Below are 70,829 nucleotides of genomic sequence, written 5' to 3'. Positions count from 1 at the left end.
GAAGGGAACCTGGTGACTCTGTGTGTGTGTGTGTGTGTGTGTGTGTGTGTGTGTGTGTGAGTGTGTGTGTGAGTGTGTGTGTGTGTGTGTGTGTGTGTGTGTGTGTAAGAGAGAGAAAGAGACAGAGAGACAAAGACAGAGAGAGACAGATTGAGAGAGTCAGAGAGAGAGAGAAAGCTTGTGTGTGTGTGTAAGAGAGAGAGAGAGAGAGAGAGAGAGAGAGAGAGAGAGACCAACCAACCGAAAGACGGACAGGCAGGCAGGCAGGCAGACAGTAAAAAAGCCCCTCTAGGGACTTGGGGACCTGTATGTAGGCCGGAAGGAACTTATGCCATTGGCCAGAGCTCCAGGCCCCAAGCCCCTTCTTACAGAGAACCTGACTTGGAGAACCAAGACTCCAGGCTGCTGAGGGCAGCTCCTCACAACCCTCTGTCCCCACGAGGCCAGCCCCCAGCTCCTCACGTCTGCCCTTTGCCTTTTCACTCTGTTGAAAGTCTACTATTTAAATTTGATATACAAGATAAAATAAGGAGACGAGGTAGAAGGCTCAGCGGCTAGACGCACTTGCTGCTATCCTAGTAGCCTGAGTCCCATCGCAGGACCAGGACCTACAGGATAGGGGAGAAGAAGCTGTCCTTTGATCTCCACATGTGTGAGCAAACACCACACACACACACACACACACACACACACACACACACTCTAAATTAACTAATTAAATGTAATAAAGGTTTTTTTTTTAAGTTAGAAATTAGAAATTAGGGGGGGGAAAGTAGAAAATAATTCTAAAAAGAGATAATTTGAATTACCCAACACTTGGAAGCCTCAGCAGGTGTTGGGGTGGTCAGGACCTGCGTGGAATCTGGGTGGTTAGCAAACCCGGGCATCTCCTGAACCTCAGCCTTTAAAGGCTCAAATAGCTGCAATCAAGCAAGCTGCCCACGCTTCCTTCCACCTCCCCAGGGCAACGGGTGTCTCCTAGCTCAGGGTTGCTTTTAACTTTGTTTATTCGAGGCTAAGTGCATAAGAGGGAACTGGGAGTTCAAGGTGTTGTTTAGTGGATCTACTTCATGCTCCAGGCTTCAAGGAAGTGGGAGGGTGGGTAGAGGAGGCAGAGAAAGACTGACAGTCTCAGAGGTCAGGCAAGCCCAGCCCCCTCCCCAGCTTTCCCTCCCTTGGGAGGAAGGGCTGCAGACCCCCTTAGGAGGAAATTAGCTCCGGCTTCCTCAGGCCCAGCCAGAGCAAATCGGCCTTCAAAAGCTCCGAGTCTGCAGGCCACACAGCGAGCCCCTTTGTGGCTCGTCAGCACATCCCTCTCCCCTGCCAGAACACGTCTGTCCAAAGAAGACTCTTGCAGGACACGGGGCTGAGACAGAAGGCTTGGGTGAGGGAGGGTGGCTGGCTGTCAGGATTTTTAACTGTTGGGCCAGTGCCCTCTCCAAATCAGCACATTGTATCTTCATCTACTATGTAGAGGGTTTTGGGGGGCACTGTGGTCCACAAAGTGCTTAGTCCCCAAGGATGGAACAACTCTGACCCCCACCACCTGGGGCATTCAGGCAAAGAGTGGAATGGGCGGGACTTGTGGGAGCCAAGCTCAGATCAAGCCACACCCACCAGAACAAGGACAGTTTAGGGACCTCTCTGGGCTTTGGTCTCTCTCTGTCTCTCTCTCTCTGTCTCTGTCTCTCTGTCTCTGTCTCTGTCTCTCTCTCTCTCTCTCACACACACACACACACACACGTTACCCTTGCTCTCATAATGGTCAAGGAGGGAAGTCTGGTCCCTAGTAATTCTCAGAGGGTCTCCAGTTAGCTTCTTAGGGAGGAGAAAGAGTTGGAAGACTAAGAGAATGGTGTGGGGCTGAAGCAGTCAGGAAACATGGAGTTTTCACACACACACACACACACACACACACACACACACACACAAAATCGGCAAATAATGACAGCAGCAGCCACCGCTCCCTAGACACCCTCTTGCCACCTTTCCTGGTGCTCCACTGCAGTGGGCCAAAGGGTTCTAACTTGGCTCAGAACCCTGATCCACTGTGGCTGGCTGCGCCCAGCATTTTCTGACTCCCTGCCCACAGCTAGTCCTTTGACTCTGAGGAAGCCTCTCCCTTGGTTAGTCGTTAGACTTAGACTTAGTTCTCTCCCTCCCCGTCTCCCTCTCTTTCTCCCTCCCCCTTCCCTTGTCCCCCTTCCCCTCCCCTTTCCCCTCCCCCACTCTCTTGTTCTCTCCTTTCTTCTTTTGCTTTTCCTTGTGTGTGTTTTGATGGCACATCATGAGGGTGACTCTAACTAGCAGATCTCCCGGCCCTCTTCCCCAGTGCTGAGATTCAATGCATGCGCCAAGGCCAGCTAACTCAGCTTTCTTGACTTCCAGGGACCCGGTGGTTGCCTCTTCCTTGTTCTACTGTTTGGTGTTCTCTTCACTGTGGGACGCAGGTTCCTGACAGGGAATCTGCTCAGGATTTCTACAGTTAAAGGGACCTCTCCAAACCTAAGTCTTTTGTTGGCAACGGTGATGCTGAAAATCAGAGCCAGAGTCTTGGATAAGGAGAATAAGTGCCCCTACCATGATCCACATCCCTAGTCCAGCCCTGAATCTTAGTGCAGAAATCTCCTGCTTATCATTCATTCCTTTTAGAAGAATTGCTGTTGTTGTTATTGATGATAATGATGATGATGACGACGACCACCACCACCACGATGACGACGACGACGATGATGATGATGACGACGACCACTACCACCACGATGATGATGATGATGATGATGATGATGATGATGTGTGTGCTCGAGTGCATGCCATAGACAATTTTGTGCAGTCAGGTCTTTCCTTCTATCTTTATGTTGGTTTCAGGGATCAAACTCAAGTTGTCAGTCTCACTTCACGAACATCTTTACCTGCCATTTTGTCTACCCTACTAGAAGCTAGAGTCATTGGACAAGAGGGAACCACAACGAGGAAATGTCCCCACCAGATTGGCTTGTGGACAAGCCAGTGGAGTATCTTCTTGATTAATGATGGAAGTGGGATGGTAGCTGTGTTAATGGGACTTTGTGGGTGTAGCTTTTGACATTTCTAAGTGATACAACCTCACAGTAAACTCCCTGCTCCTCTGGCTCTTACAATCTTTCCATCTCCTCTTCCATATTGGTCCCTGAGCCTTGGGTACAGGAGTTGTACTATAGATGTAGCCATTGGGACTGAGTTCCACATCTCTGCATTTTGATTGGTTATAGTCTTCTGTAGTGGTCTCCATCTGTTGCAAAGAGAGATTTCCTTGACAAGGGGTGAGAACTACAGGTATCTGCAGGCATAGGAACACATATTTAATATGTAGTTAGGGATCACATTGGCTTAGTAAAGTCGCTGTTGTAGCTTCTCCTTCCAGATCCTTCCTTCATTAGCCCTTCCAGTAAAAGACATGATTTCCCTCTTGCTAAAGGGGCTTACATCCAGTTAGAGAGCTGCTGGGTACCAGCAAGGTGTGTGTCACTACTGCACCCTTGGGGTTACAGTGCCATACTGGTTATTGTAGTTTATAGGTGCCAGAGCTGGGTAGGACTTTCTTTGGGAGTCTTCATGGTTTTCTAGCAATTTGAAAGTTAGCCTTCAGGGAGACTTTCAGGGCAGTTCCAGTTCAGAGGTCTCAGCTCCATTCAGAAGTACAAGGTGTTCTCAGCAATAAGGACTTTACATTCTACCTCCAAGGGAAGGAGACAACCAAGGGCAACTGTGGTAGCTAGAATGCTTTGGGAGTCTCTTTGACAACTCTGACAGACAACTCAAAGAAGGTCTTCTTGGGCTGGAGAGATGGCTCAATAGTTAATAGCATCGACTGCTCTGCCAGAGGTCCTGAGTTCAATTCCCAGCAACCACATGGTGGCTCACAACCAACGGTAATGGGATCCGATACCCTCTTCTGTTGTGTCTGAAGACAGTGATTGCATACTCATACAAATAAAATAAATCTTAAAAAAAAAAGAGGTCTTCTTATGTCTGGTGTTGGGGGGTTTGTATTTAATGGTCTATGTGACTCTTGGAGGAAGCATTATCAGCCTAGAAGAAAATTTCATTTAAATTATATGTGTTTCTACACTGACTTAAGGTTATTATAGGTATTTTTAGGTAGATAGTTAACAGGTTGGTTCCATATGAATGTTTCAGAAGCCCTTACTGGAATGTCCCCCTCCCCCCTCCTTTACTCATCTCTCTCTCTCCCCTCCCTCATTAGAGTCCCCAGGCTTCTCAGTTCCCCTTCAGATCGCTAGTACCCTGCCATTCCTCTCTCTGCCCCCATCCCTGCCCCCATGGTGGTTCATTTTACTGTGCGCATTTCTGCAGTTATCCCAGGATATGCACTCGCATCTGAAGATTTCGAGCTAGGAACCTCAGGCGAGAAAACGTGTGACGTTGTCTTTCTGAGTCGGGGTTATCTAGCCCAAAATGAATTTTTCTAGTTCCATCCATTTACCTGCAAATTTTCTTGACACCGTTGTAGTGTTCCATTGTGTTGAGATTTGCTTTGATGCTGCGTATTATAATACTGAATACTGGGCTGGTTGTGGTTGCCTCCAGGACAAGAAGATTCTCAGGCATACCACATAATACTGTGTCACCCGGTCCCCCAAGTAAGTTATCCCTGATTGGTCAGTAGAGATGCCTATAGCCTATAGCTGTGCAGAAGAGAGGTAGGTGGTGTTTCAGTTCTGGGCCTGGGGTCTGAGGCAGGACCACAATGGGAAAGAGAAGAAGGTAGAGAGAGGAGAAGATACCATGGGGTAGGTGGATCTCGAGAACTCAGCCATGAGGGTTGGCCAATTGGAATTAAGAGCATCCCAGATGGAACATGGCAAGTTATAATTTTGGGTTACTCATAGTGAAGTAGACATAAAAGCATAGAGGGGATATCTGCCCAAGTCTATCTAGTGCTTTAAGGCTTATTATAAATATAAAATTGTTTTGTTTTGGGGTTGGTTTTTTTTTTTTTTTTTTGGTCTTTTATTTGGGCACTAAGGTGGGGGTAGAAACCCCACTTGATATTAAATATTTACCAATACCACAGTGTAAATGAAGCACATTTTCATTATCTGTTCTTCAGTCTTAGGACATTTCATTATTTTTCTATCCCTAGCTGTTGTGAATAGAGCATCACTGACCATGTCTCTTTTCACAGCCATAAGGGATGTTGAGTCCTTTGGGCATATGCTGGGGAGCAGTATAGCTGGGTCACATAATGAAGCTACTTTTAGCTGTTGGAGGATTCTCTACATTAATGTACATAGAGGCTGCACCAGTTTGCAATCTCAGCAGCAAAATGCAGGTTTCCTTTGCCCCACGCCCCTTCCCACATTTGTTGTAAGTTGTTCTGTTGTTCCTTGCCTTTCTGACTCAGGTAAGATGACACCTCAAAGTTCTTTGGATTCGCATTTCCTTAATTGCTAGAGACAATGTGCACTTTAGAGATATCTCTTATTCATTTGTTTTTCTTCTTTTGAGACTCTGTTCAGATCTCACCTTTTGAAGGTGCCATGTTTGTTTGTTTGTTTGTTTTGATTTTGAGTGATTTTGCTCTGGCTATTAATGTTCCATCAGATGTATAGTTTGCAGAGACTCTCTCCCATTCTGTGAGCTTCCTCTTAACTCGATTGATTGTTTCTTGAGCTTTTTGATGAAGCCCTACTTGTCAGTTGTTAGCCTCAGTTCTCGGGCAGATGGATCCTACGCAGGAAGTCCTTTCCTATGTCCTCACCATGGAGGCACCGCCTATGTGATTTTCTAGATGTTTTGGTGTCTCAGGTTTAGGTTTTTGATCTGGTTGGAGTTAGCTTTTGTACAAGGTCATAGAGATATTCTTCTTCATGTGGACATACAGTTTCCCCAGTATCACTTGATGAAGAATGAAGATGCTTTCTTTTCCCCCTATGGTGTATGCTTTTGGCATCTTTGTCAAATAGTAAATGGCTGATGTTGCATGCACTCATGTTTAGGTCTTCAATTTTGTTGCGTTGGTATACATGTCTGGTCTTGGGCCAGCTGGTGACATAGTTCTTTTATTGTAACAGCTGTGTGATATTTCTTGTGATTCCTCCAGTGTTGCTCCTTCCTGCTCAGGATTTTTTTTTTTTCGTTCTCCAGGATCTTTTGTGGGTCTATATGAGTTTTAGGACAGCTTTTTTCTACTTTGGTGAAGGATGAGATGGAGATTTTGACGGAGATTACACTGAATCTGTAAATAACTTTTGACATAATGGCCATTTTTACAGTGTTAACTGCACCAGTCCCTATGGACGGCTCTCCAGTCTCTACTGCCTTTCTCTATCTTTCTTCAGAGTTGGAAGTTTGGGTTGTTGATGCCCTGCACTTCTTGGGCTGTGCTTAGGTATTTTGTTCTCTTTGAGGTTATCGTGAATGGGAATGTGGCCATGATCTCCTTCTCTGTGGGTTTATTGTTGGTGTCTAGAAAACCTATTTATTTGTGCAAGTTGTCTCTCTGTCCTGCCTCATGGCTGAATTTGCTTCTACGTTCTAGAAGTTTTGTGATAAATCTTTTGGGATCTCTAATCCCATCATGTGCAAGTTGGGATCATTTGACTTCTTTCTCTGTTTGCATAGTTTGATTTCCTTTTCTTGCCTTATTGTTCCAGAGAATGCAATGTTGTTAAGGAGTGGGGGTGATGGGCATCTCTGTCTCATTCCTGACCATGGTGAGATTGCTATAAGTCTTTCTCTGTTTATGATGATGCTGGTCCTGGTTTCCCATGTATAGTTTTTTTTTATTATTATTATGTTAAGGTGTCTTAGAGTTTCCATTGCTGTGAAGAGACATTATGATCAAAGCAACTCTTATAAAGGACAACATTTAATTGAGGCTGGCTTACAGGTTCAGAGGTCCAGTCTGTTATCATCATCGTGGGAAGCATGGAAACATCCAGGCAGGCAGACATGGTGCTGGAAGAGCAGAGAATCCTGCATCTTCTCCCAAAGGCAACCAGAAGAATGTCTCCAGCTAGGAGGAGGGTCTCAAAGCCTGCCCCCACAGTGACACACTTCCTCCAACAAGGCTCCTCTCTGGGCCAAGCGTATTCAAACCACCACATAAGGCACGGTTCCTGTAGTCTTATGTTCTCTAGGACTTTTATCTTGAAGGCATGTTGGAGTTTTATCAAAAGTTGTTTTTCTGCATCTATTGGCATGATCATGTGATTTTTGTCTTTAAGTCCTGGTTTATTATCTTTCTTGACTCTTGTGTTGAACCATCCCTGCATTTCAAGGATAAAGCCAACTTGGTCATGGCTAATCTTTTGATGTGTCTATATTCTGTTTGCAAGTATTTTTTCAACTTTTTTAATTGATTCTTTGGGAAATTCACATCATGTACCCTGATGACACTTATTTCCTAGTCCTTCCATGTCCACCCCCACCCTTGTGACCTCCCCCATCCCCAAAATTAAAATTAAAGATTCAATCTGTGTTGTCTGTATACTCAGTAGAGCATGGTCAAACTCCCAGTGGCCTGCCCCTTAAGTAGAACTGGCAGGAGCCATCAATGGCAGCCTCAGCATCTTATGGCACTTTTTAAGAGTTCTCTCCGATGGCTTCCTGTTTAGGCTGTTACTTTTCTTTTTTTCTGGGGTGGGGTGGGGGTAGGGGTTGTCACAGAAGCTGTCCATGTCCCTCTTCCTCAACTATGCATCTACAGTCATTGGTAACAATGCTAAGTTGCTTTTTACCGTCAGTTGGAGCATAGATCATGGGCTTCCATGTGGTTTCAGGGGACAGCACAGACCACTAACATAGCCAACTGCTGTAGTAGGCTCAGAGTCCCAGATGAGACCCTCTGAAGCAGCATGGAGCACAAATGTCACCAGGGCCTCGGGTGGCAGGACAGGCTACTCACTGATAAGGCCCCCTAGAGGCATCATGGCTCAGGAACATCAACATGGCTTCAGGCTGCTGCGCAGACCATGACATCTGAGTGGTCTTCAGTGATAGTGTGGGCCATGGGCATCAACATAGACTACAGCTGCGATAGGGCCTTAGACCCAGTCTTGACCCTCAAGTGGCCGCACAAATCTGGACATTACTATGGCCTTAGGGGGCAGTGTGAGCCACTCACATCTGCCTGGTCCTCACCGTGGACACAGTCCGACTCATTTCCAGCCCCACCCTCTCTCTGCCGCACATGTGCAGCGCAGTTTTTTCTATTCTGTCTCTCCTTTGCGGATTTGCTCATCGTACTGGTACCTGTTGCCCGCGCCTCGAAGCAGTCTGTTTATTCGTTATGGGTTTGTTTAGGAAACTGATTTCTAATTTTGACTCCACCTTATTTTTTAAGGTCGGGTCTGGTCTCTCAACAATGAGGGTAGGCCAGCTGGCCAATGAGTCCCAGGGGTCCGCCTGTCTCCACCTCCTTAGCTGTACCTGACTTTTATGTAACTGCTGAGATAGAACACAGGTCCTTGCACGTGTGTAATATTTTGCTGATGCAGTCAGTGTCCCAATCCCCATATCTGTCTTTTCAAGGGTTAAAGCAATAGTTCTCAACCTGTGGGTCGCGAACAAATGACTCTTTCATAGGGTTCACCTAAGACCATCAGCAAACCACAAATATTTGCATTACAATTCATACCAGTAGCAAAATTACAGTTGTGAAGTAGCAGTGAGAAAATTTTACGGTTGGGGGTCACCACACCATGAGGAGCTGGCTTAAAGGGTCACAGCATTAGGAGGTTGAGAACCACTGGACTAGAGGGGACATTAGAGTATCAATGGAAAACAACAAAATACAGCACTTTATGGCTAATTAAAATTACCCAGTTGTTTGTTTTGGTTTTTGGGTTTTTTTAAGTATCATGGGTCACAGACAGCTCACCAGATAAAGGGCCTGCAGACAAACCTGTTGACCTGAGTTCGTTCCGAACACACATGCTCAAAGGAGAACACCAGCTCCTGAAAGCTGTCCTCTGATTTCCACAAGTGTGCTATGGAACACCCTTCGTGCACATGTATGGGTGCACACACACACATACACATGCTCTCACTCTCTCTCTCTCTCAGTGTAATAAAGTATTTACATTAGTATTTATGAAGATGGCGGTCTTCCTTAGTGGCATGTTCTTATCTGGCATGAATGGGGCTTGGGGTTTAATTTTCATTATGGAACAAAATGGAAAGAATAAGATGAAAGTCAGTGTTTAGTAACACATCCTCTCTCCTTCTTCCCACACCCCCATCTTGGTGTCATATGCCATGGTGGGGACTCACCTGTTGGTTTTTAGGGGGAAGCAGGTTACTAGAGTCCCTCCTGTCCCTCCTGCCTTGTAGCCTTGTGACTACAGAAGCTTGGTCTGGGGTTGCTGCAAGAGGGGACATTGCTGGTCAAGAGAGGAATTCTCAGTGCTCTGTATACAGGTACGAGGGCCTCTTTGTGCCCAGAGGATCTAAGATGCCTCGGGTGAGCCCAGATTCAGGTTCCTTCCTCAGGATTTTCAGTGTCTGCCCACTGACCCCTCATCCTGAAAGTTGGGGTGAGGACACACTAGGTGCAGGAGAGGCAGATTCTGTGCCCATGTGGGCCGCTATCCAGAATATGTGCCTCCCCGATCCTACATTTCAACTTTAGCTTCCACAACCAAGCCAAAGGGATTTTGTTAAGTAATCTTCATACTTGTTCCATGGAGCCTAAGTGGCTTGTGGTTCTAGACTGCAAAGCTACATACAGACTTCTTTTGTTTGGCCTAGGTCATATTTTAGTTCTTTAGATCCACCTGCCTCTGCTCTCGAGTGCTGAGATTCAAGGTGTGCATCACAGCAACTTTTAAAACATTTTAATTTATGAGTTTCTTTTTCATTTGAATTCTGTATGTGTGTCTGTATGTATGCATGCATTTGTATGTATGCAATTGTTCTTGTATGTGCACACATGTGTGCAGGTAGGTACTCATACATGTATATACATGTGTCTGTATGCACCTGTTCATATGAATTCATGTATGTGTGTAGGTTGGTACTCAAATGTGTGTGTGTGTGTGTGTGTGTGTGTGTGTGTGCGTGAGCGCGCCAGAGGATTGGCTTCTCCAGTCTTTCTTGATCACTTCTCTGCCTTATTTTTTTTTTGAGACAGTGTCTCTCATTGAACCTGGAATACTCTGATTGGATGAGGCTGCCAGCCAATGAGCTTTTAGGGATCCGTCACTGCCACCCCTGTGCTGGGGTCATAGGCATTTGAGCTGTACCTGGCTTTTTAATTTTTTCAATGGGTGCTAACAACCCAAACTCAGGCCCTCAGACCTGCATGTGCTTGACTTTACCAGCTAAGCCATCTCACCAGCTATGCATCTCCGTTTTAGACAAAGGCTCACATAGCCTGGGTTGGCTTCAAACTTCCTGTGTGAGCAGGGTTGAGTTTACACTCCTGACTCTCCCACCTCCACTCCGAGTGTGGCAGAACTACAGGTATATGCCGCTACGCCCAGTTTGGTTTGTTGCTGTTGTTCCAATTAGTTGCTGACACAGAGAAGTTATCGCCTACAAATCTGAATTTCCAACTTCCTTTGGGAAGTTCTGTCTCCCCTGGCTTGTGACACACACTGTTCATTCCAGCAATGGGAAGGCAGAAGTAGAGGATCAGGAGACCAAGGTCATCCTTGGCTGTGCAGTGCATCTAGGCTACATCAGACGGTGTCTCAAAATGCCAAAACTAAAAAGACAGGGGTTGGGGAGAGAGAGATTTTATCTCTGTGGCTGCATTAAAATAGTAATTGTGATTACTATCACATGTCAGATGGCCACCATCACTAACATGGCTCTTCTCTTCACATATGTTCACTTTCCCATGGTCCTTGCACTGGGGTCTCTGAGTGGACACAGGGCAGCTTCAATATGAACCAGGGTTCCTGGATTCCCAGGCAGTACCATGTTCACTATGTGCTGTGACCAACACGTCATCATCATGGAACAAGCGAAAGATGACAATATTTCAGTTGCCTGGGTTTACACCGAGGGACGCTGATGCAGGCAGAGAAGGGGAATCAGCAGAGGACTCTAGATTTCCTCTTCCTATTGCTCCAGGGAATGACAGGGAGAGGCAGCAACAGGACTCACTCAGAAGGTCCCCTGGCCACCTCCTGAGTCCCAATTCACCTCAGCAGCAGCTGAGCAAGAGGATCCAGGCTGAACCCCCAACCCCTACTGATGGCTCTACAGATCCTCCCCACCCCTGCCTTGCAGTTAAATCATTGTCAGAGACACAAGGTCAGGGACCAGCTGGCTGCCCCATGCAGAGGAGGCCAGAGGAGGGGGCAGAAGCAGGGGGGCCCTGGGAGTCCTTGCCTTCCACTCCACAGCCTCAGACCCGACTCTCCCAAGCCTGCAGAACCCCCTAGTTGTACCCCATGGGGCTCCCTGTCTGGATGCTGTGGAGTAATCTCAGACCTGTTCCTCATTGTCCGATAGGTAGGGAAGAAAGGTGGGTAGCGTGAGAACTCGGAGATCTGCGATGTTTCAGCTTCGGGACAGGAGCTAGAGAGATGCTTTCATTTGCTTATTTACTTCTTATGGCTCACCTCTTGGACGGTTCATCGCTTCCAAAAGTTGACCCTGTGTCGCTCCTTCAGTCCCCACGGTCACAAGTGACTGTGCAAATGGGTAAGCCAAGGAGCAAAGCGAGACAAGGACCCCACTCAGGGTCACAAAGCTAGCAATTGTTCTTAGTTCCGGTCTGGCCATGGGGGAGGCCTTCATCTGTGGAGAACTCAGTAACATGAGTGTGGGGGGCTGGGGGGGGCGCGGTCAAGGGCAGACTCCGTGGGCCTCCATTTCCCCTTCTCCTTCCTGCTCATGCTGTCACCTCCTCCTTCACTGGTGAGGCTCCAGAAGCGTCACCATCTCCAGAAGTCTGCTAGGACTTCCTCTCCCCTGGGGGACTTTGACCTCTCTGCTCTGACTTAGAGACTCTTGTACTGCCTCGGGGACTCACTTTCCAAACGCTCGCCTGCTCATCATTTGTACTAGGGTGGAAGCTGGGTGACATGCCAGGAGGCTGGAACTCCCTTTCCATTGGCCTGAACTCCAACCTCTGAGCATGCACGGCCCCCTCGCACCAGCCCCCACTCCCTCACCCCGGTCTCTAGTACAGCGAGGACAGCTGGCTTACTGGCCCCAGGAAACACGGGCCCAGCCTGCAGCCAAGCGTTCAGGAGCCATTCAGAACACACAATCCGACCCAGCAGTTTCACACTGAGGCATTTGCATAAAGAAACAATAAAACGGTGCATGGTCACCTCTCTATATCTTAAAGGTCCCCACTTGAAAATTGAGGGTATTCAAAAATGACATTGCAAGCTAGGAGTGGCGCATGCCTTTAGTCCCAGCGCTTGGGAGGCAGAGGCAGGTCGAGCTCTGTGAGTTCCAGGCTAGCCTGGTGTACGTAGTAAGTACATAGTAAATTCCAGGATAGCCAGGACATGTTGGAAAAAAAAGAAGGAAAAAGAAAGAAAGAGAGAGAGAGAGAGAATGATATTATATTTGTGCAGAGTGTGTACATGTTTTTTTTCTTGTGATTATTCATTTTTTTCTTTTTTTAAAAAAGATTTATTTATTTCATGTATACAAGTACACTGTAGCTGTACAGATGGTTGTGAGCCTTCATGTTGTTGTTGGGAATTGCTCAGTCCCTCCTCACTCCAGCTCAAAGATTTATTTATTATTATAGATAAGTACACTGTAGCTGTCTTTAGACACACCAGAAAAGGGTGTCAGACCTCATATATGGGTGGTTGTGAGCCACCATGTGGTTGCTTGGAATTGAACTCAGGACCTCTGGAAGAGCAGTCAGTGCTCTTAACCGCTGAGCCATCCCTCCAGCCCTCTTGTGATTATTCTTAAACCATATACCATATTAGCAACTATTTATCTAGCTCTAATGTTGCATTAGGTCTTACATGCAGCCGACACATGGTTCCCAGCACGCCGAAGGATGAGCACCAGCTGTATGCGTTTTACCCAAAGGACTTGAGCATCCGTATTCTTTGGGGGTCCTGAATAAACCTGTCCCACCTCGAGTTCTGAGGGATGATTGTGTGTGCGAGCTTGGTCATCAGGAACAGCATATGACACCTGTAATTCCAGCACTAAGAGGCACAGGTAGGGGGATCAGACGTTCACCATCATCTTGGGCTACACAGAGTTTGAGTTTGAGGGCAGTCTGTGCCGTATAAGACCCTGTTTGAAAGCCAAAATCTGAACCAAAATCCAAAGCTCAAAAAGCTAATTTTTGCATATACAGTATTTATGGGGCTGGATTCAGTGGCTAAGAGCACTGACTGTTCTTATAGAGGACATGGGCTTGATTTCCAGCACCCACTCAGGCCGTGCACCACTGTCTGCAACGTCAGTTCCAGGGGAGCCGAATCTCTTGTCTGATCTCTCCGGACACTGCCCATCTGCAGGGAACACAGGTACCCGGACATACACACAAAAGAAAAATAAGTCAACAACAAACCCAGAAAGCAATACCTTTGCCAAACTGAGCATGGCATATACATGCATGATCCTAGTATTCAGAAAGCTGAGGCAGGGGATGAAGAGTTCCAGGCCATTGAGGCAGGATAGAAAGAAAAATTAAAGGGAGGAAACAGAGCCATATACTCTAGAGTCTGGTCAAACTCTCTTGCCATCAGCAAATCAAGAATTTTTGCACAGCCTGGGGGTTTGTGGGGAGGTATGCCTTTAATCCTTGCTCTTAGGAAGTAGAAACTGATGGATCTCTGTGAGTTTAAAGCCAGCCTGGTCTCTAGGGTAAGTTCCAAGCTGGTTCAAAGATACCCTGTTTCAAAAGCAAACACACACACAAACCAAAAACTATCAGTCTATTAACAGCATTTGCTGTGAAGATTGCAACCGTAAAGACATTTATTTTTCGTGCAGATGTAGGTATGTTTCCATGAGTGTGGGATGCACACACGTGTTTTCACGTGGAGGATAGAGGCAGACGATGGCCAGCTGTCTCCTTCAATCTCTCTCTATATTAGATCCCAAGGCAGGGCCTCTTGCTGAGCTTAGAGCTCGCCATTTCGGCTGGTCTGGCTAGCTGCCTCGTGCCAGGGATTTCCCATCTTGGCCTCCATGTGCTGGGGTTCCAGGTGGGCTGCCACACAGCTGGCTTTGGTATGGATCTGAACAGACTCCTCAGGCCTGTAAAATGAGCACCTGACCTGCTTGGGGGGGAGGGGGCATGCCTTTTGTACATAGATGGTTTCAGATGCTGCTGCTGAAGAGCAGTAAACTGTGTCTGAGCCCGAGTGATCGAGGGTCTGGAGGGTGGCTTCATGCCTCTTACAGGTATGTGTTGAGTACCTCACAGACAAGGCTGCTAGCTTTTGCTTACAACACAAAGATGATCCCCTGCTCTGGATGTTACTTTACCTTGTAGTCCTGCCCACTGCACCCCAGAAAACACCAGTGACAGTATTTCAATTCCTTACCAACCCTTTGAAGGTAACTTCTGAACCTATAAAATCATATACACATATATACAAACATACACATATATCCATATATCCACACACACATATATATATGCACACATATCCACACACACACATACATATACACACAAATACACACACATATCCACACAACAAACATACATATACACACATATATATGTATATACACATATACATACACAGCTATTGTGAAGGCAAAAGAGACTGCTGGGAAGCCCACCCACACCTACACTCTCGGATGTGTCCTTCCTTGAGCACCTGTCTGTCTTTCTATTAGCCTCTGTGCATAAATCTATTTTTTTTAAAAGTCTCTTTTAAGGGGCTGAAGAGATTTCTCCATGAACAGAGCATCCACTTCCAGAGGACCTGGGTTTGATACCAAGCATCCACAGGGCAGCTTGCAACCATCTATAACTTCAGTTCCAGAGGACCTGATGCCCTCTTCTGGCCTCTGAGGGCACCAGGCATGTACATGGTACACAGATAGACATGTAAGCAAAACACCCATACATATGAAAAAAATCTGGTTTTAATAAACTCCAACTTTGCTTCATAGTATCTTTTTCTGGAATTCCTTAAGATTCTATCTATCTATCTATCTATCTATCTATCTATCTATCTATCTAGACAGGGTCTTACTATGTATCTCTGTCTGGCCTGGAATTCTCTATGTAGACCAGGATAGCCCAGACTCATAAAGATCTGCCTGCCTCTGCCAGCTAAGTGCCCGGGTTAAAGACATGACCCACTACACCCAGTAGCTTTGTTATTTTTGATTAGGTACATGTTTGTGTGTGGGTATGTGTCTTTGTGTGCGGGTGTCCGAGGGGGGCCAGAGGCACCATGTTCTCCCTGGAGTTACAGGTAGTTAAGATCTGCTTGACATGGGGTACTGGGAACTGCCCTTGGGTCCCCTATAAAATCAGTCTGAGCTCTTAGCCACTGAGCTATCCCTCTAATCCCATGAAATCCTTCTCTGCAGCAGAGTCAAGCTTTACTTGCATGGAGGACCTAAAGGAGAAGGCTAGCAGCGGTGGTGGTCTGGGCCTTTTACCACACTGCTGCTGACAGTTAAAAATCCCTACATAGAATGGTGACTTCACTGGGGGATTGAAACCATTTTTTTTTCTTCTCAAAGCCGATTATCCCAACACTTAGGAGGCTGAGACAGGAGGATGGCAGCTTCCAGGCCAGCTTGAGCTATATAGATCCTGTCTCAAACAAAACCAAAAATCTTACTTGTTAGTAGTGTGTTACTTGGGACATTGAAGAAACAAAGCAAAACAAAACCAAAACAAGAAAGGTGTTTGTTTTAAAGCTGGGTGTTGCAGAGACTTCTCTGAGCCCTACCTACAGGAGGCCAGGTGCAGTCAGACTTCACTGGGTGTGGCCAGGTGAGGGCAGGAAAAAAATGAACAGGGGAGACCATCTCCGCCAAGACCAAGACCAGCTGGATGCTATCCGGTCTGGTTCTTGGCTTGGGTCAGGCACTCAATCTCTAGGAGGGACCTTGTCAGGCCAGGTGGTTGTCCTACCCTGACCTGCACCTGCCCCATTAATCTTTTCTGTCCTAACCTGGCTGACAGAGCCCCTTCTGTCTGTTGACCTAGGAGGGAAGTGTGAGGCCCCGGGAGGAGCTCCTGTTCAGTGCCTGCTGTTGCCCAGCAGCTGGGGCTGGAGCCCTCGTGGGAGGCCTGGGATTGTCAACGCTGATGGATTGGGAGATACTGCAGGCAGCTCTCTTCCTGCTACCGGCTCCAGCATCTGATCCCAGAAAGGAGAGTTGACAAAAGAAGCCTACCTTCCTTGTTGCTGTTTTGTTTTGTTTTTAAAGACAGACTCTCACCACATAGCCCTTGCTGGACTGAACTGATCACATAGACCAGGTCGGCCTCAAACTCACAGAGACCCTCCTGCCTCTGCCTCTCAAGCTCTGAGACTACAGATGTGCACCACCATGCCCAGCAAAGCCATGTCCATCTTGCAGTCATCAACGAACTGCACACAAACCTGGTACCCAACATAATCTGCAGTACCATGACCTCCTTCCCTCCTCCCCTCATCCCAGGGGAAACCAGACATGACCATCTCTTGGTGTCCACCTAGGATGGATGCTAGGACTCCTCTGAGGGACCAGTCTGAGTTCCTAATACACAGTGGAGTGATGTGTCCACGTATCTTCCTCCCATGCAGTCTAAACCATCTCTAGATGACATGATATACTTCACACTGTGTAGACGCTATGTGAATAGCTTTAACACAAAGTGAGCATAGATTTATAAAAGAAATTTATTAAGAGAAAGAGCTCTGGAGAGTGGGAAGGAATACCAGTGCTACCTACATTTCAATAATAGTTCTCATCTTGTATTGTTTAGAGAGCAATGATCCCCTCTCCCCACCCCCAAAATCCCTCCAGGATCTGCAAAGAGGCAATTTACTTTTTTGAATGTTTTCGGTCTGTGGTTGGTGGCATCTGTACATGGAAATCGGGACTTGGAAAGCTTCTCACACTTTTTTATTAATGGGAAAGTGAAAGGAATGACTTTTGCAATTAAAATGAAAAGCTAAAGGCTGGAGAGGTGGTTCAGCGGTTATAAGAGCATTGGCTGCTCTTACAGAAGACCTGGGTTCAGTTCCCAGCACCCACAAGGCAGCTAGCTCACAACTGTCTGTAACCCCAGGCCCAGAGGATCTGACACTTTCTTCTGGCCTCCATGGGCACCAGATATGCATGCAGTGCACAGATGTATTCTTAGGCAGAACACCCTTACATATAAGATGAAACTAAAGAAACTTTTTCTTTTTAAATGACAAATTAAAAGGCAGCTGTGGTGACGCAGGCAAGTAACTGCAGCACTTGGAAAATGGAGGCAGAAAGATCAGGAGTTCAAGGCCAGTCTGGGTTTCACGAGACACTGTCTCCACAACAACAAAAGACAAGGCAGGTCAATGATCTGTGTCTCACTGAGGTTGAAGGATGTTTGTATGTATGTAGAAGGTAAAATAGACTAAGCATAGTGTTTTAGTCAGGGTGTCTGTCTATTCCTGCACAAACATCATGACCAAGAAGCAAGTTGGGGAGGAAAGGGTTTATTCAGCTTACACTCCCACATTGCTGTTCATCACCAAAGGAAGTCAGGATTGGAACTCAAGCAGGTCAGGAAGTAGGAGCTGATGCAGAGGCCATGGAGGGATGTTCTTTACTGGCTTGCTTCCCCTGGCTTGCTCAGCTTGCTTTCTTATAGAACCAAGACTACCAGTCCAGGGATGGCACCACCCACAAGGAGCCCTCCCCCCTTGATCACTAATTGAGAAAATGCCCCACAGCTGGATCTCATGGAGGCATTTCCCCAACTGAAGCTCCTTTCTCTGTGATAACTCCAGCCTGTGTCAAGTTGACACAAAACCAGCCAGTCACATAGTGAGATCAAAGTACATTAGGGTTTGGTTTTTCCCTCCTATGCACAACTGTATAACAACTTGGGAGCTGAGCTACCCGCTGTGTTCAGTGATGACCAGCTGACCAGTCTTTGGGCTCTAAGTACCTGTCCATGTTGCCATGTGGCCCTGCCTCTTCTCATCTTCAAAGTGTCACCTCTTTAAAAAGAGCCTTCTTGGACCTGCCCGCTAACCTGGATTGGGTCACTTTAGTCATTCTAAAAACTGACTCTTCTCCCAAGCCAGGAGGCAGGGCCCCATGCGACATACATCAAACTTGGGTCTCTGCTCTCTTCCAACAGTCCAGGGACCATTTATAGACTCTTGTGGCTCTGCAGCCTGTGCTGAGTTCACCCTTCTGTCCGTGTTCCAGGGTCTGTGCCCCTTCCCCACTAGACGAAGCCTCTTTCCATCCCATCCCTTGACAGCATCCCGATGACTCAAGCTCACACCTCATCACCAGGAAAAGCCCTTTGGCTCCCATCGCAGTTCCACACCTCCATCCACACCAATCCCATTAAGCATGGGTTAGCATTCCCAGGCCACATAGCAACAACGAGGTGGGAAAGAGTGGCTAACTCCTATCCAGGACAACAGAGAATGCAGTCCCTGTCGCAGTCTGGGCCACGTGGCAAATGGATCAGTGCATCACCAGAGGACCAAAAGTGTAGAGAATGGGACCAGAGTGACTTGTTCAGTGGCTTCCTAATCTTTAAGGCACATGGGCACGGAGACCCAATATCTGCTGAGCTGTGCTACTTGCTAATATTGTATTGCTAAGCTGGTATTTCTGTGTTCCTTGCTGCACACCAGACAGGCTCACACAGGATGGGCCTGAGGGGTTCAGAGTGACTTCTGAAAACACCTAGTAGCTTCCTAGAGCTGCTGTTACAACTTAACCTACTGCATACCCAGTGCCTAAGGTAATAGAGATCAGTTCCCTCACAATCCAGAGGCAAGAGCTCGACACCAAGGGTGCAGCAGATAGGTCTCTCTCCAAACGCTGTAGGGAGAATCCTGTCTGCATCTTCTCCGGCACAGTAGAGTGTTTTATATACTATCTTTCTAGCTGCAGAAGGACTCTTAATTAGAATAGTTACAAGTTTTTTGTTGATTTGTTTGTTTTTTTAAAGTAGCGCCTTAATGTTGTGACAATGAAACTATAGTTCCGGGCTAGAGAGATGACTCAGCAGGTAAGAACACTGACTGCTTGTCTGAAGGTCCTGAGTTCTAATCCCAGCCACCACATTGTGGCTTACAACCATCCATAATGAGATCTGACACCCTCTTCTGGTGTGTCTAAAGACAGCTACAGTGTACTTAGATATAATAACAAATAAATCTTTAGGCTGGAGCAAGCAATCTTCATTCCTAGCAACCATATGATGGCTCACAACCATCAGTATAGCTACAGTGTACCCATATACATAAAATAAATAAACAAATCTTTAAAAAAACTATAGTTCCCAGGTTTTTTAATATATGAAGGAACTTCTTCCTTCCTCTCTTTCTTTTCTTCTTTCTATTTTTCATTCTTTCCTTCTTTCTTTCTTTCTTTCTTTCTTTCTCATATATATATATATATATATATATATATATATATATATATATATATTGCTTTTTTTGTCTGAATGTCTGTGTGAAAGAATTGGATCTGCCATAACTCGAGTTACACACAGGTGTGAACTGCCATGTGGGTGCTGGGAATTGAACGTGGGTTCTCTGGAAGACCAGCCAGTGCTCTTCACCACTGAGCCATCTCCTCAGCCTCAAAATTAGTTTCTTAAGCTGTCCAGGTGTTTAAGGCTGGATCTACCTCAATTCCCAGCTTATTCATGAGGTTTGGGGCACAGATGGATGCCCCCAACATACACACACATGCAAGCATGAGGCTTTGGTGTGTACTGTCTCCACAGGCTTTCATATTGAATACTTGGTTATCAGCCGGACATGATGGCACACGCCTTTAATCCCAGCACTCGGGAGGCAGAGGCAGGCGGATTTCTGAGTTCAAGGCCGGCCTGGTCTACAAAGTACGTTCCAGGACAGCCAGGGATATATAGAGAAACCCTGTCTCGAAAAACCAAACAAAAACAAAAACAAGAATACTTGGTTATCACTAGTGGCAGTCTTCTGGGAAGCCGTGGAGAATTTAGAAGGCAGGAATTAATTGTAGAAAGTAGGATACAGAAGGAGGGCCTGTGAAAGTTATAACTGATCCCTGAGACCTTTCTCTCTGCTTCCCACCACCATAAAATGAAGAACTTCCACTCCATGAGCCCAGCCATGATGTTTTGCTCTCGTGCATGGGGCTAAGTAACACAGACTGGACCTTTGCAAACTGTGAGCCAAGATATACCTTTCATCCTTCTAGCTGATCATGTCAGAGTGATGGAACATACAATTGGGCTTTTTAAAATTGGTTTCAGAGAAGGTCGAGCTGTTGCTGTGACCAAGTACATGTATCTTAGAATTTAGAAACTGGCTCCCAGAAGGATTTTGGAGGACTGGGAAGGACTGTGGCGAAGCAGGCTGGAGAAAGCTAAGACTTTTACAAGCACAGCTCAGTGGGTAGTTCTGGTGGGAGTCATAAGACATCCTGATAATGACAGGAGAGTAAAGACTGTACTCGTGGGGTTTCAGGTTGAAATGAGAACTCCACTTGGAGTTCAGGAGGCCAGAGGCTATTCCTGTTATATCTGGGCAAAGAATTTGTCTGTGTCTTACAAATTGGAATGAAGCCAAAATTAAAAGAAACAAACTAATCAATTTGAGAAAATACTGTAACAGTGTACGGTTACATGGCATGGTTAGTGCTGTCTGCTTTTTGCCAAGTTTACAGTGAGACTCAGGATGGAAAAGTAGAGGAGAGGGCTGGAGAGATGGCTCAATGGTTAAGAGCACTGACTGTTCTTCCAGAGGTCCTGAGTTCAATTCTCAGCAACCACATGGTGGCTCACAACGATCTATAAAGGGATCTGATGCCCTCTCTGGTGTGTCTGAAGACAGGTACAATGTACTCATATACCTAAAATAAATAAATAATTCTTAAAATAAAAAAAAAAAAGTAGAAGAGAGAGATTAGAAAATCATACAACTTGGCCAGAAAAAGAGCATGTTTAAAGTCATGGACAGGAAGGAAGGGCGTGATTACTAAAGAGATCAAGTGCCTTGCACCAGGACAGCAGAGGAGGTACCTTGGGCTTTGACCTATCACAGGATTAAGGGTGTAAAGTTTTAACTCACTTGAGAGTCTTGGATTAAGAGGAGAGCTCCAGGTTCCTTGCTTGCACAGAGCTGTCGAGGAAATGCCTTGCCTGTTTCAGCTGCCCAGACACTCAGAGGTCACCACAGTCTAAGAAGGCCTAGCTACCCCTCAAGCTGGAAGCAGGTTTGCCACCGTGTCGGGGAGGTTTTTCAGGCATGCAGAATACAAGAGCTATTGTGGGGTCATGGAGGCTTCCACCTAGATGCCAAAGAAAGTCAGGAGGCCACTAGATGTGTAGCAGTGCCAGGCTCCCTCTGAAACTGTAAGGGAAGACCTAAACTGCAATGGAGAACCCAGGATAGTGGAGATGCTAGCAAAGTAAAATGTCTTCCCTTTTGGAATGGAAATGCTTACTGTGTGGTATTGTATTTTAAAAATATGTCAGTTTCTTTTTTATTGACAGGGACTCCCTTTGAATTCCAAGGAAGACTTTTAACATAAACTTTTTTTTTTTTTTTTTTTTTTTTTTTTTGTATTGGGGATTGAAGCCAGGATTTCACAAGTCAAGCAAATGTCCTACCACTTCTCCAGTGAGCACGGGTTTTTTTTTGTTTTTCCTTGAAGATGTATGTATTTTTATTCCATGAGTGTGGGTGTTTTGCCTGCACGAATGCCCATGTATCACATGCGTTCAGTGCTTGCTTGCAGAGGTCAGAAGATATTAGAATCTCCAGAACTGGGGTTAAAGACAGTTGTGAGCCACCATGTGGATGGAGGGACTAGAACTCCAGTCCTGGAAAAGCAGACAGTGTTCTTTTCTGCTGAGCCATCTCTCCTGCCCCAGCATGGACGCCTAAACAATAATGCAAATGTTAAGGCTTTGGAGACACATGGAGATGTGAATAAATGCACATTGCATGGACATATAGCTGTGGTTGGTTTTAATGTCATCTTGCCACAAGTTAGAGTCCCCTGAGCAAGGAGCTTCGCCTGAAGAACTGTGCTGGCTGCCTTGGTTGATTCAGGAAGATACACCCTGACTGTTGGGGAACAAGAGGATACTTCAGGAGGAATATTGTGTTGCTGCTATTTAATGTAAACAGATAATACACTTATGGAGCCGTTTGGTTTCTCGGCTTCCCTCTTTCCTCTGTGTTAGTTTGCTCCATGTTGTTGTTGTTGCTGCTGCTGCTGCTGCTGTTGCTGTTGCTGTTGCTGCTGCTGCTGCTGTTGCTGCTGCTGTTGCTGTTGCTGTTGCTGCTGCTGCTGAGGATGTGATGAAGATGATGATGACAATACCTTTGCTGGTGTCAAAACCAGAATTTCAGGCTTCTATCATGAACTAGGGACCAGCAGCTGGCCAGGAATCTTCTGGGTTTTCAGTGCCAAATTAGGACTGCTGTAGACTAAATACCAGGCTGCAGGCCTCTGCAGTGAGAGACAGCTACTGTGGATGACTGATCGCTGAGGCTCCCAGAGACCTCTGGGTGCTCAGCCTCTCAGGTGGGATTCAGCTGCTGCTGTTATTTAATGTAAATGGACAGTAGAGGTGTGTGTGTGTGTGTGTGTGTGTAAGTCAGAGGCCAACTTTGGATACCCTTCTCTGTTGTATTCCAATTTAATTTTTACTGACAGCCTCATCATTTGGCTAGACTGGCTGGTTAGTGAACCCCAGGATCTGCCTGTCTCTGGTCCCCAGGTACTGAGTTTACAAGTACACACCCCCTTGTCCTGATGTTTTTATGGTTATTGGGAATTTAAACTCATGCTTGTGAGGCAAGCTTCTTACACATTGAGACAGATCCCCAGTCCCTCAAGGGAATGAGAGAGAGAGAGAGAGAGAGAGAGAGAGAGAGAGAGAGAGAGAGGAACTGAATTATAAATATATAATCTGTCTGTGTTTCTGTCTGTGTGTTTGTGTTTCTGTGTGTGTACATTTATGTTCACATGTGTGTCAAGGCTAGAGGTTGATATTGTATGTCTTCCTATCCCTTGTTTGTGGTTTGGTTTGGTTTGGTTTGGACTTTGAGTTAGCACTTCTTATCTACCTTGAGCTCTCTGATTAGCTAGACTGAGTACTCTCAAGCTGATCCTCCTGTCTCTACCCACCCCACATTTCTCGAACTAACGTTATAGGTGCATGCATTCACACTGGTGCTGGGGATTCAAACTATGGTCCACAAGGTTGCCCTAAAAGTACTTTAATGACCAAGCCATCTCCCTAATGCATTTTGTTTTCAAGATCATTACCATATACTTTATACAAGGGACTTGCGTGCTTTTGGATTTTGGAATCCAGGGGGTCTGGAGTCAGTCCCCTGGGCTTCTGTCTGAAGGGTGACTGTATTGTGTACACTCCACATTCAGTCTTCATTTTGTGAGAGCTGTCCTAATGTCCCACAATAGCATTGTGCCAATAGATTGCCTGGGGCCACCAAGCAGGTAGAGGCAGACCTGTCCCTTGGTCCCACTACCCTAGACCACTACAGTCTACTAAAGAAAGGAAACAGCTTTGGAACCCTCTGTACTGGGGAAGACACGTACTTCCGGTTAGGTTCTGTTGTGTGAACTATCCTGGAGGAAGAGTTGGCAAGGGGCTCCATGCACAGGTTTCTAGGGCTGGGATCTTTTGACTTCTCCATAGTCAGTGGAGAAGACCGTGTGAGAGAGCTAGAGCGATACTCCACAGGAACTTCAAGGCCAAGTCCATGGGGCCAAGTGCGGAGAAAGCCAGACTGGCTCAGGCTTGTGACTGACTAGCTCATGCTCCTATCCCACAGGACACCGAGGACAGACTCAAGAGGTTGAGGCTGAGCGACCGCCCTCTTAGCTCTGTACCCTGCTATGCCACTAACTCTGTGGTTACCTTGGACCAGTCCCTTCCCGCTTCCCGACCTTCGCTTTGCACATCCCTGAAGTCCGCGGTAGGGACTCTTAAGATCCCCAGGCCATGAAGCTGTTTGGAGACACGGTCCTGAGTCCTTTTTAGCCACTGCCGACTTTCCACTATGAATTAATGTTCTAAAAGGCAAGGGGTGAAAAGGGGTGGGGTGAGGTGGAGTGAGGTGGGGTGGGGTGGGAGCCCTGGGTCTGTATAGAAATTCCCAGACTGGCCTAACTGCTTTGTATGTGCAAAGAGGGACCGGAGACGTCCTGGGGGGGTGGGGACAGAGGAGGACAGGGACGGAGCAAGGAGAGGGGAGAGGAGGGTGTGTTGAGGAGACAGAAGAATGAAATAAAGGCGAAGCCAACAAAAGCAAGTGAAAAGCTGACTGACAAGATCGGGGCTGCAGGCCCTGGGCTGGCTAGGCCCTTAGGGATGAAGAATGGACACAAACGAGCTGCATTTTCATGCTTGGTGGACAGTGAATGGGGAGCATCTTTTAAAACCCTATCAGGAACTCTTTGGATTGTCATTAGATCTGGAGAGGGCCAAAGCCAGAGGGAGGAGTCCAGTGAATCCGGCCTCCTGAGTGTGAAAAAGACCCCTGATACACCAGCGGTGTTGGCGGCTGGCGGCGGGGGTGGGAGGGGGGATGCTCGGGGCTCTCCTTGCTGAGCTGGGCACGCCAGGGCCCCTCAAAGGTTTCGGTAAATTATTTGGCATTTCAAGGGTCCTTGAAATTCAATGCTAGGCTCCCTCTTCTCTCAGTGGACCCCACAGTGGAGCTAGGAGGGGCAGAGAGGGCTGGGGTGGGCTCCAGGTTTCTGGCTCCTTGTGGGGTGACCAACCATCCATGTTTGCCTGGTACAGGGGACTTACAGTACCAATATCAGAAGTCTCAGAAAATGAGGATGATCAGTCAGCCTAAGGTAGGGATATGAAGGGATATGAAGCCTATGGTAGGGATAAGAAGGGAGTAACTGCCCAATTGTTTGTTAGATGGTGTTTGTGGTTACATTTTTATGGCCTTACGGAGCTAGGAATTGTAGCTCAGGCGACAGATTACCTAGCAAGTGTAAGGCCCTAGGTTCTATCCGCAGCAGCACATAAAACCAAGTGTGGTGGTGTGCCCCTGTAATCCCAGCATCAGGAGGTAGGGGTGGAGAATCACAAGTTCAGGGTCATTCTCAGCTACAGAATGAGTTAGGAGGCTAGCCTGGGCTACATGAGATAGTATCTCTCCAAAGAGTTTTTATCTGAAAATAGATACTAATGTGGGGTGACAGATGTCTGGGCTGTTTCTTCAGGTTGAGGGATGGGCTGCAAAGAGGTGAATCAAAGAGGTTGGCTTTGAGTTAGTTAGTGACCACGGGGCAAACTTCTTTACACTCCTATGCCCTCCAGCCTCTCCCTGCCTCTCCTCACTCACTGATTTTAGCAAGTAGAGTCTCAGCGATATACATGAACACACAGTGTCTCTTCTCTGTATACTCTGTCCAAGGCCATCTCTCCCTGGGCAGTCAGGAGCATGCTACTTAACTGCTCCCTGTCTCTGCTTCATTTGCAGGATAGAAAAGATAATTCTTTTTCATAGACTAATATGCAGAAAGCACTAGGACTGCCTCAAATACAGTATACACCAGTAACAGTAAATCAGATACAGTATACACCAATAATAATGAGTTAGATACAGTATAGTTCAGTAACAGTGACTGATACAGATACAGTATAGTTCAGTAACAGTGACTGATACAGATACAGTATAGTTCAGTAACAGTGACTGATACAGATACAGATATAGTTCAGTAACAGTGACTGATACAGATACAGTATAGTTCAGTAACAGTGACTGATACAGATACAGTATAGTTCAGTAACAGTGAGTCAGAAACAGTATGCCCCACTAACAGTGACTCAGATACAGTATACACCAGTAACGAGTCAGATATTGTTATACCCCAGTAACAGTGAGTCAGATACAGTATACACCAGTAACTAACAGTGAAATAAACCCCAGTAACAGTGAGTCATATATAGCATGCCCCTGCAACAATGAATAAGACATAGTCTATCCCAATAACAATGAGTTGTCATTAAAAAATATTTTTTTAAAAAATGTGCATTTTGGAGGGAGACCATGTCCTTCAGCCAGAACCACTTGAACTATGCCCTTCAACCAGAACCCTTCCTAACTCTGCCTCCAGGATCCTGGGACAAACAAAAGCCCCGTGGAACAGGCCAGCTACTGAGATCAGGCCTCACGTGTACGAGGGACCTAGACAGGCCACCCACCTTCCCTGAGCTGCAACCTGCACAGAGCTTCTGCCAGCACATCCTCACGTTGTAGAATGTTTGCCTGCCTCTGCTAGGAAAACTCAGCACCTCAATATTCTACCGGGGGAGCAGTCTTCTTCCTGATCTGTCAGTCAATCAGGAGCCACAGGGGTGGGGGCAGGTCTCGGTGGGTGTCCTGGCGTCTCTCTGAATAGCTGAGCCCAAACTCAAGGATGGGGTGGAGCTCACCCAGGGAATGGAGTGCAAGCCCGTGCTCATGCGCACACACACATGTGTGCACACACACGTGAGAACACACATAAAAGGTGCTCACAAGTGGGATTGAGTGAAGAGGCTGCAAAACCCAAGATGCAAAAGGAGGAGAAAGCAGACCCGATTAAGGCCATTGGGAGATTTGCGAGGCATAGCTAAGATGGTTGTGGGAATTGAGGCTGGGGCATGTCAGCACTTGGGGCCAAGCTCGATGCTGAGGACATAGTGTAGCAGATGGTGTAGCAAGAGGACATTTGCTTCCATTCCAGGGACCTACACCAGGTCACCTGGACATAAAGCCAAGAGCTGACCTTCCAAGGCTGGACAAATAGCTCTGCCATTAAAGCCTTTTCCTGCCTTCCAGAGGATCTGAGTTTAGGTGCCAGCATCCACACTGGACAGCTCACAGTTGCCTGTAATTCCAGCACTAGGGGATCCAGGACCTTATTCTGGTTGCTGTAGGCACCTGCACTCATATGACACACTCAGACACACACACACAGATACATACATGAACACACATGCACACATACATAAACACATGCACACATACACATACATACACACTATTTTTTAAAATAGGGGAATAGCTATAAGGCTGACCTCTTGCTAGGACAACAGCATCCAATGTTGGCAGAGTGGTCCCCAGAATGGAAGTCACAGAAGCCTCGTGTGTCCGCACAGGTGCTGGCTCGTGTTGGATGCTGTCTGTGTGCCATTTAATTCGACAATGAGGCTGCAAGAGGCCAACACTGTTCCCTTTCATCCCTGATTGACCTGCTCAGACCTTTGGGTGGGTCCAACACCACACTGGGGAGAGGAGGAACTTAAATTAGAAACCTAGGCCTTTGTCTTCACAGCCAGGACAATCAACTACTATACTGTATTATACAATTCACACTAAGTCAAAAAAAAAAAAAAAAAAAAGGCGGGGGGACAGCAATGAAGGATACACTGTCGGAAGTGTATGGTTCCTGGGTTGCTTCAGTAGAATCCACGGAGGAGTGTTGAGGGGAGTGGACAGGGACCTGTGTCTGCTGTGATGGACTCTGAAATGATAATTCCTGAATCTGAGCAATGGGTATGAGAGAATTCACAAAGCTCTTCTCTCTAGACAGTTTCCAGCATAAATTTGATGGGCTCCAGCCCGTATCCTAGCTGCCCAGCCCTGAGTGATTGCGGATGTGTTACCGAACTTCTCTGTGTCTCCGTTTCCACACTGGTCCATGTCCCATCTGCCCTGACTTATTGTGGTACTGCCATGCTGCTCAGACTGTTCCTGGAGTAGACAGGGATCTATGGCAACACCTTGATCTTGCAGGACACAGGTCCCCATATTTCTAAGAGAGGTTGCAAACTCCTTGTATGCTCTTGTCTTCTACTCCCTAGAAAGAAAACATCTGGCAGAGATGCCTATGTGTTTGGTCTGTGTTCAGACTCCTGCAGTGTGTGTGTGTGTGTGTGTGTGTGTGTGTGTGTGTGTGTGTGCATGCGTGTGGCATATGCATGTCTAAGTGTGTGACTTCACTGTGTGCTTCTTATTCCACCTGTGTGGGTCTCCTTCTCTCTTCTTCCAAGTCGCCACCTGTTCATTCCTCATTCAAAAGGGGCCCAGGAGTTGGGGAAGCAGGCAGAAGAGTGGTGTCCAGGCCCTGGGGGAGGCAAATGAGGCTCTGGGCCTCCCAAACACTGAGGATGATAAATGGGGTCCAAGTCTTTCAGGCTTCATTATAGAGTCGCCATGGGTTTGCCCAAACCATGGCAACCAATTCAAGCAATGACTAACCTAATAAAGCAAAGGCAAAGGGGAAAAAGATGCATTCAAGACCCCAAGTCAGGCCCTGGTTCTCCAGAGGCAGTAAATTTTCTTCAGTGGGTGTTGTGTCCCGGCCCCAGACGTCCTAAATCTCTGCCTCAGGAGTGGGGGCAGGGAGGCCTGTGAAAGCGGTGAATGGATGGATGTCCATTCGCAGGGGTGTGTGTGTGTGTGTGTGTGTGTGTGTGTGTGTGTGTAGGGGTGGTTCGGCGAGAGCATTCAGTGAGGGAGGAAGGGTGTTCTGGGCCTTCTCTAGATGTTAGCCTAATGCACTGGAGACAAGGAGACACCTGCTCTAGCTTCAGGAGTCAAAGAAAATACCTGGGCTTCCTTTGTGAAATCTCTAGTATGCTTGCCCCAGAGAGGCTGTGTGTGTGTGTGTGTGTGTGTGTGTGTGTGTGTGTGTGTGTGTGTGTGTACAGGTGTGTGTGGGCAATGGTACACATGGGAAGGTTAGAGGATTCTGTGTGAAAGCCAATACTACTCTTTGATCTCTATGTGATACCCTGGTTGGTTTCCACTAACTTGACACAAAGCTAGACACATCTGGGAAGAGGGGATCTTAATTGAGAAATCCCTCCTCTGTAAAACTGGGCTGTAGGCAAGTCTATGCCGACATTTTCTTGGTTAACGATTGATGTAGGATGTGGAGCCATTCCTGGGCAGGTGGTCCTGGGCTATATAAGAAAGCAGGCTGGGCTAGCAACAGAGATCAAGGTAGTCAGCGGGGTTCTTCTATGGCTCTTGCTTCTCTTCCTGCCTTGAGTTCCCCGCCCTGGCTCCCTTCAGCGATGGCTTGTCACGGGAAGTGTAAAACCAAGTAAACTGTTTCCGGTTGCTTCTGGTCATGGTCTTTATCACAGCCACAGAGAATTAAGTGACATGTGAGGGTGTCGGGGGAAGTCAGGTTTTGAAACCTACACAGCAGTTCTCTTGCCTGCTGAGTCATCTTTCGGGTCTCCAGGTACCCAAGATTTCAGGTACCCCGAAAATACTGTACACCTCTACGATTGCCCCGGGGACCTCTGCCTCTGTCTAATCCTTACCCCTGGGCTGTGGACATGAATTTCTTCCTGGTGAACTGAATGTTGCAAAGGTGATGGATTGTTACGTGTGGATTGTCACTCGTGTGTGTGTGTGTGTGTGTGTGTGTGTGTGTGTATGTGTGTGTGTGTGTGTGTGTGTGTGTGAGTGTGTGAAAGAGAGAGAGACAGAGAGACAGAGACAGAGAGAGACTGGCCTGGAACTTTCACCCTTCCTGCCTCTGCCTCCTGAGTACCAGGATCACCTGCCTGGGTTTTTCACCTTTAACCGTGGCTGCAAAAAGCCTATAACCTCCGTCTTGGGTGCCCCACATCCTTTCAATATTTTCATTAAGTAAAGCTATTTGCAGGACAAGGTAAGATGGCTCACACCTTTGATACCAGCACTGGAGAGTTAGAGGCAGGTGGATCTCTGTGAGTTTGAGATCAGCCTGGTCTACACAGTGAGTTCCAGGCCACTGAGGGCTACATCAAAAGACCCTAGATCAAAACTGCATGCACGCATACATACATACATACATACATACATACATACTTACAAGAAAGCCAGTTGCCATGTTTTGTGCTGCCCTATGTGACCAGAGCTACATGACACGAGCCAGAGGAAGGCCTCCATCCCAAGAGTCTGTGAGGAACTGAAGCATTCCTCTCAATGGCCTGAGAGGAGCTGAATGTTGGCCACAGCCACATGGGTCCAAGTAAACATGGCTTCCCCTCCTGTCAGGTTATCAGGTCAGAGCAAGCTGACCTTAACTACAGCCTTGTGAGACGCCTTGAGGCACCGGGCTAAGCCGCACAAAGATTCCTGACCCACAGAGGACCCACATGCGTCCTGTCGCTTGCTTTCAGAAGTTATGTTGTGTGATCTGTTATGCCATAATACATAGGCGGCTTTGCTGGTAATAGTATTAGGACGGCAACCTGTCCATGTGCCTTCAGGATGCCTGGTCTGAGTGCTTGACGAGCCATGCCACTGTCTCCTCAGTCAAGCTTTCTCTGCTAGTCTATAGGAATAAGATGAGGCAAGGGAGGTACCCCAACTGACTCTCACGTCGAGGGCGTGGTCAGAAGTGTGTGAACACAGCTGCCCCTCATCAGCATCATCCTCCAAATCCAGGAGCAGCTGTGGTTTTTCTCCATCTTTGTTGCTATAAATCAGGTGAGCTCCGTCAGCAGAGCTCTGTCAGCCTGCCTTTCACCCACTTGGCTTACATCATCTCCTTCCTTCATCAGGTGGGGAGCAATTCCAAAAAGTGTTGCAGAGCTATATGCGCCCCCTTTAAAAGGGCCCCATCACTCCAGATTGCTCTCTGGGTCTTATTCATTTTCTCTGTCTCCCTGTCTCCCTGTCTTCCCCTCTCTCCCCTCTCCTCCCTGTCCACTCTCCCTTCTCCCCTCTCCTCTCTCCACCCTGTCCACTCTCCCCTCTCCCTTCTCCCCTCTCCCCTCTCCCCCCTCTCTCTACTCTTCTCCCCTCTCTCCCGTCTACCTCCTCCCCCCTCTCCTCTCCCCCATCTCTTCTCCCCTCTCTCCCGTCAACCCCCTTCCCCTCTCACCCATCTACCCCCTCCCCCCTCTCCTCTCCCCCATCTCTTCTCCCCTCTCTCCTGTCTACCCCCTCCCCCCTCTCCTCTCCCCCATCTCTTCTCCCCTCTCTCCTGTCTACCCCCTCCCCCCTCTCCTCTTCCCCATCACTTCTCCCCTCTCACCCACTCTCCCACTCCCCATCTCTTCTCCCCTCTCTCCTGTCTACCCCCTCCCTCCTCTCCTCTCCCCCATCTCTTCTCCCCTCTCTCCTGTCTACCCCCTCCCCCTCTCCTCTTCCCCATCACTTCTCCCCTCTCACCCATCTACCCCCTCCCCCCTCTCCTCTCCCCAATCTCTTCTCCCCTCTCTCCTGTCTACCCCCTCCCCCCTCTCCTCTTCCCCATCTCTTCTCCCCTCTCACCCATCTACCCCCTCCCCCCTCTCCTCTCCCCAATCTCTTCTCCCCTCTCTCCTGTCTACCCCCTCCCCCCTCTCCTCTCCCCCATCTCTTCTCCCCTGTCACCCATCTACCCCTTCCCCCCTCTCCTCTCCCCCATCTCTTCTCCCCTCTCTCCCGTCTACCTCCTCCCCCCTCTCCTCTTCCCCATCTCTTCTCTCTCTCCTGTCTACCCCCTCCCCCCTCTCCTCTCCCCCATCTCTTCTCCTCTCTCTCTCCTCTACCCCTCTCTCCCCTCCCCTATCCCCTCTCTCCCCTTCCCTCTCTCCCCTCTACACCCTACCCCCTCTCCTCTCCTCAATCTCTTCTCACCTCCACCCTCCACCCCTCTTCTATCTCCTCTCCGCTCTCTCCCCTCTACCCCCTCCCCCCTCTCCTCTCCCCCATCTCTTCTTCTCTCTCTCCCCTCTACCCCCTCCTCCCTCTCCTCTCCCTCATCTCTTCTTCTCTCTCTCCCCTCTACCCCCTCCCCCCTCTCCTCTCCCTCATCTCTTCTCCCCTCTCTTCCCTCCCCCTCCTCTATCTCCTCTCCCCTCTATTCCCTCCCCCTTTCCTCTCCCCTATCTCCTCTCCCCCCTCTCCTCTCCCCCATCTCTTCTCCCCTCTCTTCCCTTTCCCCCTACCCCCTCTCCTCTCCTCCATCTCCTCTCCCCTATCTCCCCTCTCTCCTCTCCCCTATCTCCCCTCTCTCCCCGCTTTCCTCTCTCCTCTCTGTCCCCTCTCCCTTCTTCCCTAGTCTTCTCCTGGTTGCCTTCAGAAGAAAATTCAGAATTCTCAGCTCCTCCAGCGCCATGCCTGCCTGGATGCTGCCATGTTTCCTGCCATGATGACACTGGACTAAACCTCTAAAACTGTAAGCCAGCCCCAATTAAATGTTGTTCTTTATAAGAGTTGCCTTGGTCATTGATGTCTCTGCACATCAATGAAAACCCAAAATAAGGCAGAAGTTGGTACCAGGGACAGGGTATTGCTGTGATAGGCCTGACCATGTTTTTGTTTAAAGGAATGAGGATTTGGAAAGTCATGGGATGCTTTAAGTGGAACTTAATGAACCATCATAGTAGGAACATGGAAGATTTTGGTGCTGAGGGTGATTTGAACCCTGGAGATTGTTCTTAGGATGCTTTCCTGAAGAATGGTGGCTGCTTTTTGCCCTTGTCAGAAGAGTCTCCCTGAGGCTAAGGTGAAGAGACTCAGATTATTTGCATTGCGAAGGAAGTCTCAGAAAAGCCCAGCAGAGACTGCGTCCTCTGGTTTACTCTCAACAAGAGCATTTTGATCAAGTGTAGCAGGCTTAAAAAGGGAAAATATAAAATGTATGGATCAAAGAGTAAAGGGGCAGCTGAAGTAGAATGTAGCTAAACCCTGTGTTCAGGGATTAAATGCAGGGAATGGCGAGCTCAGGCAAGACCTCGCTCAGCTAAGTTTATTGCTTCTGCGTTTTCAGTTGAACAAGGGACAGTTTTATCACTTTAGACATTATTATTACCTGGTTATTGCTTTCATTTGGACTTTTTATCTGGAATGAACTACAATCCAGTAATGGAGGGCACACCTGTGATCCAGATCTCGTGGCTGGAAGACACAGGCTTTTGATCTGGATCTTGAGGAATAGTGAGCGTGAAAAGCTTAGGTTCAGGGGCTGGAGAGATGGCTCAGTGGTTAAGAGCACTGGCTGCTCTTCCAGAGGTCCTGAGTTCAAATCCCAGCATCCACATGGTGGCTCACAACCATCTGTAATGAGATTTGATGCCTTCCTCTGGTGTGTCTGAAGATATATAATAAATAAATAAATATTTTTTAAAACCTCATATAAATAAAAATAATTTTTTTTAATTTTAGAAAAAGAAAGAAAAGAAAAGCTTAGGTGCAGTAGGTCCAGGCACAGTAGCACAGTCTTTAATCCCAGGAGACGGAGGCAAGCAGATCTCTTGAGTTCAAAGCCAGCCAGGAACAGATCAAGTTCCAAGCAGAGAAAAGCTTAAGTTCAGGGGTGGTGGACCACACCTTTAATCCCAGAACTCAGGAGACAGAGGCATGCAGATCTCAGAGTTCAAAGTCAGTTTACAGAGCAAGTTCCAGGACTGCCAAGCTTAGGCAGTGTGAAAGAGTTGGAAAACAGAAAGCTGTTGATAATGTAATGTTCCAGCCCCAGCAAGCAGCTTTGGTCATGTGACTCTGGCTTTAGAGTCAAAAGTAGAAGGGGTTACTAGGACAGTTGATGCTTAGTTAGCTGGAGGTAAGAAATTAATGGTAATTAAGAAGAGACCAGCATCACTGAGGTGAAATCTTCTGGGAAGTGTTTTCTGAGAGCACAAAGAAGCTGCCTTGCAGAGATAGCCAAGGTTGTACCTCATGCTGCAGCTGGACTTGGTAATGTGTAAGAGCCACCCAGGTGGTGCTAGTTTTGAAGACATGAAGGGGTCATGAAGAGCAGCTGAAGCTTGGCACTGTGAGAGGCCATAGAAGGCCATTGATAAAGGTGGAGTCTCAGTTGCATTTGAAGGCCCAGGACTGAAGGGGTCATGTAAAGAAGTTGAGGCTTGGCATCATGAAGAGAGCCTTATGAGAGGCTATTGGTGAAGCCTAGTTGCAGTAGAAGACCTCAGCATTTTGGAGATGCCAGCACCATGGGAGGATCACCAAGAACAGCAGCAACAGCAGAATGGATCAACCTGAGCCTAGAGTACTCCAGAGGGCAGAGCTGGAGAAGTGACACAAGCCTTTTGGAGGAGCCCAGAAGATCATGTGTGGCTCCCAGACATTGGAACAAGAAGCTGTAAAATCGAAGATGCCTTGGGACCCTAAGATGTGTGAGATGCCATAGCTGTGAGATACCTACTGAGGGAAGCTGCTAACAGGAAGTAGAACCAATCCAGGAGAAAGAAGTTTGTTGCAGTCAGCAAAGCTGAAAGGAGTTGGATGTCAGACATGGAGATGCAGAGTTTGGAGTTTGACCAGCTGGGTTTTGGTCTTGCTTTGGTCCAGTATTTCTTCATTAAGATGTTTTGAAATAGTACTGTATATCCGGTGCCACGATATATTAGAAGTTCATGATCTGCTTCTTTTTTTTTTTTTTTTTAATCTTTAAAGAATTACAGTTAAGAGGTTGCTTGAAACTCAGAAGAGACTTTGAACTTTGGACTTTTAAACATTGTTGGGACTATGATAGACTATGGATTTTTAAAGCGGGACAATTAGGTATGGACTCATGCACGTGAACAAGCCTATGGAGGCCAGGGAGTGGAATATGCTTGGCCCAGGAAGTGGCACTATTAGGAGGTGTGGCCTTACTGGAGGATGTGTGTCACTGTGGTGGTAGACTGCAAAAGTCAGTTTTCTTCTGGCTGCTTTTGAATCAAGACGTAGAACTCTCAGCTCCTTCTCCAGCACCAAGTCTGCCTGGATGCTTCCATGCTTCCCCACCATGATGATGATGAACTGAACCTCTGAAACTGTAAGCCAGCCCCACTTTCTTTTATAAGAATTGCCTTGGTGATGGTATCTCTTCATAGCAATGCAAACCCTAACTAAGACATTGGTTATTCTGGTCCATAAGAAAATATGAGTCTGTACAAGCCTTGGGTCTATACATGAATCAACCTCTTATTTATTCAACAGACATTCACCAGTATTTATGTGCTAGCCAGTGGGCGAGAGCTAGACATTTCTAAATAAACAGATCCAGCAAGCCACTTCTGGAATTAGAATTGGCATCTAGAGAACGTGCCTGCACATCCACTATTTATGATACCCGAGATCTGACCAGGTGCTCACCAACAGATGGATGAATTCAGAAAATGTGGCCCATGTCCACAGTAGAATTCTATTCAGCAACACAGAAGGCACAGAAGAATGTGACACTGAGTGAAATAGGCCAGGCACAGGAAAGTCTGTGTGACCTTGCTCATCTGTGGAACTAAAATATTTCATTCCCAAAGAAACAAGGAATAGAGAGGTGGGGACCAGAGAAGAGGAGGAAGGAAGAGAGAGCAGGAGAAGTTCTGGATCAAAGGATGCGAGGCTTCAGTTTGACTGGAAATTAGTTTGTGTGAGAGAGCGTGCTGGCCAGGTGACCCCAACTGTCCCACTATGAGTGATAATACATTGTACATTTCAAAACAGATCTTTAGTATTCTCAATACACACACATATGCATGCATATGCACACATAATATAGAGCCTGTGAGACAGCTCAGCAGGTAAAGGGGCTTGCCACCAAGCATGATTGCTGAGACCCACATGGTGGAAGGAGAGAACTGGCTTCTACAAGTTGTCCTCTGACATCCACATGTGCTATGGCATGTGTGCACTTACATATACACCCAAATTAGTAAATGCAATAGAAAGAAATAAGTTAATGAATTAAGGGTGTATTATTAACTTTATTGCCTCTGTACTGTATATTTAGATCACAGCATCCCATGTATGTACATATTGGTGGATATTCACCTACAATATCCTCTGGAAGTATGAAGCAAAGGGAGAAAACAATATGGATAGTTTCCATACTAGAAGCTTGGGGAATGGGGAAAGGAGACAGGATTTGGGGCGCTCAGAAAACACTAGGGGCGAAAGCACAGAATGAGTGTCTGTGTGAGAGAGGCAGAGGGAGAGGCAGAGGGAGAGGCAGAGGGAGAGGCAGAGGGAGAGGCAGAGGGAGAGGCAGAGGGAGAGGCAGAGGGAGAGGCAGAGGGAGAGGCAGAGGGAGTTACCCAGTTAAGCAGCAATAAAGACTCATACTTACCCACTTATAGAAACTTGGTAGTTCTTTATCCCAAGGAATCCATCCTGGACACATGGATCAAAGGGAATAGGTAGGCAGTTTTCTGTACGGAGAACGGGACATGTCCAGGAGCATCTTTTGTGCTAGGACAACATGGTTGTTTCAGCACCATGGTCAGGGCCATGCTTAAGGCTTCAGTCCCTAAGGAGTAGCTAAGGAAAATTAGTTAGGCATCTTGGACGGGATGCAGAGGTAATGGTCTGGACCTGGAAGTGGGCCAGGAGCCCTAGAAGTCAGGTGGAGCAACATACAAGGGAACCTCTAGGTCTTACTGGAACTCTGGGGGAAATAGCTGCACAACTACTTGCCCCCCAACTCTGGTTCCTCCTCTAAGAGCAGAGAGTGAAAAACACCAAATCACTAGAGTCAGGATCCCAGGTCTGGTTTCTCCCATGGTCATCAAATGACAATTGGCCTCCTGGGATCCATGTCTCCATGAGTGAGGGCATGCATCTTACCCTGCACATTGGCATCAGGAGGGTACCCGAGATGGATGCCTAGCCTCAATTCATTTACCATCCACCCCTGCATCTGGCTCCTTGAAGATGGGGTGGGCAGGTCAGTAGATGCTAGCTCCTGCTTTTTTTTCCATGAGCATTTGTTTGCCAGGATTTTGAAGTTGGGGTACAGTGGGGAGGGGGGAACTCAAAAAAAATCTAAATGTAATTAGATTTGTTTGATATTTATTCTGTAAACTATTCCACCCCATGCCTTCCTATACCATCCTTGGTGCTAGGGACTTAAGGGTGTGGATTTTTTTCCTTATACCATTTCTGGTAGAAGTGTAGGTGGGGTACTGGGAGCTATAACTTCATTCTTTGTAAGCATAGCCTTCTCTTAGGTACCCACTCACTAGTTGTTAGAAACTGTCTCTGACATCCTTTTGATTTAGCTGAGGCTTGGCGACTTATCCAAGGTCACACAGCACTGTAGCCCCAAAGGGTAGGGTCCTCTCAGCCCTGCCTGCTTTTGTGCCAGCCCGGCAGCCTGGCTCCCAGACATTAGCATTCCAACAGCTCTGGTTTTGCTTTGTCCGCCAACCAAGGCCGGCTGGAAGGGGGGGGTGGTGGTGGTGGGAGGGGTGGGATGGGGGCAGGGCACCATAAATCTACCTGCTTGTGTGTGCTGAAGGGGTTGGGGGTGGGGGTTGAGCCCAAGATTCATGTGCAGTTCTTCTGGGAGCTAGGCCTGGGTTCTGACAAAAAACTAGAGAGAAGGAGGAAGATTCACTCTAACCAAGGGCTTTTCCTGACAGGACTTGGAATCTTATCAGGGTTTCTGGGAGCTGGATACTGAGGGTGACCCCAGATCACAGGACTAACCGAAGGCCAGCCAGAGGAGCTCCCAGCAGATACACTGAGCCTTAAAGGCTGCAAAACATCAGCTGTCCAGAGTGGTGGGAGGCAGGGGAGTGTTATGGCTGGAGTTTGATACACCCATCTTTCCAAGAAGCATAGGCTGATGCAGCTATCCAAAGCGCAGAACCCAAAAATTTGCAGGCATTCAAATCAAACCCTAAACTTTCATCCACCCCTCCTGACTGAGGCTGAGGTTCAGATGGCTCTGGAGTCAGATCCACCCTCAATTCTAGTTAACAGCTGAGCGGGGGTTGGGGGGGGTTACATTGTACATGTGTACATTCATGGGGCAGAGGACGAGTGTGTGTGTGTGTGTGTGCCCACTTCCATTAGCGAGTGCTTAGAAACTCTGAGAGGGTGGATAGTGGACGCGCCTCAGCCTTCTCCATTGTCCGATTCTCTCTAGCTTGTACCAAAGGAGCTCCCAGCCACTCTAGAGAAATGCTACTTTCCTTTCCACAGTCTGGTGCAGGAAAAGTGATCTTTCTGCTTCAGCAATCCATATATTGACTCCCCGCCCCCCCCCCCCCACCAAGGACATCTTTGGGCAAGCCTTCTGCAGTCCAAGCCCAGGTAGCTGTCTCACCCTCCACCTGTGGCTCATTCTCAAGTAGCAACAATGTTACTTTGTTCTTGAGAGACTTTTGTCTCTGTACTCTACTGTCTCAGAAGGCCGGGGGAGGGAACATTCCTGCTTTTCAAAGATTTGCCTATACCCCACCCCCTTTCCTCCCCCACTCCCCTTACCCAACACATAACTGGCTTGATCTGTGTACAGCAGGGAGCTGTTGACACCTGCTCCCAGGCAGTGCCCCAGGTGGAAAGTTGGCTGCTGTTGAGGTTTCCAATAACCCATTAATCTCCCCCTCCCAGATTAAAGCTACCAACCGAAACAACGCTCTGTTCATACGCTTGTTTGCAGTGTCCCCTTCCCGCCCCCCTCCAACAACCCCTATCCTAGATAAGGAAGACAGCTCCGCTGAGCTTCCTTTAGGGACTTGGGAATAGAGAAACTGTTCAGGTTGAGGGGGAGGGCATGGAAGAGACACCAGAGGCATTAGCATCAGAGTCTGAGAAACTGCCACCATAAACTCCAGCATAGAGGCAATCTGCATACAGACCACTCACTGACAGCAATCCACCTGGGTGGCTTGGCTTCTTTCTTCCTCCTTTGGGTTGGTCCCTGGAGATCTGCTTTCCATTATCTTGGCCCCAAGAGATAAGCTGTGCAGTTCTCTAATAGCTCGGTGCAGCTTCTCTGGGAGAAATCAGTTCCATGCCTTAGTTCTCTCCTAGTATCGTCTGGACAGCTAGCTTCCAGTGCTACAGTGAGTCAGTCTCAGGCCACCCAGAGAGCTAGAGAGCTCACTGGGATCCAAAGCCAGGGAGGGCACTTTGCAAGCAAATACACTTTCAATCCAGAGTATAGGTTTCTAGGGGTATAGAGATCCCAGCTGGAACCTCTACCTTCTCTGCTAAATGTTTGAAAAGATGGTTTTCTAGGGATTTAGTCAGCAAAATGTGCCTTAGGGGTAGAGTCTTTTTGGGTATCTCAATACTTTAGGGGAGGGATCCCTGGGGGTGGTGTTTCTAGGGACTCCTATTGTTACTTCTTTTCCTAAGGGCAGTGTAGTTCTAAATCCAAGCAGGTGTGTGTGTGTGTGTGTGTGTGTGTGTGTGTGTGTGTGTGTAGGGGTTATAAAATCACTAGCCCCAGTTAAGAGATTTGCCTTTCTTTTAAACTGCTGTTGGAAATAGGCAAGTCCCATAGAGAAAACAAGAGCCCCTGACTAAAGACTTCATACTCTCTGCCAACAGTCTGCCCCACCTCCAGCCCAGCACGGGAGGCAGAGAGGTCCCAGAGATTCCCTAGGAAAGTCTCCCCTTGCTCCTCTCCTCTCGCTCTGCAGAGTAGAATTACTCTAGACACCCCCAGCCTGGGCTGTCACCCTCCTCCCCTTCTCTGCGCACAATGGAGTCACCTTGTGAAGATTCTCGACGTTCATCTTTTATTTGTTAGCTCAAAATCTCAATCACCAGTCCTTGATACTCTTATGTACAAAATATAAACTCTCCTACCACGAAATAGCATCAATAAATACAAATGTGTAAAAATGGGGCAGGAGGCATATAATTTACCATAACAAAATTCATTTCAAAAGGCATTATATCATTTACAAACTGATTTCTTTTTCTTTTTTTTTCCTTTTTAGGGAGACAAACAGTGCTTCAGGAACCGTCCCTGCAACTCACACTTTAGACACGGGAGACAAGTTGGAGAGATGCTCTAGCCATAGGCTAGGGCTTTCCGGTTCACAGCCTGGTCTCCCTTGGGGGAAGGGTAACGACTTGAAAAGTGCAGAAGAAGGCAGATCACCTTCGTGGACTAAGGCAGAATGGAGAAGCTCAGAAACCCTGCATGTAGCGGGCAGTAAAGACGACGAACATCATCTATGGGCCAAGAGCTGGATGGAGGAGCCAGTGAGGTAAGACGCAACACTGGATTAGGTCACCCTGGAAAAAGTGATGGATGGTCGGAGGCCGGCAGATTTGAATGAGGGCAGACTCACCAGGAAGTATGGGAGTCTCCAACTAGGTAGTGCTACCATTCTCAAATGCTTGGAGCGAGAGTTTGATGTGGCTGCACCGAGGAGAGTTAAGAGAAGAGCAGCCCCCAATGTCTGCTGTGCGCAGCAGCAAGGGTACCGATGAGAAGCCTAGTTAAGCCCTGTGAGAGGGCTAGGGATCCAAGTAGTGAAAGCCAGAAGAGGCGAGATGCTTGAGAGCCTCCACTACCTCCCACTCCAGACGGCTCTGGTCCCCTCCCTTTCCACTAGCACCCACCACCCAGAGCCAGACAGGTCTCTTCACAAGAAGTCTGAGAACACCAGTGCTCCCGGGAGCAGATAGGATGGGGAGCTGGGCACCTGCAGGCCAGGGAATTCCTCCAATGAGGCCGTGGGGCTCAGGTTACCCGCTTGGGAGACTGGGGAGTAGATAGAGCCCCAGTCCCCGTTGGAGCCACCTCCGGGGCTCCCCAGCTCTCCACAGGGCACAGGGGGCTCCGGGCCATAGAAGCTGTGGTCCGCTATGCGCAGCGTCTGAGTCAGTGCCCAGATGTAGTTGTGGGCGAAGCGCAGGGTCTCGATCTTTGTAAGTTTGGCGTCATCCGGGAAGGTGGGCAGGACACCGCGCAGCGCATCCAGCGCCGAGTTGAGGTTGTGCATGCGATTGCGCTCCCGATCATTGGCCTTCTTGCGCCGGCTTCTTCGCTGTTTGCTGAGTGCCAACTCGCTCTTGGGCCTGTTGCGCCCTCCGCGTCGGGCGCGGAGCTTCCTCGAGGTCCCTCGGCAGTCACCCACTTCTGCTTCGGAGCAGTCCCTAGGTATGAGAGTGGGGCTAGGTGGGGTGGAATTGGAACTGAGCACTTCGTGGTCCGAGGCTCCGGGAAAAGGTTGTTGTGTCTCTGGGGACACTTGGATGGTGAGCGCATCCAAGGGATGAGGCGCCATCCTGCGGTTGGGAAAAAATGGAAGGTGTGTGTGTGCCAGCCTCTGACTTAGAGGTCACTGCACGGGGGACCAGAGTATCCCCCACACACACCCCGCGCGCCCCTCATCCACCCTTTGGAGTTTCCGAATTGTTACCTAGTTCTCCCGACTCAAAAGAATAGAGAGCAGCAGGTCAGTCAGTGACAAGCAGCAGTGGATAGGGTCAGTGTCAAGCAGCAGTGGATAGCTGAGCCTCTCTGCTCCCTCTGAAGTTCTGCTAAACTGCAGGCGCCCTCGCCTGGAGTAAATTGCGTCTGGAAGTCGTAGAAAAGCTCCGAGGAGGTACTCGACCACTGCTGCAGTGATGAGACCCAGAGGGATTTCTGAGCTGCATGCAAGTCGTGTGTCCCCTGGCACGCTTTATCTGCTCTGCCCCCGGCCAGGAGCGTGCCTGCCGGGCTGCTGCCTGCACCACGGGCCAATCAGCGGAGGGGGCCCAGGGGCTGCGCCACGCGAGCCCGCTCCTCCCCCCACAACCCCCACCCGCAGAGCACAGCTGGATTCCGGACAAAGGGCAGGGGTCGGGGGAGGGGAGCAGCACTCTGTTTGTTCCCCCACTCCACGCCTCCCCCGTCGCGGGCTCAGTCCCAGCAACTCTCGGTTCCTCAAAGAGCCTCGCCCAGCCAGAAGAGTCCCGTCCGGCCGCTGGGGAGAGCTTTGCCTTTTCCTCTTTCTTTTTGGCATGTGTCCAGACCCTTTCTTGGTAGCATGAAGGAGGTTTGGGGGTGCCTATATATATATAAGGAAGGCCTCTTCTTTGAGTATTACACATGGGGTCTTTTGGCTCAGAGAGGGAAACGGCTTGTCTAAATGAACCAGCGATCAAGGAGTCAAGTGTCTTCTTGGCTGGCAGCTGGGAGGAGCGCCCATTAGTTCAAAGTGCTATCCAGCTCTCCGCCACTATGGGTTGGGTCAGGAAATGTGTGTGCAACCATGTTTCACAGACTGACTCCATCCTGGGAAAGAGGACAGAGTGACCAGAGACGGTCCCTGCTCAAGTCCTTTCTACTCAGAAACTATTGCTTGGCCAGGTTCAATATCACCTTGGGATCCAACCCTCCAGCCCCCAGACCAGACCTTGAAAACCCCCACCATAGTCCTCATCCGAGACATTGGGTTCTATTCCGGAGGCGAGGGTGGTTGTAGAGAGAGTGCAGAGGGGGCATCTCATCACGCCCCGCCCCACTATGGATGCTATCGGGAAGGCCTGACCCGAGAGGCAGGTGATAGGGAAAGGTCAAGGAGGGACTTGTTCTCTGCTAGCCTTTTTTGTCTTTTCAATGCCTCCGTGTGCAGGCCCTGGGAGAAAAGCAGATCTACTTTCTGCCCCCTTTAGTGCCCCTGTCCAATCACAGACCAGAGAGGACTAGCAGCTTCACCTAGTCCTACTCCTTCCCGCCCCCTCCCTCCCCATCACTCCTGAACTGTGGGTGAGCCCAGGGCAGGGAGACTTCTAGTTTGTCCCTCTTAAGAGGTTATCTTAAGCTATCTGGAAATCTTTCCTGTGAGCCTTAAGACATTGTCCTTTCTTCCCTGCAGACCCGCCCTTCTTGTCCCTGACACCCCGTGGTCTTCTGTTTCCGGTCACTCAGGGTGAGGGGTTGTGGCTTCCGCTGATCTCTCTCTCTCTCTCTCTCTCTCTCTCTCTCTCTCTCTCCTGCCCTCCCTCCCTCCCTCCCCCCCCCCCCAGCTTTCTAGTCAGGATGTGCATGGGAGGAAGCTATGGCTGGGAGTTAAAGATTCTTGGCAGTAACTCTAAGCTTTCTAGTACGTTCTCTAACTCCGAAGCTCCTGGATATTGTAGAAGGGACCATACCCTGGCTGGGAGGCTGAAGGCGTAGAGTCAGGGTCGGGGTAGGTGTGTGACTTGACTCTATGATGACCACTGGCCGCCTGGGCTGCAAGGAAGAGGAGGGAGCACTACAAAATCCCCTGGGCAGAGGATGGCTTGCTTGGCACTCAGCAGGAGGGGAGGTGGTAGGATTGGGTGGGGGCATAACACTATCCCTAAAATGATCGAGAGTGAGGAGGGAATTCCTTCCCTACTGCAGAGAAATTGAATCTGCAGGCAAGGGTAGACCTTCCTGTGAACTGGGTCCTCAGGTTCTATCTCCTGCTAGTAGGCCTTCCTTTAGGTTGTGCCTTGCTTCAAGCAAGTGTCTTCTGGTCCCAGGAATGGAGGCGTAAGGCCCTTTTTACAGATGGAAAAGCCAAGTCCCCAGAAGGAAGTGATTTGCCCAAGGTCGCAGGGCAAATCCTATCAGAACTATGAAGAATCCAAAGCCTAAGACTCTGAGACCTAGATCACCCCCCGCCCCCTTGGATGGCATGATTTGCTTTGGGAAGAATGAGAGACACCCCCAAAATGCAGAGAATAGAGGCTGTTCCGAGTCTTTGAAAACTGGCAGGATTAGATGAGTGACGACTAATGACTAGCTCTCCTAGCCAGAGATGTGCTAGGCTTTTCTGCTTTTCTCTCCCAGATCACAGCTCTGCTTGAATTATTTCTCTGAAAAAGGAGAACCTGGGAAAGTGACTTAAAGGGCACCCCCATGGCTCTTAAAAAAAATGCAACCAGGCTCTGAGGGGAGGAACCCAGATTGTAAGAGACCCAAGCCACTGTGTGACTCCCTGGGCCTCAGAAGAGCTACATACACCTGTGGCTCTCATCTGCCTGTAGACTTGAAATGGAAATGGGACTGGTTGAGTCCTATCCCGTGAGACTAATGGGCTTTGGCTAGAACGCAGAACTTCCCGAGACAGAAAGAATTCTGGGGGGTGTAGCAAAAGTTTCTTAATAGGCAGAGACCATTTTGGAATTCTTGTACAGGCTTTCCAACATCTCTCCTGCTCAGGGACCTTCTGCGCTTGTAGGCTAGGCTGCCAGAAGTTGCTTTGCGTAAAAAGCAGAGTAAGGAGCGCACAGCGCTGTCTGAAAAATGCCCAAACTCCCTGCCGTTCTTCATTTAGCCAGGAGGCCAAGCTGAATGCCCGAGACTCTTAGAAATTTAGAGATTCAGGATCCACAACCTCTCCCTTAGCTGCAGGGGACTCACAGATCCCTATGCAAAGTTAATCCCCCATCCTTCGGAGGTGGAGGTCAAGGCGCAGTTGACTGCGCAGTGCGTGCCAATTGTGCTTGTAAATCGCCCTCTGCGCCCGCCCCCAGGACAGCCTGTTTTTACAGCGAGGGGTCATCCATCCACTGCCTCTGAGGCCTCCAAGACCCCTGTCCCCCTCCACCTTGTTAGACCTAGGCTTGCCTGGAGGTTTGAGGGGTCCTAAGAGAGAGGCCGACAGCCAGAAGCCTGGAGATGGTTGGCAGTTTGGTATAGAGGGTTAGGCAGCGGCTGGCCCTAGCGTCTTGCTGTTGGGAGGGGGTAAAGCTAGCATTGCCTGGGGGTTCTTTGAGGATCGAGCAAGGAGGGGGGCCCCCATGGGAAGATGAATAGCTAATGGCTTGCCAGAGGAGGGGGCTTCTTTCTCTCGCCTTCGCTTTGGCCCTGAAAGAGAGGAAGACAAAAATCTGGCGAGCGAGGCTGCCGGGACCGAGACTGGCCACTTCAAACAGCCCTTCAAACAAAAGGAGACGACGAAAAGAAAGCCCCACCTGTCCCCAGTGTTTGCTAAAATAATAATAAATAGATTCCGTTTAATAAATAATTACAAGAGATTGTAAAGCGGGATGCTTTGGAAAACATCTCTGGCGGGAGTCTGCGTAGCCAGCCATCACCTGCTCCTAAGGCGAGCAACTTTATTGTTAAGCCTCCCCCACAACTAGTTTGCCTCTGATAAACTCTCCTTGGTCTTCACAATGACTGTTTACTCATAGTTAGCACAATATTACCTTTGCCGTGATAAATCCGGAGGGGGGGGGGAGACCTGGCCCCTGGCCCCTGGGCACACCTGTCCTAGAAGCTGACACATGGATTTGGCACTGAGCGGGCCTCCCCCCCAGGGGCCCTGCCCCCGTGTACATTGGCCCAATTGCCACTCATTTATAACAGGTTGGCTGCAAGGCCTATCTCGATCCTATTTGTCTTCTTTTATTGAAAGCATATGGTCTCCAGGGGCTCACCAACCCCATATTTCATCTGCCAGGAGCTGGGGCGCTTCCGCTGGCTGCTGCGGCCCAGCGCCTTGCTCCCCACCCAACGGCTGCTGCACCAGCTGAGAGCGTGGTGCAGGTTGGGTGGGGACAGATAAGGCGAGCTGCTCATGGGCTTGAGGAGAGGGGCCATTCCCTTAGTGACTCCCCCCTCTGGGGGCCCTGGGAGCTTGTGCGCTCTTGAATGAGTGCCTGGTTCCTTTTCTTGGGTAGGTGAGAGGGCGCCATATGCTACCCCACAGAGCGCACGAGGGAGCTTCGGCCCAGGGAGTCCTCGAACAAAGGGAGAAGAGGGGCTGGGACGCTCTGGAGCACCCGAGGTCTTTATTTCCAGATCCCCCACTCTGCCTGGAGCCGCTTCCCCCCACCTCCCCCGAGCGCCCACAGCTCGCACTGCAGAGCCAGGAAACAAAGTATCCACATTATTGCCGCGCCTATCAATGCTTGAAAAGGTGCCTTGCGCACCCAGACACCTGTTGAACCCACGCCTCTTCTCAGAGCGGTCTCCAGCTCTGCATTGGGTCCGGAGCTGCGGAGGAGTGGGAGGCGGGAGGAGGGAAAGATACTGTGATTTGTGGCGACATATGTTAGGCAGCTCGCGTGTATTCCTCACAGGCGCACAAGCACCCTCGCTCCCATACCCACCCCGCGAGAAGGAGCAGCTGGTCGCCTCACCTTCTCCTGACATAATACCTGGGCCGGGCGCTTTGGCCTCGCCTTTGAGATTCCAGCTCTCCCCCCTCCCCCTGTCTCCCGCCTCCCCTCCCCCGACGCCCCAATCTTGGCAGCTTAACTCTAGGACTTTAACAGATGTACGTTTGTTCCCAGCGTCTGGTTCCAAACACACACACACACACACACACACACACACACACACACACACTCGTGCAAGCATCCACAGAAACTGCAACTGGGGACACAGATGCGGAGCGCAAATGCCCATATGTCCCTCTCCTCGCCTGCCCAGGTTGGGAAAATAAACAGACTTCGTGATTCTCTCTGTCCAAAAACAAACAAGGGAAGTCAGAGGAGATGAAAGGCCACCTCTAATGGTCACCATGTTGATACCTACCCTTTTATGAAGCGCTCAAGCCAAGTGAGCGCTTGGAGAAGGGCTCAAAATAAACCTTATGGCTGGCTGCCTGGACCTCCCCTGGAAAGGAGCCCACAGGGTCTGAACTCTGGCCCTCTCCAGACTCTGGGTTCTGACGACCATTTGGGGCCACCACACCTCTCGAAATTGTCACTTTTCTTTGAGGTTGGTGCAAATTTTCAGACCTGGGCTAGGTGACAAAATATAGTGAGAAGTGCACCGAGTGTGTATGTGTGCGCATGCGTGCGCGCGTGCCCGCAGCGCGGACAGTAAGGCTGGTTCTGCCACTGTCTCCAGCCACGATTGGCACAGCGATTGGCACAGCGCTTCATCGCTTCACCTCTGTAAGGTTTCCTGTCTACTAAAGGAAGACGCTATGGGGGACATACTTTGTGACATTTCCTTCCACACAAAGCTTAGAAGTCTTGACTATCAACGCCCCCCCTCCCTCACCCAATACATACAGTCTCTCTTTTACCGGCTGTACTTCGGGCCAATGGCTTGATAGTTTTGAGGACTAGAGCCACAGTGGTCAGGGTAGCAGGCACACGTTTGACACTGGTGTTTAGAAAGCCATCCTTGGCCCCCAACCTCCAGCCCTTGGCACACATATAACACCCGGGCCACATCATGGCAGTGTGTCCTGATGCCAGACTTTCTGACCTCCATTTCCTCCAGCCGGGTGTTTGGTATGACTCTTGGGTGCTTCCCCAACCTATTTCTGAAGAAAAGTATACTGGTTCCTTTCAGTGTGAGCGTGGACCTGTTCTTCTTCCGAGTTGAATCTAAGTACTTAAAGCATACTAGCAAAGAACTTGTTAGAAAAAGCTGAGCTCAGCAGTTAAGAGCACTGGCTGCTGCTTCAGACATCCTGGGGTTCAGTCCCAACACTCATGTTACACAACTGTTTATACCTGTGATTTCATGGAAAGGCAGTGTGACGCCCTCTTCTGGTCTCAGCGGGTACTGCACGCATGTGGTGAGCCACCGGTCAAGCTTGTCAAAACACCCATACATGTAAAACAATACAATAAAAAAAAATTAGTCAATTCTGGATTTTGCCAGTATTGAAGCAGCAAGCTGAGATGCAGCAGAGCTTCCTACTTGATACATAGTAACAGTACTATTCATACCACTCAGACTTAGTAACAGTGCCATGCATACATTCCAGTGCTAAGTAACTGTACTATTTATATGGGGTTTTAAGGGAGGCACATCACCTTCTTAGATGCTCATATAATCAGTTAAGGACAAAGTATCCCAGACTGGAAGGCAGCTCCCTCTGTCACGGTGTGGCTCTTCCGCTCCCCCCACGCCCCCCAGGCTGCATCCAAGGTCTCCATCTCTCCGCCCTTTGGGGTCTTTTGGAGGCCTGCAAGTCTCCATCGGGGTTTTATGGGCACAAGGAATGGAAGAGGTTTTGAACAATAGATAGTGAAGCTTCCTCTTCCTAGGCATTCTAGAGCTTCTTGAACCAACTATGCTCTGGAGGAGTGGTTCTCAACCTGGGGGTCATGACCCTTTGAGGGTCAAATGATCACTTCACAGGGGTCACCTGATAACCAGAAATATCATGTATATTAGATTACAGTTCATGACAGTAGCAAAATCATAGTTATGAAGTAGCAACAAAGATAATTTTATGATTGCCAGGGCACCACAACGTGAAGAACTGGATTAAAGAGCCGCAGCATTAGGAAGGTTAAGAGCCACTGCCCTGGAGAAAGGAGCAGACTTTTCATGACACCGAGACAGAGGGCTTCCTTGACTCTCCCATCCTTGGCATAGCCTCTCCTTCACCAGTGCTAGGCAAGGACTATACAGCTCTCGTGCCAGCCCTCTGGGTCTCTGTTTTTAATTTTGAAACAAGAGCTTGGTAAATTATCCAGACTGGCTTTGAACTTGTGACCTTTCCAGGAGGCTGCCTATTTCTGTACATTATCCCTGGGCCTGACCCAAATCTGTGCCCCATCCATCTTTGTTCTGTGTTACACACTGGGTCCCAGTTCTGAGAATACAATAAAAACCAACCCTTCTTAGATCCTGGCTGGATGATAGCAAGGAAAGGAAGTGGAGGCTAACAGATGAGGCCAGGTGACATTGTGCGCAGTTGGCTCATCCATTCTTTTTCACGGGAAACCATACTTGGCTCTGAGACACCCTCCATATGCCTTGACTGAAGTCAATGGCTGCATTTTGCAGACCCATGTATAGAAAGAGCAGTCAGTACAGGAAGCTACAAATCAAGTCTTATCAATGCGCAGGCATCAAGGTGCCTTGGGTCAATTGGTTGCATGTTCCTCCTGTCTCATAAATGTTTATGAAGTGTCATTATGAGGAGGTGGTGGCCAGCTGTTCCCCCAAGGTCCCAGGAATTAGATCTAAGGAAAATGGCTTGGATTAGAAAAAGCAGGGATTGGAGTTCTCTTAGCAACCATGTCATCCTTAGCAGATGATGGTGAGAGTCCTTTGTACAAAAGGTAGAATCTTGTCTGCAAAGACATCATCCCTGACTTGAAATGACTGTGATCTCCTTAGAGAAGGGAAATGGATAAGTCTTGGATGTCCTATCTCCTTCTATGATGTCATGAGCATAGAGTTAGGGTAACTCTCCAGTTATACAGACTACACATTGAGAAGTCCTGACGTTGGGAAGCATCGAAACAAGCTGGGCACAGCTCAGGGACACTTGTTTATCTGCGGCAGTAGCTCTGTGAGGTCTGGGGGATTCCCCAGGGGTTAAGGCACTTGTCCTATAAGCAGTAAGCATGAAGTCCATTTACTGGACCAGCAGAACATAGTTCTGGTGGCTTGCTTAGAATTCCAGCCCTTAGATGGCAGTGACAAGGGATTCCTAGAGCAAGGTGGCTAGCCAGGCCAGCTACATTTGAGCTCTGGGTTCAATTAAGAGACCCTGCTTCTCTATATAAGATGAAGAGCAATTGAGGAAGATTCTGGAGAAGAGCCTTGGGTCTATGTGTGCACGCATTCACATACACATGCACACACATATGGCAACACACATATGACAACACACGTATCTATGTGATTTACATATATACGTATGTAAATGTATATGCATATGTACATGTGTATAGCATTCCAGGTCATAGGTGAAGTTTATTATTGCAGTCCGCAGCCTGAGAAAACTGTAGCCTATATCAGCCCATTTCTGAAAGTTTCTTTCCAGCCCAGAGGCACATGCCTGTAGTGCACCACGCATGTGTGCTTAGCTTCTCCATTTCCCCTCTAGCGTGGCACTTCCTGTGGGACTTCCCGTGGGACATGGAATCTACCAATTCATCAGGACTTCTTACTCCTTGTCTATGGCTCTCGTCTCTCACCACAAAGTATGATGTCATCTGTGGTTTTCATAGAAGGACTTCACCCTTACAGAAAATTCTTTCAATTTCTAATCCACGAAGAGGATTTTTAAAGAATATATATTTTATTTTATTTTATTTTATTTGCTCTGTTGAACAGTGAGTTAGAGACCAATCTGGGCTACAAGAGAGCCTATCTTTTTTTTAAAAAAAAAGGTTTTTTTTTGTTTTGTTTTTTGTTTTTGTTTTTGTTTTTTTGGGTTAGGTATGATCAAATTTGCCTTTAATCATAACACTTGGGAGGCAGAAGCAGGAGAGTCTCTGTGAGTTTAATGCCAGCCTGGTCTACATACAGAGGTCCAGGACAGCCAGGGATATATAGAGAGTACCCTGTTGATACTTAGTGACGTGTGTGTGTGTGTGTGTGAATGTGTGTGTATCTTAGTGACATATATGTGTGGTGTGGTTTTTGTATTTGTGTGTGTGTCTAAGTACCAATCATACTTAAAGAACAGAGAATTAAGTCTCATTTCCCGAAAAAAATGTTTATGTAATTACTTGGAATTCTTCAATACGGAAAAATATCCACCTCCTTATTTGCTTATAGACTTGGTGGTTTATTTATGTCAGTGTAGACTTACAGACACCCACTTTATACTTTGAATTTTATCTGAATATTGTTGTCTCCCCGTTTTTTCACTGCCGTGACTTATACCTAAGAGAACAACTTATTTTTTGAGGCAGGGTCTCTCCTTTACTCAGTTGGCAAACTCGACAGCCCCCAAGCTCCTGGCAAGTTTCTGTCTCTGCCCCCTCCCCCATCTTGCTCTAGGGTGTGGTTCTGGGAATCCAGATCCACACCATTGTATCAGTTTGCTTATTTTTACAATTTTCTCCATGGGAGTATTAATGTTTTGGTTGTTGTTTCTTTCATATTTTACATCTCAACCATAGTTTCCCCTCCCTCCTCTCCTTCCAGCCACCCCAAACCTCCCCACTCCCCACATCTACTCCTTCCCCATTTCCCTTCAGACATGGGTCAGTCTCCCAGAAATGTTAGCTGAACATGGCTTAACAAATTATAAAAAGATTGGGCTCACACCCACATATCAAAGCTGGATGAGGTAACCTAATAGAAGAGAAACAAACAAAAACACAGGCAAAACCCACAAGGACACCAAGCTGAACAACCATAGCGTCCTATGCAGAAGACCTAGGTCAGATCCACATGGGCTCTCTCATTGTCGGTTCAGTCTCTGTGAGCCCTTAGGAGCCTGGGTTAGTTGCATCTGTGGGTTGTGTTCTTGGGATGTCCTTGGCCCTTCTGGGTCTTATAGTCCTTCCTCCCCCTCTTCTGAAGGGTTTCCTGAGTTTTACCTAATATTTGGCTGTGTGTCGGTCTATCTACTCCCATCAGTGGCTGGACAGAGCCTATCTGATGACGATTATGCTAGGTTCCAGTCTACAGGTATAGGAAAATATTGTTAGAAATCATTTCAGGTGGTGGCTCACGCCTTTAATCCCAGCACTTGGGAGGCAGAGGCAGGCAGAGTTTGAGGCCAGCCTGGTCTACAAAGTGAGTTCTAGGACAGCCAGGGCTACACAGAGAAACCCTGTCTCAAAAAACAAAACAAAACAAAACAAACCCCTCTCTCTCTCTCTCTCTCTCTCTCTCTCTCTCTCTCTCTCTCTCTGGCCTGTCTAGCCTCTGGTTCCTGGATCTCCAGGCAGTGTTGGGCATGGGCTGCCTCTCATGGCATTAGGTCTCAAGTTGGACCACTCCTTGGTTGACTAATCCCACAAGTTCTGTGTCATGTCACCCAGACACATCTTGTTGGCACAAATTGAAGATTTTGTGACTGGGAGGGTGTCCCAGTCCCAGCACTGGAAACCTTGCCTGGTTACAGAAGATGGCTAGTTCAGGCTCTGTATCTTCATTACTAGGAGTCTTCACTAGGGTTGCCCTTGTAGATTCCAAGGAGTTTCCACTGCACTAGGTTTCTGCCTCACCCCTGAAATGTCCCACCTTCCAGTCATCTCTCCCAGTACTCTCTGCCTCCACCTCTGAACCCCACACCCCATCTCTCCTGAAACTCCTAACAGTGGAGCTGGGCCTGTCTCTAACTCTTTGGCCTGCTTTCCCCCCTTCTATTGGATTACCCCATCCAGCCTTGATGTGAGTGTATGAGCCCATCCACACCTATCTTCAGTCCATCCAAGAAATCAATTCTATTTCCCCTTCCCAGGGAGATCCATGTGTCCTCCCTTGAGCCTCCTTTGTTATTTATCCTCTTTTGGTCTGTGGATTGTAGCATGATTATCCTTTACTTTATGGCTAATATCCACTTATAAGTGAGTACATACCATGTTTGCCTTTCTGGGTCTGGGGTACCTCACCCAGGATGGTCTTTTCCAGTTCCATCCATTTTCCTGCAAATTTCACAATGTCAATTTTTTAAAAACAAATGAATAATAATCCACTCAATGAAAATGTGATACATTTTCTTTTTCTTTTTTCTTTCTTTCTTTTTTTTTTTTTCAAGACAGGGTTTCTCTGTATAGCCCTGGCTGTCCTGGAACTCACTTTGTAGACCAGGCTGGCCTCGAACTCAGAAATCCGCCTGCCTCTGCCTCCCGAGTGCTGGGATTAAAGGCGTGCGCCACCACGCTTGGCTGTGGTACATTTTCTTTGTCCATTCTTTGGTTGAGGAACATCAAGTGTCCTTGTGGTAGTGTAGAGTGTTCTTTGGGTATAGGCTCAGGAGTGGTATAGCTGGTTTTTTGAGGTAGATCAATTCCCAGTTTTCTGAGAAATTGTACCTGTCTTGAAACTGCATTTGACTTTTTAAAATGTGGGTTCTAGGGACTGAACTCGGGTTACCAAATTTATATGGCAAGTCCTTTTACCTCCTGAGCCATCTGGCCAGCTCTACACTATTCCTGAACTGAAAAAAATGTAGAAATACAAAATAGGTTACTGTGAGCAATCCTTGTGAGCAGTCCTGGTGGGGCCTGAAGTGTTCTGAGTCTTGACTGTGCCCATGTCCGTTACCTGGTGTGAAACTACAATAGCTTAGAGCAATGCCTCTGCCAGAAGCAAGCAGGGGAAGGTTACACAGGATCTCTGTGGTGAGAAATTCAGGTTTCCTTAAAAACCCAGTTATGTTATGTGAATGTGTTTTTGTTTTAATCCCAGGTGTGGGATAAGAGGCTGCTTCACAGCAGGTGATTGTGATTTGTCTCTTGCTCTAGCAGGGGCGTGATTCTGCCAACTGCAGATAGTTTCTGTAAGTGTGAGATGTTGGAAATGCTGGGAACTTTTCAGAGAGTATAAATGCTAGAAACCCTGGAAGGGCTAGGGCATGCTCCAAGGAGGGGCAGTAGAGGTGGTAGCTACTGCTGCTATTGCTGTTTCCTGCTGCTTCAGTACTAAGTGGTCTTGAGCAAAGAGACTAGAAGAAGAAATTGGTTATTCTGATGACAAAGAACATTGCCCTAAGGAACTCAACACCCTTAGTCAACAGGAAGTAGTCTAAGGAGGTCTACATCCCCTTTCCCTTCTAACCTTCTTTCTCTCCTACCTAGTGTTTGAGGGTTGGAAGGGATTAGGGTGGAATAAAGGTTGGAAGGATGGTAGATATAAGAACCCAATAAATGAATCCAAAAAAATCTCCTCATCTCATTTCTTAAAGTGGCACACAAACCCACACATGTCCTGAAATACACAGTTCAATCTAAACCACAGAACATCTGCTCATGTGTTGGAGTCTGTTCCTTCTGCTCATTGTCTTCCCCCTTGAAAATAATGGCCACTTAAAGGCATGTCCTCACCAGACTTGTATTCTCTCAGCACACAGAGCTCTGGGACCATGGTGTATGGTCAGCACTGAGGCAGGCCACTGGAGGGGTCGTGTGCGAGATGATCAGAGGTATGGCCTATTGCAGTTAGTGGGTATGTGATTCCTTAAATAAAACACACATAGAACAGGCAGGTGAAAGGCTTGACTCGTCTCTTCACAGAATCCCTGAGAGTTCTGGCCCAGTGTGGCTAGTCTCCGGTTAAGATAAAGTGGACGATGTTTGCCACAATTCCTTCCTGCCTCAGCTACTTTTCCAATCAGAGTACTCTTACAGCAAATGGAAAATAAAACTTTTCTCCTTTTGACTGACAGAAGGCTCTGATCTACCAGCTATCTCAGTTACCTTTCCTGTTGCTATGATAATATATGTAATTATGTATATGTATGTATATATGTGTATATGTGTATATATACATATATGTGTGTGTGTGTGTGTGTGTGTGTGTGTGTGTTCCAAGAAAAACAATTTAAAGGAGAAAGGGTTTATTCTCCATCATTGTTGGGAAGTCCCTGCGGCAAGAGCCTGAAGCAATTGTCCTAGCTCACCCAGAAGCAGGACACAGAGACCAATGAAGGGCCAATGCTTAGCCTTGGCTCACTTTCTCTGTATACAGTCTAAGATGCTCTGCCCTGGCATTGGTACTGTCCACAGTGAAGATGGGTCTTCCCACATCCATTAACATAATCAAAGATGATAATTACACCCACAGGGGCACCCAGAGGCCCATCTCCCTGGGACTCTGTCAACTTCATCAAAATGCTAATCATGACAGTCACTGCAGAACTTGTCAGCACATGCCATAGTGTGTGTTTTGCATGAATGAGACTCGGAAGGCAGAAGTGGAGCAGTAGCTATATGTAATACTTTATCCCTAGAAGATCTAAAGTAAGGTTTATGTAGCCACAGGGACATAGCTGCTGAATGACCAAATGGCAACAGCTTAAGTCTCAGCCTGAAGTGTGACAGCTACTAAAGTAAGGACACTGATTCAAAGAATGGGATCTTCTAATTTGGGGTAGGAATGCAGGGGAAGACGCTGGTGAGGCAGAAGAAATTGAACTCTTAAACTGTGTGTATTTACTTACTTGTGTGTAGGAGGGGCACATGCCAAGAAGGCTCTGTAGAGTTGGCTCTGTTCCTTCATCTTCCAGTGAGTTCCAGGGATCAAACTCAGGTTACCAGGCCTGGGCAGGAAGCCCCATTACCTGTTAAACCATCTCGTTGGCCCCATAAATTCCTCAATTCTGGGCTGGAGAGATGGCTCAGCGGTTAAGAGTACTGACTGCTCTTCCAGAGGTCTTGAGTTCAATTCCCAGCAACCATATGGTGGCTCACAACCATCTGTAATGAGATCTGATGCCCTCTTCTGGTACATTTGAGGACAGTGTCCTCACATACATAAAATAAATAAATAATTCTTTGAAAAAACCACCTGGCTTTTTCGAGACAGGGTTTCTCTGTATAGCCCTGGCTGTCCTAGAACTCACACTGTAGACCAGGCTGGCCTCGAACTCAGAAACCCGCCTGCCTCTGCCTCCCGAGTGCTGGGATTAAAGGCGTGCACCACCACGCCTGGCTTATTTTAACACTTTTTTTATATTTATTTACTTAGTGTATGTATGGGCACGCACTATGCCATGGGGGTGTAAGTGGAAGTCAGAGGACAGGTTCAGAGGTGGTTCTCTCCTTCCACTGTGTGGTGCCCTGGGGTGGAACTCAGGTTACCAGGATTGGCAGCAAGCACCTTGAGCTGCTTGGCCATCTTAGCAGCCTGATTTAGAGATACTTCAATATCTCACATGTAGCCAGGTGAAGTAGTGCATACTTTTAATCCCAGTACTCAGGAGGCAGAGGCAAGAGATGCTCTGTGAATTTAAGGCCAGCCTGATCTACATAGTGAGTTCCAGGAAAGCCAGGGCTACATATGAGACCCTGTCTCAAAAACTACCACCAGCACCACCACCAACAAAACTTTCAAGTGTGATATGACAGGTTGATGCACACTTTTTGGCGGGAATAGTACTGTGGCCATTTACACCCCTTTGACAAATTCATACAGGTATAAAATGTAATTCAAGTCACACTACCACTCCTGCTTCTTAGACTGTGCATGTGCGTGTGTGTATGTGTATGTGTGTGTGTGTGTGTGTGTGTGTGTGTGTGCACGCGCGTGTGCGCGTATGCCCGAAGTGTATACAGTAGCCACAGCTGCTGTGTATTTATGGCTGCAATGCCCATGCCCTGAAGGCAGCATTTCTTAGCAATCTGAATCTCGACTCTTCAACGCTCACAATCCTTCCACTAAATCTTCTGTGATGTCCCGCTGGGCGCAGAGGTAGTATCTGTGTCCTGTGTGGCTACTACAAGAGACAGGCTTCCAAAGGAAGCACCCACACCCTTGATTCATGGCTATTCTTCTTCTCTGTGCACCAGATCTTTAACATGGAGCCACTGTCATCCATGTGGGAAATGTAAACAGTATCATTAAATCTCAGAGTGGCAGGGACCGATGTGGAGCAAAGGGCAAAGCAATGATCAGTAATGGCTTGACTCAGATGACACCAGATAATTAATCATAGTGTCCCCAGAAGGGAATAGGATGACTACTAAACTCTCATTCCATCTGCATGGGCAGGAATATCCCAGCACTAATGAACAGAGGCGACCTTGACTCAGTAACAGAGTACCAGGACTCCTCAGCAATTTCAGGACTTGGGTTGGTTTCCAGATCCAGAGATCTTTGAATGAGAAGGCCAGGCTCTGCTGAGGAAGGACCAAGTTGGTACATTTCCAACAAGTTTTACTGTTCATCTTTCACCATCCATCCTCTAAGGGGGACCTCAGCCTTGTACACTGGGGTGGGGTGGGGGAATCTTTGGGGCCCTACTGGATGCTTTTGCACTGATGTTGGTTCTGCATGAACCTAAACAGCACTGTGGCCCCATAAATAGAGATTTATGGAGGGGTGAAGGATAATGTATTAGCTAAGGTCTGTCTCTCATGGGTCCCCAGACTTGGCCTGTGGTTGTTTCCCCAGGTCAGAATGTATATAATTGGGATTGAGGTACTCAATGATCCCATACTGGTTCGCTGATCTGTGGAGTGAGTGAAGGTTCTTGAGTGAGTATAAGCTATACTAAGCCATTTGAACCAGCTACCCCTGCCAGGGAACTAGTGAGCCGAGAACAATAGTTCATTCCCTGGAGAGACCACAGAGATCCGTGTACTGCGAAGGAATTGAAAGATGAGCCACATCCCCCTTTAACTCTTGAACTTGGCTTGTGTAGAAGGTGGACAGTTGGTTCTCGCAAACACATCAGCATGGCGACTCCAATTGTATCTGCTGTTCCTGCTAGATTTCTCTGCTTGAGAAGGTTGACATGTCCCTGGCACTTGATGTACAGCTTGTCACCTGGCCAATGGCTTTCCCTGCAAGGGTGTTCAGAAGGACCATTGGATGCAATTTGCTTTTATCTGGAACCCCCCTGCAACACACCTTTATAGCTCCATCTCAGGGCTATATTAACTCTCTAGCCTTGAGCCATAGCTTAGTTCCTGGCAGGTCTTGATCACCTGTCTCTTCCACAAGGTATCAATCCATTCCATCAATCACACCAGTCCATTCCATTGATGGCATTATGCCAACTGGACCATGAACAGGAGGTAGCAGCCACTCTCGACTTGGTAAAGCATTGGGATGCCAGAAGGTGGGGAATAAAAGATCCCCTATTAGATATTCTAAGAGTTGTGGTACAGAATACACAGAGATAGCCCTTCTGAGGTTGCACCTGTTCCCTTCCACTACCAAGAAGGAAGCACAATGCTTCATTGGCCTGTGGACTATGAAGACTTTGTTATTCCAGACCATATTCCCAATGACTTTGAAAACTGCTAGTTTTGAGTGAGGCTGAGAACAGGTCCAGGATGCTGTGCTCACTGGCTTGCTTCTTGGGTTATAAGGAAACTTGAGAGTACTCAGGTCCTTAGTTCCACACTTACCCATTAGCTACCAAGTTACCATGGCTTGTGTCAACTTGACACAAACTAGTCATCCAGGAAGAAAATTTAATTAAAAATTTTTTTTAGTAAGATTGACTGGTAGACAAGTCTGTGAGCTAATTTCTTTACTAATAATTGATGTGGAAGGGTTTGCCATCTTTGGGCAGTACCACCCCTGGGTGAGTGGTTCAGGGTTGGATAATCTAGAAGAATAAGCAAACCATGGGGGAGCAAGCCAGTAAGCAGCGTTCCTTCATAGCCTCTGCATCAGCGCCTGCCTCTAGGTTCCTGCTTTGAGTTCCTACCCTGCCTCTTCTCAATGATAGACCATGGCATGGGAATAAAAGCCAAACGAATCCCTGTTCACCCAAGTTGCCTCTGGTCAAATTGTTTTTTTATTCACAGAAGTAGAAAGTAAACTAGAACATCATGTGACCCCAGCGGCCCACCATGAGCTAGGTGTTATCTGACCCACCAAGCCAGGAAGTGGTGGGTACAGATCAGCAATCCCTATAGCCCAAGTTTCCATGGTGCATGGTCCCTGCCCCAGTGCCTTCTGTCCACCAGCATGCACCTGTGGTCTCATGGGGGCCAGTTGTCAGAAAGAGAAGACTATGCCAGTCTTAAAGATCGTTCTGTGTGTTGTGCAAACTCTGTTGGAAAACAGACACTTGTGACATTATAGTCCCCTCTGGAGACACCTTGAAAGATCTTGCTGAAGGTAAATACTCACAGTGGGCAGAACTCGAGGCAATAACACTTGGTTTTACATTCTGTTTGGAAGGAAAAAATGCCCAGGTGGGTGACTATACACTGACTCATGGCCTGTGGTGTAGTGCCTTTTTCTCAATGAGCAGGGACTTGGGAGGAACACAACTGGAAAAGAGTGTGGCTAGAATTCTCCCAATGGGTAAGGGACATGGATATTTGTGTCTCGTGTTAAGACAGGGATGGCCCCGGGGTGACTTGTTCCAACTCAAGTCTGCCAGAACACAGTGGGTCTGTTCCTCTCACTTTGGACTGCGTTGTTCTCTCTTGACTTCCAGACTCATGTCTCAAAAGGATTTGAGATGAAATTGCAGAAGATCATGAGCAACTTAAATAGAAAAACCCTTAACTTGTCAAATGTATGTAAGAAACCTTGTAACCTGCAGACACAATTCTCCCTTTGGGAGAGAGCTCTTTGGCTTGCTGCTGGTCTTTAGTGGAAACTCCACACCTACCCATTACAGCAACAAAAACCTGTTTAACATGTGTGTGTGGGGGGGAGCAGGGGTGGGAATGAGTTGGGATGGTATCTTAGTCAGGGTTTCTATTCCTGGACAAAACATCATGACCAAGAAGCAAGTTGGGGAGGAAAGGGTTTATTCCGCTTACACTTTTCACATCGCTGTTGATCACCAAAAGAAGTCAGGACTGGAACCCAAGCAGAGCAGGAATCAGGAGCTGATGCAGAGGCCATGGAGGGATGTTACTTACAGGCTTGCTTCCCCTGGCTTGCTCAGCCTGTTCTCTTATAGAACCAAGACTACCAGCCCAGAGATGGCCCCACCCACAAGGGGCCTTTCCCCCTTGATCACTAATTGAGAAAAAACCCCACAGCTGGATCTCATGAAGGTACTTCCCCAACTGAAACTCCTTTTTCTATGATAACCCCAGCCTGTGTCAAGTTGACACATAAAACCAGCCAGTACAGATGGGCAAGAGATGACAGAGAGAAACCTTTGCAACTGAGTAGGTTACTGAGTTACTTTGTAACTGAGTGGGTAGAATTGCCTGCCATATGGACAGTGTTCCCCTAGGCTTTGCAGAGGTCCTATGAACAGTGGAGGGGGGGCACACCCACTCAGTAACGTAACTTCCACTCACCAAGGCTGATCTGGCTACAGTGGCTGCTGAGTGCCAGCCACATAGATCAATACTAAATGGCACTATTTGCTGGGTTGACCAACTAGTGGCCAGGTGACAGGGTGGCTAGCTGCACTGGAACCACTTCTTCATAGGGAGGGCAACACTGTGACCTTACTGGGGCAGACACCTCTAGTTACAGATTTGTGCTTTATGCGTGTGATGCTATTCCTAAAGTCCCATCCGTGGACTAACAAAAGTCCTCACTCAAAGTCCAGACAGTCCACCTAGCATTGCTTCTGACCAGGGCATTCACTTCACGGACAGAAAAGTGTGCTGCCAGTGAGCCCATGTTCAGAGTCGACTTACTGGTCTGAGCATGTCCCCATCATCCTGAGGCATTGGCTCGGCAGAATGATGGAATGGACTTTAAAAGACACAGATACAGCACCAATTAGGTAGCAACAGGCTGGAAGGCTGGGGTAGGGTCCTCCAGAAAAGCAATCAGAGTCCAGAATGTGGCACAGTCTCTCCCACAGCCAAGAGTCAAGAGGTGGAACCGGAACGGCAGAGAGCACACCTCCCCTTGTGATTCTGTAGCAATATTTTGGCTACTTTCTTGCTCTGCTGGCTCAGAAATCTTGTTTCTGAAGTCGAGGGAGTGGGTCTGCCAGGAGATACAGCAGTAACATTCTTCACACTTCAAGGATCCTGTGCCAAACTCCCTACATGGTTTCTTTAAATCCCTTCAAATGGCCACTCCGATGGCTTCTGTTCATAGTGATGGCTATCTCGGAACTGGTTTTCTCGACCTCATCTGAATGACACACAGTTGGCAACTGTGCCCAAGGAAGGTCAACCCTGTGGGCTGTGGGTGCCCACACTGGGTTGTTTATAACCTGTCCCAGTAGGAGGTGAGACTTGGGGCTAGGGATGTTTGTAAGTCTTGTATCGCTTAGGACAGTGTATTCCTTCCCACTCCCCCTCCACCCCCACCCCGCTTCCCCTGGTAGGCCATAGGGCCAAGCACCATTGAAATTCCGGTCCCAAACCTCAGCCAGGCCCTGAACATATGTTTCATCCTGAAAGGAACAATGGAGCTGCTGAGCTTAATTAAGACCCCACAAAAAGCCATTGGCCAGGCAAGCCTCATTCTCTGCCATCAGATGCTTTCTTGCTCACCCCACCCCCACCCTTCTGTCTCTGCCTAGGCTTCTATGGGAGGACTGGATGAAAGGCTGACTCTGCTACCTCCTGGCCCTTCTCTCCTTACAATCTGATCTCTCTGGACTCAAAACACAGCTCTCCATCTAGGGGAATATAAGACTTCATCCTGGAGTCACTTATGAGTGACCACAGCGTAGGGACATGGATTCGGGTTACCCCAGGGAACATGTTTCCAGTTTTCACAGTTATAGAACAACAATGACAACAAAACAGAGTCATAAATCAGGGGATTTTCCAGCTACATTGGTGGGAACATCAGGGGGATACAGCAAAGCGAGGTGATTCGATGCAGCCTTTGAACAGGCTTAGCTTTTGTCTGTTTGGGGAGCTCATAGCTTGTTAATACATTCCTAAAGGTTTTACCCGATAACCACAGGATGTTAGGCCAGACACAATGAGTAACTGCGAAGGGGGAACTAAAGATTGCCCAAGATAATTTGGCTCTGGAGCTGTAACATTCCAACTCCCTGCAATCACAGAGTTGTAATGACTCAAACTTGTGGAGTCTTTAATGTGGACTTGTTTTCTGGGAACTTCAGTTCACATCTCTGTCCGTTCTTTTGAGTTCTGGAGTAGGAAAGGGTGCCACCTTAGTTCCTGGGGCTAATCGGACCTAGGCCCAGCTACAGAAGCAAGCAGCCAGTACGAGTCTGTGGGGCTTCTTGGCCCTTCGTTAGAATGGCTCTGAAACTCCTTTCAGGCTGGAGGGTGAGGGTTTGTCCTAGCCCTGATGTAACCTGAACTTTGATGGTAAAGTGTGAAATAAGGGGCTCAGCTGACTGTAGGGTGTAGCCCCAGTTCTGAGGATTATGGCCTCTGAAGGCTCCTGGAAGTTTGGCATAGCACAGAGCTTGAGAGACTTTTGTGTGGAATAAATGCACAGATTTGAACTTATTTAACACAGCTCCTGCCCTGCACTGTATTACATCACCTCACTCAGGTACAATTTCCTCACCTGTTTTCCTTTGATAGACATTTAAATTCCTTTCCAGTTTCCATTATAAAAACCACACCAGGCATACATGAGCGTTCCTTCCTGCATCATAAAGAACACAGGTACTCATGGCTTAAAAGTGAAATGCCCACCATAGGCTAAGAGTTTGAGCTCTGGGTTCCTAGCTGGTGGGGACGCTTTGAGAGGTTGCAGATCCTTTAAGAGATGGGGGCCTACTTGGAGGAAGTGGGTAAATTGGGGTTGGGCCTTAAAGATTTTAATCCAGCCCCACTTCCTGCCCCTGTTCCTTTGTTTCCTGGTTAGAGCCATCTTAAAAGAGCCACATCCTCTGGTCACAAAACAAGATGGAGTCCCAGTCATCAAGCCTTTCCCACCATGAGCCAAAATAAATCCTTTCTCTCCTAATTTCCCTACTTCAGTTACATTATCACAGGGATGAAAAAAAAAAAACCAAAAAAAAAAAAAAACAACCAAATCCTCGCACAATTTCCACACAGCTCGTCTTGGTTCTCCCGAGTGGTGTGCATTGATTCACACACCCACTGGCAGCATATAGGAACACACTTCACTGCCCAGCATCAAGGATGTGGTATCATTACGTTTCCTCCTCCCAGTCCATCCAATGATTCATAAGGTTCCCAAATTGTAACATTGAGCACAGATTTAAGATTCACTGGCCATTTAGATTTCTTTTATAATATGCCTGATGAAATCTTTCACCTATGTTTTAACTTGGTTGCTTATATTATTCATTTGCAGATACTCCTATACTCTTTCTGTCTTCCAGATGTCAGATTTGTTGTTGTTGGCTATCTGTTTTGTTTTTGTTTCTACGGTAAAATACTCTCACTGAAAATTTACTTAGGGCTATAGGAAAGGCTTTATTTTGGTTAACAATTCCATATTGCAGTTCAGGGGAAGTCACTTCAGAAACTTAAATAGTAATCACATCACATCCAATCAAGAGCAGAGAGAAACCGGGGCACCAACGCTGGCTGCTCACTTCCCCACTGGTTTTCTTTACTCTTACATAGCTCAGGGTCCAGCCTAGGGAATGGTGCCACCCTCAATGGGCTTGGTCAATTAATAGGACAATTCTTTACAGACAAGCACCAAGGCCAACCAGATCTAAATCAAACCTTAAGGAGACTCTCTTCTTGGGTGGTTCTAGGTGATAGATGCTTGGCTTGAGCCAGAGCCAACGCCAGAGATGCCTGACCTAGATTCCCACTCCGTGAGGCTGCAAAACTCTCTCAGGATTCCTACCGGAACAGTGTCAGAGGGTTGTAAAGGGAGTGAGGTCCCTGCTTCCTCCACGCAGGTTCCAGGGATCCAACTCAAGTCATCAGGCTGTGAAGCTCAACCATCTATCAGTCTCTCTGTCCTGTCTCACACTTTCCCTCCAGTCCCCTGTCTCTTCTCTGACTCTGCCTTTTCAGGCTGTCTATCCATCCTTTCTCCTCCCCACTACACCTGGACTCACTAGAGACCAAGAATTAATCTGGTGATCCCGCCCCCAACCCGCTCTGAGGGAAGCATGCTGCAAACTGAGCGAACATGCCAGTGATTCATACCTCTTCGGTCCCCAAGGAGCTTGGAGCTCCTGAGGGGCGGGGCTGGGTCCTTCTCAAGTGGAACAGGCAGAGTTAGCTGGGCAGATCTGAGCAGACTTGTGTTTACAAGTGGGCTCACCTTCTGCCTACTTCTCTTCTCCCAACCCAGGCATCCCGGGTCCTGGGCTTTTATGTGATCCCCTCTTCCCTGGTCCTCTTCCCCATCATGTATTCACCCACATTCCCCATCCCAATCCTTCTCAGCCTCCTCATCTCTTCCCGATAGTCCTTCCTCCCCAATCTAGCTGCTCCTTGTCCTCCCTTCTCCCTCCTTCCCCTCCCTTCTCCTCCAGTCCCGATGCGCAGCTGCAGTTACCCCGGCAGCCGGCAGAGGGGGCCCCGAGCCGGGCCTCGCCCCTGCGGTGCGCGCTTCCTGTGAGGTCAGGTGGGAGGAAACGGCCGCCCGTGGACGCCGAGCCCCGGGAACCGTGCGCGCAGGTGGGTGGTGTTCGCGCCGGGTCCCGGATCCGCACCCCTTCCCACCGCTGCGGGGCCTGGAGCCACGCCTGACCGAGGCGCTGCAGCGGCGCGGGTGGGCCAGCCTGCGGGATGACAAAGCACGGGACGTCGCGCAGAACCGCGACCCTGCCCGCTCCACGCTGTGCTCCTCCCCGGGCCCAACCTGCCTCGGTGCCCCGGCGGGTTGAGATGAACACGGAGGCGCTCCTCGGGTGACAGTGCCGGGCCTATCGTCACCCTTAGGGGCTGCAAAGCTGGGGTCCCCCAGAGCCGCAGCTGCAGCTCACACACCTTGTGGTGGGAGGTTGGACTTCGTCCTTTACCTGGGTGTTCCCTGCAGGTGAGGGGCAGGGGGCGTGCCCTCCGCAGCGCAGGTACACCCTCCCCAGCGTGATGTCCCCAGGTTCTGCCACCTGGGTGGAGACCTAAGAGGATCTACGTAGATTATTAGCGCCTGCTCTTTTTGGCAGTGCTTAGGAACCGCACCCTAACCCTGTTTTTTTTGTTTGTTTGTTTTGTTTTGTTTGTTTGTTTTGTTTGTTGGTTGGTTTTGTTGTTGTTGTTGTTGTTTTAACGTTAGCATACAAAACACTGCCTTCCTGTTTGTTTCTTTTTTGAGACAGGGTTTCACTTAGCAGAAGCTGGCCTTTAACCCCTGACCTTCCAGCCTGTACCTCCTTGGAGTTCTGGTGTTGATTACAGGTGTGCGTCACTTGGACAGGGCCCTGGGACCCACCCTCCCTCTCTTCCTCCCTTGCATTTTTTCCACCTCTTTTGGTTAATAGGACAAGCACCTGCTAAGGGTGGGCCACCATATGATCACCACCGAAAAACAATCTCTCAATTATCTGTAGCGGGCCCGTTGAGGTCAGGGGAAAGATCTGCCCCCTAGACGATCAATCGAAGGGCATGCATTTATTGGCAGGTACAGCGCAGCAGAAATTCCCAGCGTCCAGGGAGAATGGTGAGGATCTTGGCCAATGGGGAGATCGTTCAGGATGATGACCCACGAGTGAGGACGACCACCCAGCACAGAAGTAGCAGCTCTCAGCAGGTAGGCAGCCATCCTGAAGAGAAGTGTAGCAGCTGGCCCCAATTCCCAGTCTCCAGCGCCCTGCTTACCTTCTACAGCCGCGACTCTCAACCTTCCTAACTCCATGGCCCTTTAACACAGCTCCTCATGCCGTGCAGATCCCCAACCATAACATTATTTCCTTTGCTCCTTTGTAACTCCAGTTTTGCTACTGTTAAGAATCGTAATGCAAATACCTGTGTTTTCTGATGGTCTCAGGGGACCCTAGTGAAAGGGTCATGTGACTCCCTAGAGGCGGGTCGTGACTCACAGGTTGAGAACCATTGCTCTATGTAGTCCAAAGCGCACTCCACAGAGCGTCTAGCAGAGTAAGAATGGACTAACTGTCTGGCTCCTGCCTTCTGGGGAGGGAGCCCCCCTTAGGCCTCAGACCTAGGGACTTCCTTTCTTTTGGTGGGCTTTGCAAACGCTAGTGGAACCAGCATCTCTAGAATGTGGGATGGAGGTGAGATGCTGGCTTCAGTTATGGAGAGAGTGCCAACCTCAGGGTACCTACTCACTGCGTGCTTCTCCCCTCTCCTCTCCTGTCCATCCTGGTCACCTTTTTCCAGGTATGGTTAGGGGAGCACAGGCTCTGAGATTTTGTGCCTTGGTTGGTCCCAGGAAGGAAGCATGGTTATAGGATGGCCATGGGGGGGGGGGCAGCCGGGAGTCTTCTGGTTGGTGCCTCAATTCCAAGGAAACTTCCCCTGGACTCATATGTCTTGTCTTAACCTTCCAGGGCTTTTTCAACAGAGGCCACGGCGCACCTCCAGGGGGCCCTGGACCCCGCCAGCAGCAGGCAGGTGCCCGACTGGGTGCTGCCCAATCTCCTTTCAGTGACCTGAACCGGCAGCTGGTGAACATGGGCTTCCCACAATGGCACCTTGGGAACCACGTGGTGGAACCTGTGACCTCCATCCTCCTGCTCTTCCTGCTTATGATGCTCGGGGTTCGTGGCCTCCTGCTTGTGGGCCTGGTCTACCTGGTGTCTCACCTGAGTCAGCGGTGACCTCCGGGGGACTCATGAGGGCGGGAGTGTTCAGTAGGATTGACTGGACTGGGCTTTGGTGCGACATCATGCACAGGGGGAGGGAGCTTGGGTGGGCTCAGAAGGTGTGATGGGCATGAGACCGGCTTTGTAGATTTTTCTCCCGCTGCAGGAGGCAGAGGGACTCTCTGGGCCAGCATTGCTGAAAAAGAGAGTCCTGTGGTTTCCTGGAATGTTTTTAGGGGGCATAGGGCTTCCGCTAAAAAGCACAAGCAGGAATAAGAAAGGCTTAGTATGTTGTATTCTCCCAGAACACAAATCTTCTACCAGGCGCAAACCCGGAGCTGAGAGCAGCTGGGAACTGTCCAGAGTTTTATAGCAATCCTTCATTTTAATGGTGTCCTTTTTTTATTGGCTGATTTTATGTATAAGGAAGGATATTGACATTCTATTTATCATGATCTTTCCTTTTCTTTGGGTTTTCCAAGACAGAGGAGTCTCACTGTGTAGCCTTGGCTGGCCTGGAACTCACCATGGAGACCAGGTCGGCCTCCAGCTCACAGAGATCCTCCTGTGTCTTCCTCCCAAGTGTTGGGACCAAAGGTGTGTGATACTGTGCCCAGCTATTGTGATATTTTCAATAAATAAATTGGAGTCCCTTTTAAGAAGCCGGTGAATGACTGACTCACGGCTGCCCTGCCTGAAGAAGCTGGTGGGGTGGCTGGGTTTGGAGAAGAGGTGATAGGGCCTTTGACCTTGTGATGTCGGGGATTTTTCTCAGACAGGGTGCTGGGAGGTGAGGTACAGGCTTGGACCCCTTGCCTAGTGCTGTGGGGAGCTCTAGGCACCCCAATACTCTGAACCCCAAGGTCAGCTTTTGGGGTGGGGGTAGAGTCCTTAGGATGACTGGGGGCGGAGTGTGTAAGGAGTGAAAGAATGGAGTGTATTGAATGTCTGAGGTCTGTCTTGCTCAGGGGCTCAACCCAGGGGCTGCTCAGGTTCGTTCGTCCAGCCATCAGCAGCTCTCAGAAGTCCTGGCCATAGTGAGCTCTCCTTAGCAGGTCTCAGGACCAGGGAGCCCTGATTTCCTGACAGGAGACATGGGTTTGGCTGGTGCTCTCTCTCTCTCTCTCTGCAGTCGTGGTTGTCCTAGAACTCACTCTGTAGACTGGCTGGCCTGGAGGTCCCAGCGCCTGGATTAAAGGCATGTGCCACCACCACCCTGCAGATCTTGAATTCGAGTCTTCACCGGAGACTGCCTGAGAGAGGCAGTAGGTGGGTGGCCTTTCAGGTCTGGTGGGCTCAGGGTGATGGCTCCAGGAGAATGAAGCCTGAAGACCCAGCCTGCCTTGGTACCAGCAACCTCCCCCTCCCAGGTCCCTGAGGGTAACTGTGTGTGGCCAGGGGTGGCTGACGACTGCAGATGCTATTCTCTTCTCCTGACCTTGCTCTTCTGATTGAAACAACCTCCCTCAGGCCATGTGCCTGTCCACTGCTCCCTGGGGCTGGGATCCTCTGTCAGGGTGGATCCCTCACCAAAGGTTTCCTGAGTCTTCTGCGCATGACAGGAGGGGACATGGGCGCATTCTTGGTGGAAAAGGAGTGTAGCTGTCAGCTGCTCGCGATCTCAGCTGTTCACAGTGACATCTCACACCCTCGCAGGTCGGCCTGCTCCCTTCCCCAGCCACAATAGACTGCCTGCCCCCATCCTGCTCCCCAGAGCCATCTTGTTTCTCAGGGTCCTCTTTCAGTCTGCGGGACTTGTTTCATGCATGGAATACCTTAAGGGATGCGAATTAGGGTCCTCATGTAACACACTGGAGCGTCACAGTTGAAAGGGGCCTTTGTGGAAACGCAGTCTCCTTTTCTAAAGTCAAAGAGTCCACACCCTGTGAAGAGAATCCATGTGTCATTGAAGACAGTGAGCAGGCTTTCAGGTTCCGAAGAGAGACCCAGAGGCAGCAAGGTCTCACCTGGAAGTGAGCAAGGCGGCCACGGCAGACCTACTGCAGTTAGGACACAGGGCAAAGGGAATTGGGGCTGTGTCCTGACTCTGTGTCCTTGGCCTCTGGGTTCATTGACACTGCTCTGTTTGATTCTTCAACCATAGGTCTGAAAGTGCTAAGACGACCTGATCCAATCCAGGCAGAGGTGCCCGGCCCTGCCCTTGGAAGGGTGGCCTGTGTGGTCCAGGGCTTAGAGAGCCCAGGCTGGCTTTGAATTTGCAATGCTCTTGCTTCAGCCTCCCAAGTAGCAGGGATTATAGGCATGCGATGCTGTGACAGTGCTATTATCATTGTTTTATTATTTGGGGATTGAGCCCAGGGCCTTGGCACGTGCTAGGCACACACACCTCTGAGCTACACCTACAATCCCCTTTCTGACTTTCATTTTATTTACTTTTCATAAGTTGTCCACTCTGGCTTTGAACTCACGCTGTAGTACAAGTGGGCCTTGAACTTAGGAGCCACCTCCCTCAACTTCTCAAGGAAATAGGAATACAAATTTATACCACCTGGGCCAGTTTCTTAGAATTTATGCCAATGTGAACAGACATGAATATTTGAACGTGTAGGTTTTTTTTTCATTTACTATATATACTAATTTATTTTATGTATGAGTGCTCTATCTGTATGTACATGTGCATACCAGAAGAGAGCATCAGATCACATTGCAGATGGTTGTGAGCCACCATGTGGTTGCTGGGAATTGAACTCAGACAGTGCTCCTAACTACTGAACCACCTCTCCAGCACCGAATTTTTCGTTTTTATATATCACAATAAGCTAAACACATTTCCCTTCTTTAGTTCTTGGCTATCTGGGCACATTTTATGGTCAAGAATTTCATTCCATGGGATTTTAGTATGGGGTGAGTTGTGGTCCTTTTTTTTTTACCTCAGCCATGTGGGGTACTATCACATAGACCCCCAAAAGAACCATAACCCCAAACTGGGTGTAGGTCATAGTGGAAATGCCTGCTTCTGGGTGTGTAACTCAGCAGGGTATAAACTTGGTCCTTGGCCCTGAGCTTCACAAACATTCTGGAAACACCTGTGTGCCAGCAAAAGCTGAGGGAAACAGCCGGAGTGCTTGGTTCTCAATTGGGTATCCTGTAGTCAGATACTTACATTACAATTCATAACAGTAGCAACATTACAGTTATAAAGTAGCAACGAAAATAATTTGATGATGATGGGGGGTGTCATCACCACACGAACCGTATTAAAGGGTCAGCATTAGGATGGTCACCTTCACCATATCAGCTGTCAAGTGCAAATATATTGGCCTGGCCTGTTCTTGCCCATAGCAGAGCTTAGTAGGTGGTTACCCATTTGGCACAGCCAGTGTCTGTCTGTCTTCCTCTGCCACCTTGTTTGATGAGCATCAGGGTTAAGGTGAAGGGAAGCCATGAGATAGAAAAAAAAAAAAAAATGTGCTTTTATATCTGTACCCACCTGGGAGAGACACAGGCTTGCCTTGTAAACCTGTGTTTTGAAAGTTGTCTCATCGCGCCACCTGGTGGAAAGTCTGCACAGGAGCATGGCTTCCTTCCAGGGAGATACTTGGAGGCGAGCACCTACAGTTTTATTCTAATCCACACTTAACTGTGGCTTCACCCTGGTCTGAGTCTAGCGTCAGGGAGAGTTACAAGCCTCCTGTCATTTTATCAAAGTGGACCTTTCCCTTTTCACCAGTGGGATGCAGGCTTAGGAGAGGAAGTCAGACTGGCTACTAAGATGCTCTCTTGGGTGTATGGTCTCCTCTCTACCCCTCAGTACAGGAAACCTGAAGCTGGCGTGCCTGGGGACCGCTGGGGGAGGATGAGTCATGGCTTCTCTTAGTGCCATTTCACAGCCTTGGTTATTTCTAGTCCACATTTCTGGTGACACATGAAGTGGCCCAGTGGGGGTCGGGGAGACTTGGTCCCTTTCTAGGGCTGTGTGCTCTGTAAGTAGGGGTGGCCAAACATCTAGCCCAGAACATCCAGAAATTGTCCACCAGCCCCTTTCAGCCCCTCCTAGCTTTGCTCAAGAGTGTGGTGCTCTATGGTTTTTTTTTTTTTAAATCAATGTGACACATGACATGGCTGTCATTTCTCCCAGGGTGCCAGTGACTTAGTGTTTGTCAGGCAGATCTGTTGCATCTCTGGGCAGGCGTGTCTCAGGTGCCCTGTCTGAGTGGGGGAGAGTGGATTACCTACAGCCATTGCTGGGCCCAGTAAGAAGTGTGTAGGTAGAGTCTGGGTTGAGGCATAGTGGCACAGAGAAGTGGTTTAAATCTGACCACAGCCTAAGGGACTCCAACGAAAGCTGCCGACGGTGTTAGGAATATTTAAAGTTCAAATTGCTTTTAAAATTCCAGTGTGTGTGTGTGGTGGGGGGAGGAAAATGTCTAAATCTGGTTACTACCTGTAGGGTATGGCTGTCAAGAAATTGGCCTGGGGTTGGAGAAACATCTCAGGCAGGCAACTGCTTTTCAAACATGAGGAGTTGGGTTTGATTCCCAGAACCTGCCCTCTCCGATATGTATGTACGCAAAGCCAGGCGTGGTGATACGTTTGTGATCCTGTGGTGGGAGGCAGAGACGGACATATACCTGGGGCTCACTGGCCAGTCAGCTTAGCCTCCTTGGCAAGTTCCAGACTAGTGAGAGACTCTGTCTCAAAAAACAAACAAACAAACCAGATTTGTGTCCATCTGCATCAGTCTGTGGGCATGCACGATTGTGCAGACACAACCCATTGTCATCGCCCCTTTAGTACACTAAGATGCAAAGGTCCCACAGAGCTTGCCTGGCCATCTCAATCAGTCAGAGGTAGAATTCAAGCCTGATCCTTTGGTCACTGACCCTGAAGTCTTTGAGTGGCATAGTCCTGGTTAGCCGGGGGCTGGACTTGAGGAGTCTCTGGTGTGGAGGCTGGGCCTCCTGGCTTTGAGTCCTTTCTCTCAGGCCTGTCTTTAACTGCTGACTCTAGAGCTGTGTCTGCAGATGGCCCTAAAGATTGGTCCCAGCTTGTCACCCCGGATTCATCTCTAACCTGCTTTATTCAGCAAGACTTCTGTCTCCTGCCAATTCCTTCCACTCAAGTGAATTTAACCAAAACCTGCCCAGACTCCTCTGACCCAGGTTCCTATTGGCTA

At 48.4% G+C, this 70,829-nt stretch overlaps 2 protein-coding genes across 4 annotated transcripts; one reads left to right on the top strand and one right to left on the bottom strand.

Moving 5' to 3' along the window:
- Nucleotides 1–39,797: 39,797 nt before the first annotated feature.
- Nucleotides 39,798–41,471, bottom strand: Neurog3 (neurogenin 3). The gene is made up of 2 exons (NM_009719.6): nt 41,234–41,471; nt 39,798–41,099 (listed from the first exon to the last, which is right to left on the bottom strand). Exon 2 carries the CDS (start codon nt 41,096–41,098, stop codon nt 40,454–40,456), a length of 645 nt encoding a protein of 214 aa, NP_033849.3. The 5' UTR covers nt 41,099; nt 41,234–41,471; the 3' UTR covers nt 39,798–40,453.
- Nucleotides 41,472–63,510: 22,039 nt separating this feature from the next.
- On the top strand, nt 63,511–66,905 carry Fam241b (family with sequence similarity 241, member B). Of its 3 annotated transcripts, none has more exons than NM_027251.4 (4): nt 63,511–63,602; nt 64,247–64,325; nt 64,549–64,677; nt 65,438–66,905. In NM_027251.4, exons 3-4 carry the CDS (start codon nt 64,585–64,587, stop codon nt 65,705–65,707), a joined length of 363 nt encoding a protein of 120 aa, NP_081527.1. In that variant the 5' UTR covers nt 63,511–63,602; nt 64,247–64,325; nt 64,549–64,584; the 3' UTR covers nt 65,708–66,905. The 3 variants fall into 3 exon arrangements, with proteins under 3 accessions (NP_081527.1, NP_001345181.1, NP_001345182.1); NM_001358253.1 differs by having other exon boundaries at nt 63,593–63,963; NM_001358252.1 differs by lacking the exon at nt 64,247–64,325.
- Nucleotides 66,906–70,829: the final 3,924 nt, after the last annotated feature.

This window comes from Mus musculus, chromosome 10, assembly GCF_000001635.26.
Source record: "Mus musculus strain C57BL/6J chromosome 10, GRCm38.p6 C57BL/6J".
Classification (NCBI taxonomy): Eukaryota; Metazoa; Chordata; class Mammalia; order Rodentia; family Muridae; genus Mus; species Mus musculus.
Note: the sequence above shows the minus strand (reverse complement) of the source record. Positions and strands in the feature narration are given on the sequence as shown.

Coding starts and splice junctions, on each gene's coding strand:
- Neurog3 (NM_009719.6), bottom strand. CDS start 41,098: ATGGCGCCTCATCCCTTGGATGCGCTCACCATCCAAGTGTCCCCAGAG.
- Fam241b (NM_001358252.1), top strand. CDS start 64,585: ATGGTGAGGATCTTGGCCAATGGGGAGATCGTTCAGGATGATGACCCA. Junction 64,678..65,437: donor GAAGTAGCAGCTCTCAGCAG/GTAGGCAGCCAT, acceptor TTAACCTTCCAG/GGCTTTTTCAACAGAGGCCA.